At 37.0% G+C, this 72,089-nt stretch overlaps 2 protein-coding genes and 2 long non-coding RNA genes across 12 annotated transcripts; 2 read left to right on the forward strand and 2 right to left on the reverse strand.

Moving 5' to 3' along the window:
• Positions 1–12,018: 12,018 nt before the first annotated feature.
• LOC110774802 (uncharacterized) lies at positions 12,019–14,447 on the forward strand. The gene is made up of 4 exons (XR_002529583.2): positions 12,019–12,301; positions 12,450–12,502; positions 13,731–13,841; positions 14,074–14,447. It is a non-coding gene; the product is annotated as an uncharacterized lncRNA (long non-coding RNA).
• A 5,382-nt stretch (positions 14,448–19,829) lies between these two features.
• LOC110774804 (uncharacterized) lies at positions 19,830–27,799 on the reverse strand. Of its 6 annotated transcripts, none has more exons than XM_056827870.1 (12): positions 27,537–27,799; positions 25,389–26,662; positions 25,194–25,266; positions 24,763–25,112; positions 24,556–24,657; positions 24,387–24,460; positions 23,393–24,057; positions 22,350–23,301; positions 21,408–21,456; positions 21,056–21,306; positions 20,839–20,928; positions 19,830–20,432 (listed from the first exon to the last, which is right to left on the reverse strand). In XM_056827870.1, exons 2-12 carry the CDS (start codon positions 26,469–26,471, stop codon positions 20,198–20,200), a joined length of 3,924 nt encoding a protein of 1,307 aa, XP_056683848.1. In that variant the 5' UTR covers positions 26,472–26,662; positions 27,537–27,799; the 3' UTR covers positions 19,830–20,197. The 6 variants fall into 6 exon arrangements, with proteins under 6 accessions (XP_056683848.1, XP_056683851.1, XP_056683852.1 ...); XM_056827873.1 differs by having other exon boundaries at positions 20,839–20,940; positions 23,462–24,057; positions 27,537–27,783; XM_056827874.1 differs by having other exon boundaries at positions 23,462–24,057; positions 27,537–27,782.
• An 11,782-nt stretch (positions 27,800–39,581) lies between these two features.
• LOC110774801 (protein FAR-RED IMPAIRED RESPONSE 1-like) lies at positions 39,582–44,556 on the forward strand. Its single transcript, XM_021979389.2, has 5 exons — positions 39,582–40,416; positions 43,058–43,499; positions 43,581–43,649; positions 43,827–43,919; positions 43,962–44,556. Exons 1-5 carry the CDS (start codon positions 39,582–39,584, stop codon positions 44,554–44,556), a joined length of 2,034 nt encoding a protein of 677 aa, XP_021835081.2.
• Positions 44,557–48,160: 3,604 nt separating this feature from the next.
• On the reverse strand, positions 48,161–52,552 carry LOC130461980 (uncharacterized). 4 transcript variants are annotated; one of them, XR_008922057.1, is made up of 6 exons: positions 52,232–52,552; positions 52,101–52,160; positions 51,408–51,614; positions 49,606–49,751; positions 48,569–48,749; positions 48,161–48,427 (listed from the first exon to the last, which is right to left on the reverse strand). It is a non-coding gene; the product is annotated as an uncharacterized lncRNA (long non-coding RNA). The 4 variants fall into 4 exon arrangements; XR_008922056.1 differs by having other exon boundaries at positions 51,408–52,160; XR_008922055.1 differs by having other exon boundaries at positions 52,101–52,552.
• Between the last annotated feature and the right edge of the window lie 19,537 nt (positions 52,553–72,089).

Raw genomic sequence — 72,089 nt, forward strand, 5'->3', positions numbered from 1 at the left:
CCCGGTCGAGGTAGTGTCTTCAACAGACGAATTTCGCTCAAGAGGCCAACCCGCAAGTGCAAGCTAAGGGGGCATGCAGGCGAGAGGGACCTAATGAGCGAGCGATTGGGTTCGGGATAGGTGTACTACCTGCACAAGTACCGGGTGGGCAACATGCGCGGCGTATGCACCCCCCTATTGGCGAAAAAAGGTATCCTTAGTCCCAACTCCCGAGGGAGCCGAGATTCGTTATGCGGTTCTGCCCGTTCACATTAATATGCTGATTTTCAGGTCGTCCCAACTTGATGGAGAAATAAACGCGGGGTAGGATCGTTTCACCCTTCGGCTATTTTGATTACCTACAAGCACAAGTATTTCCTTCACTATCCCCAGTGGAGTCGCCACTGTGAGGGGGTCGAAAAAGCACGAGGCTAATGCGTGACCTCGTCCCTCGTGGGTGTGACGATTCTTTTTATTCAATCAAGTGTAATTGGATTTCCTGTGAGTTTACACCCAATTGACTAGTAATATAGGAGTCGCCATTCAGTTTTTAACAACAATGAGAAAAACTGACAAAACCCGGTTATCGTGACATAAAGGGAGTGCAATTATGTTTGACCACGACGGCCGTAGGTTCCCTTGTGATCCCTGGTGTGGGGATCTCTCAACATACACCCGCAAGGTAGAGATTGAGGGTTCGGGGGACTGTAACTACCGAGAGGAGTACTTCGCTCGTCGATAACTCCAGAGGCAGGATATCCTTACTAGCTCAGCATAAATAATTGAAGGGACATGCGTTAACTATTAAACTAATCTGAGTTGATTTTAGCAATATGCAACATATAATACTAGATCGATCGTGATTATCTGATTTAAATAGTATTAAGGGACCTAGCATGATAATCCAATTTCCCGAAAATATTATATTTGTTAGGCGTGATAGAACAATCAGATTTAGTTAGTTTAACAGTTCATAAAAAGGGCGAGGAAAGCAGTTAAATCATCGAAAAGGGACACGTTACGACACACCCTTGAGAGGTGCGTCACGGTTCTCAGAAAACTAACCACTTTGACTTTGCTATTTCTCCTTTTTTATTTAACGAATCTCAATTATGGGACACGATACGTTCTGTTCGATTTATGGATCGATTGCGACAGAACGCGTGAACAATTTCGCAGCGTAAGGCTTAGGCTAAGGGTTGGAGTCAATACTCAGAATATGAATTGTGTGTTGTGTGTTCTTTTCACGTCGAATTTGGGGATGTATTTATAGGGAAGTGTTCGTGGAAAGATAGAATTGCAAAGTTCTAATCCACAAAGAATTAGGAAAAAACACGTACCCAGGTATTTTCAGCGCCCAGAGCCAGGCGTTGAAAAAAGGGTCTGGGCTGTTTTCTTAGTCAAATTCGGATTCCTGAAATCCGTAGTGTTTGAGACTTAATCGAGTCTTTTAGTGCGTATCAATTTCATGACGGAATGCGTCTGGGCCCGTTACGGACTCTAGGCTCGTTAGGATTTTAATTAATACGTAACTCTTATTTCCGAATCATATTAGGAATAGGATTCTCGCAGTTTTCTATCTCATTTAGGATTTATGTTGGAATGCAACACCTAATTTTGACAGGTTTCTATCCTTTATGATTTGCCACTTTTAGAAGCTACCTTTTACGACAGTTACTATTTTTAGCAGGTTTCCATAAATAGTAGTTTTCTATAAATATCAGGTTTCGGGGGAAATGAAAAGGGGAATTGAGATTCGTTTATTTTATAGGAGATGCGTTGTCAAGTGGAGATTTATGCTTTCATCATCGAACCTTTCCCTTTCGGGAATGGGGACAAAAGTAGGTGTCTACAGTTAGCCCCCACTTTGACTGAGTCTTGGAGTAAGACGATGGTCAAAGTATTAGACGGAGTGCGTCACACAAGCCATAGTGTATGTGACCTGTTTTGCGAGGGTCTCACGACAATGTTCGGCTCCGAAACCGAGCACGCTAATTAAACGACCTTGAATGTCACATGGGCAAAGTATTCAAAAAATAATGTTCGAATAAAGTCTTCAAGGAAAAATAATGTTCAAATAAAAAACTAAATCCGAGTCTAGACTAGGCTATGCCAAAGTACAATCTAAATCCTAAGTCTTAGTTGTCTTATCCATAGAATCGGTCCTAATGCTTGGTGTCGTTCTGCAAATTAAAAGGTTAAACCATATTGAGTCTCCCTTCCTAACATTTAAATCAATAAGCACCCATATGTAATTGTCATCCCTTGCTAAGAATCCACGGCCTCAATACTCTCTCTCACCAATAAAAAGAATATATTATAGTATTTGCAAAATGGAAACGGTCACATTCTGGAAATCATTCCCCCATAGTCGCACAACCCCCAAAGTGAACCTAAGGTGTTAATAACATTGGCAAAGAAAAAGTTAATGGCCCCAAGGCTTATAATCACATTGGGTCACGACTATCATAGTCCTCTCGAGTCACTCGCTCCTTGAAATACTACTAAGTACGGACTAAAAGATTTTCCATGAATGCAACATGACCAACCATGAAAATACCCAAATCGGCATACCATAAGGCTACCATTGGGGTAAAGCAATACACACTAAGAGAAAAGCCGCACTAATGATTCTAGTCTTGCAAAAATAAAAATTTAATCTCCCCAATTAACTAGCTTGCCAACATTAAGCAAAATGGCGCATGACAAATGAACACCCAAGGGTTAAAATCTAAAGTGTCAACCAACGAAAGTTATGGTCCAATTAGCCTAAGTCTGAGAGTCGCTTGGTAAAGTATTATAGGCTTATGCCACGTCATTATTTTGAGTCACGACTATCATATTGGGTCACGACTATCATAGTCCTCTCGAGCTACTCGCTCCTTTAAATACTCCTAAGTACGGACTAAAAGATTTTCCATGAATGCCACATGACGAACCATGAAAATACCTAAATCGGCATGCCATAAGGCTACCATTGGAGTAAAGCAATACACACTAAGAGAGAAGCCGCACTAATGATTCTAGTCTTGTAAAAAATAAAAAAAAAATTCGATCTCCCCGATTAACTACCTTGGCAATATTAAGCAAAATGGCGCATGACAAATGAACACCCAAGGGTTAAAATATAAAGTGTCAACCGACGAAAGTAATGGTCCAATTAGCCTAAGTCTGAGGGTCGCTTGGTCAAGTTTTATAGGCTTACGCCACGTCATTATTTTAAGTCTAGGCCACCTCCCTGTGTTCATACACGGGTTATAATCAGAAAAATTAATGAAAGTTCGAGTCTAAATCACAACTTCCAATTAAATCCCAGAAACAGGAGTCTGAAAAGAAACAAAAAAATTATTTTCGATGTAATTCTTTCGATAAATTTCAATAAGGTAAAAATAACATTTTGAATCTACGCTATTTGCACATTTTAAGAAACGACTAAATACGCTTGCAAAGTAAGACAATTAAAAGGTCCACCCTAGGCCTATTAAAGCTAAAGGTCCACCCTAGGCCTACTAAAGTTAAAAGTCCACTATAGGCCTACCAAACGAGGCTCACTCAGTCTCGCCTCGTGACTCAAAGACCACAACCATCTAACTTTTAGCCCAAATAAAAAAAATTATGTTGAGGGGGGAAATCCCGAGCAAAAAAGAAAAAAAATAGAAAGAGAAAAGGGAGAGCGAAAAGAGCAAGCCATGAAATACTTAGCTCGTACCTCCCAAAGTGCGAAATTTACACAAGTAAAATGAAGGAAGAGAATTGAGTCAACCAATCCAAATCATAAAATTCTACGATGTCTACCCTTTCCAATCCTTATGTTCTTAGACGCCTTCGCTCTGGGGTCCCTGTTCAGCTCATTTAACCCATCCATGCTCTCATTGCCATAAACCAAGAAACCATTACCTCGACTCTTGTTCCTGAACTTGTTGTCAACCGCAAACCACGCACGGCCATTGACACGTGCGTCATGCCCGTCATTTCCAAAATCCGAACCTGCTCTTACACCACCATTAGCATAATGACCATATAACTTGTTTGAATATATCCTGTTGATATAACCTTGAGCCATCCCCATGCTACTCATTGGCCTTGGTTGAAGTAACCTCATGACACTAGCTTAAGGCTGCAAATTATGAGTCCTAGTAGATATAATCCTCATGCTTGACCAATACCTATACAAATTATCCTATCTCATTCAACCCATCTTTCAAACCGTCTTGAGTCACGAATAAAAACAGAAGACAAATGAAAAGTACAAAAAGATAATAAATAATAAAAAAGCAAACTTTGCAAAGCGCCTTTAAAAGTTCGTCTAAAAAGAAAGAAAAAAAAGGAGCATTTAGCGCACCAAAAAAAAAGATCCGCCCAGAAGTCATTTTCAGCGCCCATAGCTGGGCGCCGAAATCTTTAGCGCCCCAGCCTGGGCGCTGAATCTCTCTGCTTGCTAAAATTTGTCCAGAACTGCTCGTCATTTTATCCGCACATACACGGAAAAATAACGAACACTTGGGGGGTACAGCACATATTCAGATATACGTACCACCAAAAAAAAAATACTCAAAAAAAATATAAAACAAATTTTTGGCTTACGGCAAGGCAGCAGATTAAAATAATAATAAACTTCACTTATTCTACCGTTTCAAATAATATGTTCCCACCTCAGAACGTATTTGTTTAAAATCGGCATTCTAAGAAACCATTTTCTAGGCTAAGAACTACGCAAGACCTGATTCCAAATTAAATCTATTTAAGGCGGATACGTAGGCAATCCATGATTCGGTCCAACCAATTTGCAAAAATATTAAAGCCTATAAAATAACAAGAATAAAAATAGAAGTCCCTTATTGAAATTTAATTACTTGCAATCCAAGTCGAAAGAAAAATTTAAGTCAAAGAAAGAATCCAAGTCGTCAAGATGCCAAAATGAGCACACATCCAAAAATAATAAAGGGCACGTACCCTTGCCAGAAGGAGTACTCACACTTCTAGGCACTTAGCCAAGACTCAAAAGATCACTTTGCCTCAATTGAATGGGGGCTAGCGCAAGCGTCCATGACCTCTAAAGTACTCGACTTGACCCTCCCTAAAGCTAACTAACTCACTTAAAGACCTTCTTTTACCACTAGACATAGTCGTTCGCTTAAAGACCTTCTTTCACCACTAGACACAGTCATAGTCGCCAACAAGTAGTAAAGGCAGTAAACTTGCAATGAAGAGGATTGTTCTACGGCATCACCCCATCGTTCCTTCGAACTCAGGGCACCCGTTCATGGTAATTCGAATGCTTGCTAATCCCCTTTGGAAAAAAAATCAGACATTGTCAATAGGACTTGGCACTTAACCAAGGCTAACCCTACTCAGGAATATGACATGGGCATCTAAAAACGAAATCTGAAAGCATCATTAATGGGAAGACATAACAACAACTGGGGGCTAAAAAAATTGAAAATGAAAAAGCTAGGGAAAGAACTAAGTATACCTTGACCTTTTTTGCAGACATACACCAAGTAAATCTAAGTCAATTTGAAAACGGTTTATATTCCCGCAATTCTGGAAAAGATGGCCCTAAAAGCCTAAAGCATATGCCAAACAGGCACAAGTAATATCTTGACGCCTGCACCCTGGCTTCCAGCAAATCCTTAGACAGCATTCCAAAAATCGTAACAGTATTTTGATTCACTCATGTAATCCTGTACGAACCCTTCTATAAGTCAACCTACTTAGGACACCTCGGATTGTTCACAGTAGTACTCGGATTTTAAATGATTTTCAAATGATTTTTAAAAGACTTCTTCGAACCTAATAAAGTGTCGTTGGTTTAAGCTAAGTATGCGTTTATCTCGATATTGCAAGTGAGTCAAAAAATTTCTAAATACGATTATGGGTAAAGAAAGGCACCTAGCTTTTGTTCAAGGCACACTTCAACATGTGATTACCTTGACCATGGCAATGTCGCACAATACGACATTTACAAAAGAAGTAGCAGGTCACTACTCGAACGTACCTCGCACTAAACGAGTCTGGTTCAAACTATTCATGATCCATGTCACCATGAATGCATAAAGACGTATGCAAAGCATTATAGCACCAAGCCAATCCCATAGCTACATTTGGAGGCTTGAGAAAAACACTCTAAAAATGCTCGAAATGACGATTTCATCGCAAATTCTCGACGCTAATGCTATACATATGTCATAGGGGCTCAATCCTAAGCTTTAATCGTGTAAAACGAACCTTAGAATGGCTACAACCCCTCCCAAATTCTAAGCACTACTTAGAATATATAAAGTCACCCCACTAACAAAGGGTAACTGAAAATCGCGAGTCACCAAAACTCCGATCAAACTACTGCACCTAACGCTCGCCCTATAAAGCGCCCGTTACACAGTCTACCTCGTTCCAAAGCAAAAGCGAAAGAAAAAATCAAGGATAAGAACTGTCAAAATATACCCAGAGATAATTTTCAACGCCCAGAGCTGGGCGCCTATATCTTTAACGCCCCAGCCTGGGCGCTGAATATTTCTGCTAGCCAAGTTTTGCCCAGATATAAAAATAAGAAAGAAACACCTATGAATCCTCGCATCGAACGAAGTAATAAGCCGTGCAAACCCACGCAGAAGGTGCTACACTTGTTCGAACACCTGAACGAGGCGTGATGAAGTACTCCAATGCAAAAAATAATAATGATATCCCAACACCTGGAGGAATGTTCTAAGACACGTTGTTAGGCCACACAAGCCTACGTCGCACCATAAGTTCAACCATCCCACGGTACAAGTCTAAAAAAGAGAGTAAGGCATATTGCACTAATGCGGGCACGACCAAGAGCACGTGTAAAAGAGGCAAAGACTACTTATCGCCCAAATTTAAAATGCAAGCCACAAGACTTCTACATTAAGGATTAAAAGTAGAAAAACATTACCTACCACGGAAAGGATAGCTCGCACCTACACGAGCGGAACCCCAGGGCATCTTTCTCGAAAGAACCTACAAAAATCGTATGCCAAAAGGAAGCCTCCCAACATGCATACTTGGGGGCTCCAAGCTACGAAACAACCATAGAAAAATAAAAAAATCTCGAAGCAAATGTTTGAACAATCGAAAGGGCACGATGTTTGAGCCCACTTCATGAATGGGCCTGAACCCTATCAAGCTTCTAAGGAAACTATTCAAAATCAGTCGTTGCTCAAAAAAAATGATTCAAGCAAACTGATTAATGGACCGCACACAACGGCCATTCTATGAACGCTCGTTCGCACATACATATCATCATTCTAAGTATCGAACATTCACGAACGCGTTCAAAAGGAAAAATATACAACAACAAGAGCGGTCAAAGTCTTACGCCTCAAGGTATGTTCCTCGGGCCATATAGACTCGCCCAACTATCGCAATAACTGTACGCCTTAAGAGCAACAGTTTCTTAAAATAATCTCCCCAAAGCGACAAGCACCGTAGTCCATCAATCGGCTACGGCTTCTCAAGAAAATCATCACGTTCTAAAAACAAAGAAAAAAACAAAAGAAAAGAGAATACATAGAACTTCCAAGTGAAATAAACGAATGAACAAGAGGCCAACTGTGTCATCAAAAGACCAGCCCAAACAACACTTTCAACGCCCCACCTGGGCATGAATTATTTCAACGCCCAGGCCTGGGCGCCGAAAATGAACCCAGGCTCAAAAAGGCCCTGACTTCTATGGGGCCCTGCCGTATCCATTCGACTTGAAAATTGCCGATTTCTTTACTGAAAGTCGCACCTCACGGCTTTGTAGCACACCACTACAAAGATCGCTCGCACTTACGAGCACATTCCCAAACACGATCAAGGACATTACAAAATGCGTATCCCCAAGGAACCTCTTTGACAAGAAATGACCGTCAAGCACGAATGCTTGGGGGCTCGAAAGAAAATATATATTATGCAAAGGTAAAACAATATGGCCAGACTACGCTGTACGAAGTCCCGTGTTTGGATAATCTCAAAAAATAAAACCGGATTACGACCTCAAGACAAAGGTCGCCGTTGATACTTATACAAAGTCCCCTAATCAAGGACCCAGGTAGTGGCAAGATTGAGCCATAAAGACTAGCTCAAAACCATGAAAGATGATGACCACAAGACAATGGTCCGTCTGAACACGTTGTCAACCCACATTCAGGTTACAACTAAATCCGAGCATCCCTCGAAAGAATTCGCTCCTACAAGAATAAATAAAAAGAAATTCTCAAAAGAAATCACAAAAAAAAGGGACTTGCCCACCTCGATCGGGCAAGATCGCGCCACGAACCACGCGAGTCCCAAATCGAAAAGACGAATTCAGGTTCGCTCACCTCCAGCGAGCGGGACGTCCACCCTTAGCGGACAGGGCTCGCCCACCTTCAATGGGCGGGGTCTGCGTCACTAGCCGCGCATATCCTCAGTTTTCGAAAAATAGAATCTTCAAAAACAAAATGAAATAGGCTCGCCATCTTCAGCCGGCGGGGTCTACGGCGCAAACCACGTAGGTCCTTATTTTCAAAAAATAAACACAAAACAAATTTCAGAATAGATTCGTCCACTTCTATCGGATGGGGTGTCCACCCTTAGCGGACAGGTTCGCCATCTTTAGCCGGCGGGGTCTACGTCACAAGCCGCGTAGGTCCTTATTTTCGAATATTCAAAAACAAGATTCGTCCACTTTTTCGGACGGGGTGTCCACCCTTAGCGGACAGGTTCGCCATCTTTAGCCGGCGGGGTCTACGTCACAAGCCGTGTAGGTCCTTATTTTCAAATATTCCAAAACAAGATTTGTCCACTTTTTCGGACGGGGCGTCCACCCTTAGCGGACAGGCTCGCCATCTTTAGCCGGCGGGGTCTACGTCACAAGCCGCGTAGGTCCTTATTTTCAAAAAAAAGCAAACAAACTTCAAAATAGATTCGTCCACTTCTATCGGACGGGGTGTCCACCCTTAGCGGACAGGCTCGCCATCTTTAGCCGGCGGGGTCTGCGTCACTAACCGCGCAGGTCCTTAGTCGCTGCAACGATAACTTTTTCTGGTTTTCCCTTTTCCAAAATTAAAAGGATTGGTTTTCCGTTTTTTCCAAAAAAAGAGCGATGTGCTGGATTTTCCTTCATTTTACGTCCCATAAAAACAAGGGGGTTTTCTCGTTTAGCTAGCCCTGAAAATGAGAATCTTTAAAAACATTTTTTACCTCGTGATTGAGCTTGGCCAGGCCCAATTACACTTTATAGCTTTGATTTCGAAAACATCTGTAGCTACTCCCAATGACAAAGTGAGGGAGTTTCTACGCACCTTTAGATCCTTCCAATGACAAAGTGAGGAAGTTTTTATACTATCAGTTGACAAATCCCAATGACACGTGAAGGATATGTCGACATTTCAAGTGATGACCCTTAAGTCAAATGTTATCACTCGGGGGCTCGTGAGGCCCTCGCAAAACAGGTCACATACACCATGGCTTGTGTGACGCATTCCGTCTAGTACTTTGACCATCGTCTTACTCCAAGACTCAGTAAAAGTGGGGGCTAACTGTAGACACCTACTTTTGTCCCCATTCCCGAAAGGGAAAGGTTCGATGATGAAAACATAAATCTCCACTTGACAACGCATCTCCTATAAAATAAACGAATCTCAATTCCCCTTTTCATTTCACCCGAAACCTGCTATTTATGGAAACCTGCTAAAAATAGTAACTGCCGTAAAGGGTAGCTTCTAAAAGTGGCAAGTCATAAAAGATAGAAACCTGTCAGAATTAGGTGTTGACTCCAACATAAATCCTAAATGAGATAGAAAACTGCGAGAATCCTATTCCTAATATGATTCGTAAATTAGAGTTACGTATTAATTAAAATCCTAACGAGCCTAGAGTTCGTAACGGGCCCAGACGCATTCCGTCATGAAATTGATACGCACCAAAAGACTCGATTAAGTCTCAAACACTACGGATTTCAGGAATCCGAATCTGACTAAGAAAACAGCCCAGACCCTATTTTCAACGCCTGGCTCTAGGCGCTGAAAATACCTGGGTACGTGTTTTCCTAATTCTTTGTGGATTAGAACTCGGCAATTCTATCTTTCCACGAACTCTTCCCTATAAATACAGCCCCAAATACGACGTGAAAAGGACACACAACACACAATTCATATTCTGAGTATTGACTCTAAACCCCTAAGCCTAAGCCTCACGCTACAAAACTGATCACGCGTTCTGTCGCAATCGATCCATAAATCGAACAGAACGTATCCTGTCCCATAATTTGAGATTCGTTAAATAAAAAGGAGAAATAGCAAAGTCAAAGTGGTTAGTTTTCTGAGAACCGTGACGCACCTCTCAAGGGTCCGTTGTAACGTGTCCCTTTTCGATGATTTAATTACTTTCCTCGCCCTTTTTATGAACTATTAAACTAACTAAATCTGATTGTTCTATCACGCCTAACAAATATAATATTTTTGGGAAATTGGATTATCATGCTAGGTCCCTTAATGCTATTTAAATCAGATAATCGCGATCGATCTAGTATTATATGTTGCATATTGCTAAAATCAACTCAGATTAGTTTAATAGTTAACGCATGTCCCTTCAATTATTTATGCTGAGCTAGTAAGGATATCCTGCCTCTGGAGTTATCGACGAGCGAAGTACTCCTCTCGGTAGTTACAGTCCCCCGAACCCTCAATCTCTACCTTGCGGGTGTATGTTGAGAGATCCCCACACCAGGGATCACAAGGGAACCTACGGCCGTCGTGGTCAAACATAATTGCACTCCCTTTATGTCACGATAACCGGGTTTTGTCAGTTTTTCTCATTGTCGTTAAAAACTGAATGGCGACTCCTATATTACTAGTCAATTGGGTGTATACTCACAGGAAATCCAATTACACTTGATTGAATAAAAAGAATCGTCACACCCACGAGGGACGAGGTCACGCATTAGCCTCGTGCTTTTTCGACCCCCTCACACTATGCGAATTAAAGCAACATCATGCTCTACTTCTAAACAATTGTAGCTTATTAAGATTCCTTTAATTTGACTTTTATCCTACAACTCTAGCTCCAAAACCAAAAGTAATCAATTAACTTTTTTTTGTTTCTTAAATTTTGTGGATAAATACCCAAAGCTTAACTTAATTAAGGGCAGTAGTACTTTGTAACTAACGACACATTCACCAACAATAGTGACAATAGTGGTCAATGAGCAAAAGTTTGCTCATTTACACGACTAGACCAAATGAGCAATTTATTTGCTCATCTAAACAAAATGAGCAAATTTTTTTGCTTATCTAAACAAAATGAGCCATTTTTTTTGCTCATTTGACGAAATGAGCAAACTATTTCCAATATATTCTTTTTCCTTTCTCTCCCTTTCCAACTGATAAACACCCTGACAAATTAGAAGAAAAGCTTCATCATTTAACATCAACACCAATAATTCCATAACTCAAATAAAATAACATCTATAATTAAAAAAACCTAAATGTTGAGAAAGTGCAGGTCAAAATGGAAAGAAGTATCAGTGGATATAGCAAGAAAGAAGGGAATATCTCATGTTACTTAATTAATTTATCAGAGAGGAGGTAAAAATGAAAGAGAGAGAAAAAGGGAGGTGAGGTTTATTTTTAATGGAGGAGAGAGAAAGAGATGTTTGCTAAATGAGAGATGGAGGAGATGGAAAAATCGAGGAGTGAGAAAATTGGGGGTGGCAGGTGGGGTTTTGCTTTATTGGGTTCAAAAATCAAAATGTTCAATATTCAACGTTTTTTTAAGCTTTCGCGAAACAGTTTGGGTAATTGGGGTTATTTCGTTGTTGTAACACTCGCGGATTGAGATTTGTTGGATCGGTTTCATACTTTCATTGTACGGTCGAGATTGTTTCTCATCTTTCTCATTTTAAGGATCTTATATATATATATATATATATATGACCAGTTCTGGTGAGAACCTCTCTTAAGATATAACCTCCATTATAATGAGAACCTTTTACCACCGTTGGATTTAGTTAAAACAAACGGATGAGATCTAATTTTAATGAAAAAAAAAATCCTGGATCCCTGGTCCCCCGTCATTTTTTCTCTCTCTTCCTCCCAAACAAACAAACTGTTGTTTCTCTCTCTTCGCGACATCCTTCCGTTCTTCAATTTTCTTCATACTTTCAGAAATTTGTCCCAAAATTAGGTCTATTTAAGCGACAATTGCACTCTATTTCTCGCGAAATCAAATTTTATAATGTTCTATTGTAAATTTCAGCTACAATTTTGGAGTCCGTCAAATTTCATCTGCGACGTTGAATTATCACAGTGATCTGCATCATCAAGCTCAGAATCAGGTATTAACGCAATTTCTTAAGCTTTGAAGCTATTCAACAATTTTTATGAGCGAATTTGTCTTTTTTTTTAGCTGATTTCGCTCAATTAGATTTTTAGGTTTTTAATTACTTCAATTCTCATTGCTAATATGATGTTTACATTAATTAGATGAGGCGAATGTTGCGTGTCGGAGCTCCGATTTCTTTCGCCACCGTAATCAAGTAAGTTACTTAAGTATTTTCTAAATTTTTTAACTCGCAACTTGCCTTGTGTTGGGAGATTTTATCAAATTGAGTAGTTGGATGACAAACTAGGGGTTTGAATTTGATTAGAGGATAGTCAATTAGAGTTTGAGCTTCAAATCCTAGAAATTTGCTTGCATTCAATTACCGTCACAAACAATAAAAAATAAAAAATCACATTGTTGTTAATTTGACCTCTTTTGGTTTCCTTTTCTCTTATTTTTAAAGTAGATTGAAATTTGGTAAAAGTAAATTAATTAGGCTTAGAAGTAAATTCATTTGTTAAACTTGAGTATGATCTGTTTTCTCTCTAAAATTAAACCAAATCTCTCTAAAGGTAAACTAAATCTTTTTAAAAGTAAACATTGTGCTAAGTGTGCAATCTGTTTAGGGGTTAGGGTTAGGGTTAGGGTGTTGTGATTGGCCTGTGAATCAATTAGCTAGATTAAAAATGTCTTAAAGTAAATAAAATTTAACTAAAGTAAACTTAATTTCTCTTAAAGTAAACTAAATCGATCTCCAGTTGATAAAGCCTGTACTTTAGGCTTGGATGTTTGCTGAAGCTTGATGTTTATTGCATTTTTTGTTAGCTTGAATATGGTTTATGATGCTAGATGTGGGTGTAGATGGTTTTGGAGGTCTGACTCGTTGAGGTTGCCGGTAATTTTCTCGTTTGTCGTAAAGGGAGGGGTAGGTTTGCAATTGGTTGCAAGTGCAATAGAGTACTCTGCTTCTTCTGTTGGTTGTTTTGGTTTGGTTTTAGTATGCCAGTTAGCGATTTAATAAGTAAGAGTAAAGTATTATTTTCACTTATTTTAGAAGTAGATCAAAACTTTGTAAAGGTAAATTAATTAGGCTCAAAAGTAAGTTAATTAGGCTCATGTATCGTTATCGCGTTGGGAGCCATTGCTGTTGTATTGGAGGCAGTTACATAGACTATTGTGTTGAAGAATAAGAAGAATGAGCAAGACAAACATGGTCACCATGCTAATGGAAGTATGGAACTAATGGATTTGCCAATAGTTATGCACAGCCTGCGCTGTAAATTTTTCTATACATTAATTGTCTCCTCTCTAGGTTTATAGTGAACTGGTTCCCAGATAGCTCATATGAAGTATTAATATAGCGGTATGACGTGTAGCATTGTATGATGATATGCAAAAGGATGTTGTTCCACATTGTATTCTGAATCATACTTCTGTTCCAGATTTGCTGCAACCTTGGAGGACCTGAAACTGTGGGTGATGAATGTAGTTCCTGTCACCGTACCTCACCAGGCACCCTACCAATTATATTTGAACGAGGTTTGCAGTTGGTTGTAAGTGCAATAGAGCACTCTGCTTCTTCTGTTGTTGGCTGTTTTGGTTTGGTTTTAGTATGCTAGAGATTCAATAAATAAGAGTAAAGTATTTTTTTTCACTTATTTTAGACATTAGTTGACTTAGGTTGATTGTCTCGCTGGTCAGTTTTGGTGGTTCTGTTCTGCGTGCATTGATGGTCACTGTGTAGGAAGGAAAATGTAATGTTACTTTGTCTGATGTTGCTTTCAGATTTAAATCCCGAGAATGATGATTTGGGTATGGATGATGACTGGTTTAAAGATGGTCAGGATTCCTCGGAGCATATTCTTTGCCAGGTCGTGTAGTTAAATGTCAAGTTCAGAGCCTTAGAAGCCATCTTAATTTTTATTTCTTTAATGAATTAAAGATAGGGCCTGTACCAGGTCCATGTATCTCAGGTTTAGATTGGTCTGCAGATGTTGCAAGTTGCTAGTCAGGTAAGGGTTTCTGTTACCTGGCTCCAAAGTAAAGCAAAAAGTGGAAAAGGTAAATAGAAATTATCCAAAAGTATACAATATGGCAGGTTCTGGTTGTTGGTGTATTTTGTTACTGAATGTGCTTAAGCTTAAACCTATTAGCTCAAATGGTATAGCACTATGCAGATGCATAGGGGGTGTAGGTTCGATTCCTAAATAGGTTATTTCTAAAGTAAACTAAAAAGAAAAACTCAAAAGTAAACAAAAGAAACTTAAAAGTAAATAAAAGAAACTCAAAAGTAAATCAAAAGTAAACCATAATAAATCGATTCAATGTCTTATGAAACTGAGTAATCCTGCACTTCTTTGAGTCTTGAAGGCAATAAATCGGGTCATATATAAGTGTGTTCTATAATATACTCGTATTGAATAAGAAACCCCCCTACGCATGTCTGTTGTGGAGAGAAATTGTTCTCTGATTATAAGATCAATTACAATCTAATTTTCATGTTAAGGACTCGGCGTATCAGATAACATAATACGGAGTACAACAGTTAGTTGGTGTTAAAAAATAATAGTTGAATATGATAAAATGTTCATGATTTTGCAACAAAAAATGTACTGTATATAATTCAACCTTAATACATTATGAATTCACTAAATATTCAAATAGACAGTGCTAGACTTCTAATGTTTTAAAACAGAAAACACAAGAATAGCAGGCAGCAGTGTTTTCTCTCATTTCCAAAGAAAATGTTGAACAAAGTCTTGCCAGGACAGGATAAGCATCAGCATTACCAAAACCCCAACAAGTCCCAATGACGAACCTCCAACCCTAAACATTGACGACGAGTCCCACCAAACATTTGACAGGCATATAGACTTCATGTGCAAGAGGAGAGGCACAGAGAAATCAGTTCTACAACTAATGCAGGCACTATATGAACCTATTTATTTAATTTACTTTTTGTAAATGTATCTCTGAATTACATGTACAAAAATTAAATTAAAAAGTAAAGGTTTTTAAATTTAAAGTTAATAAAACAATAGAAAAAGTAAATAATAAAAATTGAAAACTAATTAGCTAAATTCTGATGAACCTAAACTCCGATTATTGGAGTTGCGTCGTATATGTTAAAGTAAAAAATTTCAAACTAAAAGTAAATACCATAACACGAAAAGTAAACATGAACCTATGTGGGATTCGAACCCACATCTTTTGTGCATTTGCACAATTCTCTTCCAATTGAGCTAGTAGGCTATTATCTAAACATAGAGTCGGGGTAAGTAAATGAAAAGACTTTCAGTAACAAGCAGCGAGTTAAGCCAACAGTGGTGAAGGAAGAACGGTTCAATTTTGCTGCTGAATGCAGGTCTCTTTTGGCATTAATGGAGAAAATCAAATTAGGTGATGGTGGTTCCACACCTGTCAAATCTGAGAATGTCATTACCAATATTGGAGTAAACAGATTGGGGATTGGTCATGTTGGAGTTAGTCAGCCTGTTGTTTCTGGTGTGAGCTATGCAGCAAATTCTGGGAGAGAAACAGGCATGTATACTAACAACACAAGCCAGTTAGGGAACCAGTACAGTGGTAGGTATGCTGGTGGCGCTACTGCTTCTAGAAAACTTATGACCTGTAGTAGATGTGGCCGGTGTTAGTCATAATACAGCAAATTTCCCTAGTATCATTAATAGTCAAGGAACCTTTGGGAATGAATCCATGTTTCAACACAATCCATGTTGTATCACTAATTCACTGTGCATCCCCAAGCGAGGAGCAGTACCTCGCTGTCTACAGCTGATATTCTCTTGCAGCAACAAATATGAATACAAACAGGTCTATTCTCTTACTCAGTTTTCTTACTAAAAAACTAGTTACTCTCCTACTGTCTTCACGAGGCTAAGGATTCATACAAGCTCCTAAGTTGACATATTAACACACTTAAAGACATAAACACTCTCAATCTCACACACTGGATTACCCAATCCTACAACTACAGAATAACATCATGCCACACCACCAGAAATACTACAACACAAGCCAACTAAAAAACAAAAGTCAACAAGATCAACTTTGTCAAAAAAATCAGGATGATTAGCAAGAAGTTAAAAGTAGATGAATAACTCGTAAAAGTTAATAGGAATGATTCAAATGTAAAGATATTCAAATAGGACTACAAGAATAACTCGTAAAAGTTAATAGGACTACATAATTTAAATCGTCATTAAATTATGTGAATCAATCGCCTAATCAATTGGAATTAAAACCCTAATAATAGGTCATCATAAAAACCATGTTTTGACCTTAAAAATTGACACTTTATTAATTCATTAAATCTGAAAATAATAATTTCAATCATCAAAATCAATCTCTTTAATTTAAATACGACAATAATAAAATACGGTTTTCATAACCGTCCCAATCAATTTAAATAACCCAAATAATTAAATAATCATAATAATTAAAACAATTTAAAAACTGAAAATTAAAGTTTAAAAGTATACAATTGATTATCACCAATCAACAACACACACACACACACAACAATTGATGTGTTGTGTGTGTGGGGCGTCGAGCAACAACAACAACAGCACCACGCAACAGCACCGCACGCAAGCAGCGCGGGCATCACGCAACAACGCAGCGAGGGGCAAGGCGCTTGGCGCTGGGCGAGGTCGAGGGTGCGGGCACGCGGAGCGCTAGGCCACGAAAACAGCAGGCACGCGAGTGCTACGCTACGGCTGCGAGGCAAAGCGAGGGAGTGGGGTGCGCGCACGAGGCTGGGCACACGAGCACAATGCTCGTGCCTTGGGCTGCAAGAAAAGGGCGGACGAAAGGGGTGTGCCGCAAGGAGAGAGAAAGAGAGGAGAGAGAGAGATTGCTGAAAATTTTGTGAGGGTTTAATGAGGGGGTGTATTTATAGTTTTTCTCTCCCACATGGGATAGGTTTTGGTAGTTTGAGTTGGGCTTATTTCCGGACTTAACTAAAATTAATCATTGCAAGCCTTGTTGGGTTTGATCATGGAAATTTAACTGGGCTTTGATTAAATTAAATTCGTTTTAAAAACACAACCCAACAAATCCCGATTAAATAAATTCGTTGAATTTATTTAATAAAAATACGGTTTTCGTAATTAATTGATAATTAAATTAATTAAAAATAAAATGCATTTAATTCTCATTAAATGGAATTAAATTCATAAAAATACTTTATAAATATGACCAAAATACTTTATAAATATAATAAAATATATTTATAAATATAGAAAAATACGAGGTATTACAGAGGGATCCGGTAAGAACAAGTCCTTATGTAAGAACACTTCTTACGGTAAGAACACTTTTACACTCTCCTTGTTCTAAATTTGTTCAACCATGTTCTAAATTTATTCAACAATGTTCTAAATTTTCAAGCTCATGTTTTAAATTTATTCAACGATGTTCTAAATTTGTTCAACCATGTTCTAAATTTCCAAGCTCAAGTTCTAAATTTATTCAAGCATGTTCTAAATTTATTCAACGATGTTCTAAATTTGTTCAACCATGTTCCAAATTTATCCAACCATGTTCTAAATTTATCCAAACATGTTCTAAATTTTCAAGCTCGTGTTCTAAATTTTCAAGCTCATGTTCTAAGTCTATCCAAGCATGTTTTAAATTTATTCAACGATGTTCTAAATTTGTTCAACCATGTTCTAAATTTATTCAACGACATTATAAATTTTTTCAATCATGTTCTAAAATTATTCAACAATGTTCAAAATTTATTCAACCATGTTATAAATTTAGAACATGAGAACACAGTTAACACATATACATGTATATGTGTTCTAAATTTCAAAGCTCATGGTCTAAATTGATTCAAATGTGTTATAAAATTATTCAACCATGTTCTAAATTTATTCAACCATGTTCTACATTTATTCAAACATGTTCTAAATTTATTCAAGTATATTCTAAAATTATTCAAGCATGTCCTAACTTTATTCAACAGTGTTCTAAATTTAACATAGCATGTTCTAAATGTATTCAATCATGTTCTAAAATTTATTATAGCATGTTCTAAATTTATAGTATCTTCTATTTATGCTGCCACTCTTCTTTATTGCCAATTTCATGGGCTTGGCATTGAGCAGATATACTTGGCTAATAAAATTTCATGAAGAAGCGGATAATAACCGGCAATTTCCACCACCGCGGACCGCTGCTGGAACTGGATCTCTAGTTCGATTTCAGTGGATTTTTGGTTCGATTTCGCCGGATTTTTTGTTCGATTTCGCTGCCTCCCTCGCTTCCAATTCCGTCGTTGCCGCCACCGCTGCTGGATTGGAAATGCTAGCAAGAACACCGACGATTTTGTTCAAACTTTAGTTCGACTTTGTTCGAGTTTTGAAATGAGAAATCGATTTCGAAATCGATTGAAATCGATTTTAATTTTGTGAATTGAGAAATCGATTTCAATTCAAAACTCGATGCCCGTAGATTGAGAAGTCGAATTTTCCGGATAATCGCCTCAATTCGATTTTTCAATCGATTTCAATCAATCAATTTCTTACCAGATAATCGCGAAGTCGCCGGATTGCTGTGAGCGACGACCGACGATTTCGAATTGATGCGAGCGGCGAGTGGCGAGTTGCGAGCAGCGAGTTACGAGCGGACCGGCAAGCTACGAGCGGCGACCAGGGACCGGCGAGCTACGAGCGGCGACCAGGGACTGGCGAGCTACGAGCGAGGAGCGACGAGCGACAATCACCGGACGTTGTTGGTGGAGAGAGAGAAATCCGAAAATGAGAGAGAGAGTTAGAAATAATGAAAAAATACCGGGAAAAAACAATTAAATTGGGGGTTGTTCATAAAAATTACGAAAATGTCATGATCAGAAAGTGTTCTTACCGAGAGAAGTGTTCTTACGGAGAAAAGTGTTCTTACGTGAGCCAAATTCTATATATATATATATATATATATATATATATATATATATATATATATATATATATATATATATATATATGTGTGTGTGTGTGTGTGTCAATGTTATTAATGTAGTAATCCGGAACATCGTCCGGGCCCAAAAACTAGTGGAGTATTAAAATACGGAAAAATACTACTCCGTATAATTTCCCACGTGTAGCGCAAATACTACGATAAGAACAACACATAGATTTAGAAAGAGACAGCAAGTACAAAAGAACAGGATCCAAGTGAGTCGAACCCTAGTTTTTTTTTAGAAAAAAAAGACGTTATTTATTACACTACAAACCCACTTCCGAACATTATTTGTCCTTTTTATTTTTGTTCCCCCACTCTTTTATGATTAGAAAAGGGCATAGAATCCTCAACTCAAATCTTTTTTGTTTGTACTTTTCAATAAAATTAAGTGTAAGAAAAAAGAAGAAAGGGGTGGTCCAAGGAGAAGGTTGTAACTGATTTTCAAATATTGTCCCCGCCAAAAAATTAATAAGCTGAGAGTAGTTACTTTGTCCAAAAGCTATACAAGTGATTAAGTTGATATGTTTCTGTACCTGTTGTACCTGCAGTTTATCTGATTATGGAAGTACTGATGACATTAAATAATTTTACATTGTTTGAGTGGAGTCACCGTTGGAAGATCTAAACGGTCTAAGTTTATAACATCCGTACAAGATCAGATTACTTCTGAATTCTTCCTAATTTCTACAAATAAAAAAGATATACATAAGACATATATACTGCCAAAATTTGACGACCGGCCAACAAAAGGGGAGCAGATTCCTTGGTTCTAGGAACTGAACCATGGGTCCAAGCTTTTCTTGAGTTGATCTCCTAGCTTGTTTTATAAGTGCAAGAAGGACCATGCAAAGTGAACCATGTTTATGAGAAGGCATGCAGAATAAAAATTATGTACTGAGGGCGAATGAAGAGGCTAAAACTTGGATCAAAGTGAAAGACATTGTACCCCTTCTGGTAATTTCGGGGGTAAGGGAACTGCACTAACATATCTCTGAAGGAATGGTCTTACAGATGCCACACCAGTTAACGAAGATGCTGAATCACTTGCCCCTGGGTCTGGTACACGGCTATGGTATCTCGCAAAATGGTTAGTGACACAAAACTTCTCTAGCTCCTGGCACTCTACCAGGACATCTGCAACTGAAATACCCTTGCTCAATCTGTGACATCAAAAGAGACAAATCAGAATTCTGGATGTACAATTCCATAATACTGTAAAAGAGCACCAAGCCACAAAATTAATTTTCAATGCATGAACAGAAATTATAAATGAACTTCCAGGATGCCACCAGACAGAACAGAACAACTGGTCGTTTACATCCCTGACAATTAATTTTGCAGTTGCGTTAGAAAAAGTGAGAATGGAATGTTTTGAACAGGTAATCATTTCTCTTTTATACATCAATTTGAAGCGACCAACTTTTATGTGATGATCTTCTGAGGCATGCATTGAATGATTGAATTAAAACCAAAATCTAGTTAAGTTGTTAACAAAGCATGCCTGCTAAGTACTGATACACATAAAGAACTTGGTCCAGCACAACATGAAAATAAATCTTCTTTTACCTGTCTATATGGGTTTCCAACTCTTCGGTTCTCTTAAAAAGTTCCGTAGCTTTATCAGAAAGGCAATCAGCAATCCTGCCATTTTTGTTCCTGGCAGCAACACTTAAAAAGTTTGTGAAGTTGGAAATCACTATTGTTCAGATAAGACCTGAAACACTATGAACGGTAGGAAAAAGTAATTCAACAATTCTTAAGATCCATAAATACAGACACTTACATGTTACCGAATTCATGAGGAATGTTATAATCAGTCCTTGTTTTATTGGCCAAACTGCATGCATCAGCTAATGCTAACTTGGTAATAGAGTATGTCACAATCTCATATTCCACACTAGCATTTACAGAAAGGACAGTTGGTGACGGGGGTCGAAAAACCAGCTGCATGAGCTTTGTAGTCGAAATGAGTCTTCTCTTGGCACGTATAGATGGTCGCATTTCCCATTCATTTCTCTCACCTTCATCTATACACTGCAAAAAAGAGAGTGTATTTAGTGCTTTATTCGAATCAAAAAATGATGAGTCAAGATAAAGGATCGGTTTCTAAGAAGCACAGCTTTACAAGGACATACCTTCTCTATCAGCCGATTCGTAACCTCTGCCCACTCTTGCTCTGAAGTACTGCAAAAGAGAATAAATAGTTCAAATGAAATTATTGATCAAATAGAATTCTACTAAGATATTGTATGAAAGTAGAACTTCTTCTATTCTCAATGGGGAGTAGAAGGTTTTTCGATTGAGTGAGCAAGTTCAAAAAGTCTTTTTGGTTTAGACCACACAGAAAGATGACATTGCCCGAAATAGATAAGGTAATATTTCCATTTGTGAATCAGAAGAGATGTCCCTTTTGGTGCCAGAATTGATTTTCCTTGATACCTAACATTATGCGGAAAGGTTCTCTGAAAATCTAAGAATAACCCCAAAATCCTTAGTAAAAACTTTTACTAGATATTTTAGCTTTCTGCAGAAATAGATTCGTACAATAAGGGCTCCAAAAGATGTATTAAAAAAGAGCTTGCAGACACTTAATAGTCACATCAAAAACTGTTATATTGACCTCATATTTCAGTCTTAAGATAAGTAAAATGAGATGCATTACCATTATCCTAATATGGTCCAAACTGCAAAACATCACTTCCATATACTAGGCAGACACGATACTTCTGATTTAAAAAAAATTATCCGCCCAGGAGGCTAAAATAAATAGAGGCAGTGCATCATGATTGGTATACTTTGCTTAACCTGGTGATTTTCTAGGTACATATAACACAATTGCCTGGCTTAATGTCCGACAACTACAGATTCCCAACCTACCACCTAGGTCACTTATGGAAGTTATAAATTTCAGCTGTTAATGCCTGTCATAAGACAAATCTCCCCATGGAAAGTTGTATTCGCCCCCTTTTCAATTATCCAAACTAATCACTGTCATTTCAACAGAACAAAATGCTATCAAAAAGAAAACATGACTTATAAGGACGGCAGTACTAAATGCGTTAGATGAAGACAATCACCTGATATCTGGAAGCACCTGTAGAGTTTTCATCACCTCCTTGTGCCAGGGAAGGCAGTCATACATGGTAGTCTTACGCTTCTTTATTTTACTAAGATCCAGGCTTACGTTAGCATCTGCAGGAACCACAGATGATGGTAGTGGTTGTTCACATGTGACCATCTGATTAACCAGACCTGGCACAATACTACATTTTCTGCCAGCTGGAATTCCATTAACATGTGTGATAGTTCCATTTAATTGCAAACTCTCAGGTGCCTTAATGGAATAAAGGGTTGCAGAATCATACAGAGATAGAATCTGCCTATTTTTCATATATTCATTCTGCATATGTCTAACTCTATCAGATATGATATTGTTACCATTTGAGTAACCCTGGGCAAAGACAGGCACCTTATGAGGATATACATATTGCAAAGACGAAGGTTCTGAAGATATTTCCATCATGCTGCTTCTTGCCCCGGAAGACAAAGAAGGGGTGATAGTGTGGCGAGATGAACATGAATCAAATTGACTGCCAACAGTATTTTTGGCCTGTTCATGCATTTCATACAGTGGTTGTTGCCCTGGGAAATCAGTAATCCTGTACTTATTTAGGTTGTATAGAGAAGATGAATTGTAGTCCACCTTATTAAAATCAGCATCACAGATCTTTTCTTGCTGCTTGATGTTACCCATATTATGTAATAGTTCAGGTTGGCTATAGGTGGGAAGAGTACTTAAGGTTATCCCAGAGGAACTCTTCTGAACCAGCCCACTATTAGGGTAGCCCTGCTGGTTTATAGAACTTTCCGCATAAGCCGATGCATCAGTTAAGATACTGAGGTACTTCTCTGCAGATTCATGACCTTTAAGAACATCAGCAGTCTCAGTTATTGACGCCTTTTGCTCATGAGGACTATCTTTGACCATTGCTAAACTCCTGGAAGTTACACCAACCAACGATGACATATCTGGCACATCAGAGAGGCAAATGTGGTTACACAACTACCAGTAAATAGGGTAGGGGGAGAATATACATAACAGGAAACCTGCAAGCATTACCTATCATGTTCTTCTGACATGGCACATCCCTCCATACATTAAAAGGTTTCACACCCTGACGATACATACCTTGTATAACTGTCGACTGTGTGACTGGAGAGGCTCCTGAGGCAGTATACTCATGGCCAAAAGAACTGACATTCTTTAATGGGTAACCATCTTGGGTAGGGAGAAAATCAGACAAAGATATTTGTTGAGTCATCTCAGGAAAAGTCCTTTGAATTGGTACAGATGTTTCAGAAACTTTAGATATGTGTTTTCCATCAGGCCGGTTGCTCACATGCAGAGGACCAGAAAATAAACCTTCAAGGGAGTTACTCTCACTTTTTAAGTTTGAGGTTTCAATTGTAGTCTTTGCAAAAATGTTCTTGCCACTGCAACCTTGTGATAGAGAAGCTCTTTGCAACGGAGGAAAAGAATTCCCATAAGATGAGGGTGTCCACCATGTTTGACCTCTTTGTCCATTTCCCAAACTACCAAGACTAGAATCCCCTGGCATGGAGCTTTGAAAGGAAAATTTGTCTGGATTGGCTCCCCCCTGAGAAACTGAGATTTTTGGTATATCCAGTACCTGGGACTCTGCCTGACTGATATTGAAACCCACGTGCATTGTACTTCTATGATCCCTGGTTTGGCTTGCCTTGTTATGCCCGGATGTATTTTGACTGCACACATTTAGCCAATTATAATTTGCTCAATGGGGTAGCTGAAATAGACAAGTGTACACAAAGAAAACCGACACCACATTAATAAGGCTTTGCAAGTAAAAGAAAAGCGAGTAGTTAATGCATGAGCATTTCTGTTGGCAAACTACATTTAAAATGCTTTTGGAAGGGGGGGGGGGGGGGGGGGACTGCGAATATAGCGCAGAAAAAGAACTGCAATGCTCATATGTAACAGTTTTTAAAAGGATAATGAAAGCGAGGAAAAATTCAGCTTCAGTCAAACTTCAATAATGATCTGGTAATTTCAGTGGGGAGTGTCAATAACTGACCTCTCAAAAGAAGCAGACATGTCAGATGCTGGACTGCCTTTTGAAAATGCTTCAGCTGGCAACTTTGGCTTCCCCTGAAATGTTTTTCATGCCCATGAGGAACTATAACTCAGCCATAACATGCACTTAAGGGATGAGGGTCCTCATCAATTATCAAGCATTGGATTACCTTCATCAAAGAATCATTATGTGTAGGAAATGCATCGCTGGACTTTAAGTGGCTAAAACACTCTTGCTGACTGTTAGCTCCAGGGGAGGATACGCACAGGGCCTGCATATAGCATTTAAAGCTGGTAAATCCTACAAATCGTCAATAATTATGAACTTTTCCTCCACAAAAACAAGAAGTTCTACTCGACAAACAATGCAATCCAACCTGGTTTTGTGATTTGTGGCTGCTCCTTGCAGAAGATTCAGAGTCTTCCGCATTCAAGCATGCATGATCTGCTTGTGATACTTTAGAATTGTAGCTGTCACATGAATTTTCTGCTTGATAGCGGTTTTGATTTCCATATATTTCAGCTGCTCTTTTATAAAGTGCATCAACAGCCATGGGGTTACTACTTGACTGGTGGTCATGCCCCATGCTTTTGTAATCTTTCTGATCAGTATCATCGTACACATGCATGTAATTATGACTGTCAACTGCCTGCTGAACGAACTCATAATCATTTCTGATCATGCCTGACGTTGAAAGAGCAGAATTTCTGCTTCCCTGAGAAAGATCTGCATTCTTGCAGAAAGTCTTTGTTACATCAGCAGTCAGTGATTTTTTGCTCTAGAGAATTATATACAATGATGCATTACCTTCAAAAATTTTATCATTCGTACCAATCCAATTATATACTGGGTGTCCAGCTGGAACAGTTCCATTTATTAGCTGATGACATTCGGGCCACCGAGAAGGATGCTCAGGTTGTTATGTAATAAATATTTCAAGAAAATAATTGTTCAAAATCAATATGAACTAGGACCTTCAAAACAAGAGAATGCAGAACTTACCATGGTGCCAACAGATGATGAAGGAGCTCTCAGATTTGATGGTTGTTTTCCGATGGATGAGTCTGTGTTCTGAAAACTTAAACCACTCAACTCTTCCTGTATACCAGCGTCACTGCTAGAAGCCTCAGCAACAGCAGACTGCATAAGAGCACTCCAGCTTCCGCTTTGCATAGAAGAAAATGAATTCATACTTTCTCTATGACAAGTACTCACAAATTCTGCAGTATCTATGGCAGCAAGCTTGCTGAAAGAAGTGTCCCAGCCGCTGCCCTCTGTATCAAACAAGAACTTCTCTTCTAGAGGATCCAATATAGCAGTACCTCGAGAATCATTAGTTTGTTTGGTTTGTTCTTGCTCGAATCTAGAGCCACTTGGATGTCCACCTGTTCTGCTGTATCCTTTTGGATGGGTATCTATTTTCCCGTGCAGGAAATTTTGTGAAGACATTCCAGTATTTAACGTCTGAGCAGAAGCTTGACCTACTAAACCTCTTTCCTGGAACCCTTGCCTTAGCAAGAAAGACCTGTCCACAGAATGACCTTGACCCGGAGAAACAGAAGGATTATCACCCGAGAACGGATTAGCAAATTCTGGCACTGGTGAGACAGGCTTCTCATTTGAATTAACAGAGAGCATATAGACAGAGCTATGTGGTACTCCTTGCATCGATGAATACGGTCCCGAATTGCCTCGCCCACTAGCTAAAGGTGTTCCATAGAAAGATATATTAGGCTGTTGCAAAGAGGGATCCATCATTAGCCCTTCACCATGGGAATATGTGGAACCTCGGGTTATTCCTTGCATAGATGAAGAGGCATTGGGATGCATCCAGTTCAGATTACTGGACGAAACCATGTTTGATGCTTTAAAAGGTGTTCCACTGCCTAGGTTTGGGATTTGACCACCTGAAGCAGGTTTACCATATAGGGGCATATTATTTAAAGAGGTTGATGGCTTTCCATCACCTAACTGCCCAAATTGCTGTCGTTTCTGAAGTTCCTGTAACCGTGCAAGCATAAGCTGCTGCTGTAGAAGTTGCAAGTCACTGAGTCCAAAATGCTGCTGTGACCCAGGATATGACATGCTGATCGTTGTTTCCTTGAAAGTTTTAAATCCCCACCAAGTCAAAAGCTAATAAAGCATATCATTTCCAGCGTTAATATTTGCTTTTTGGCCAACTCCTCCATTCAATGATTTTCTGGTTCTCGTATCTTCCCCAAGAATAATGTAGCTAGTAGTCACCCTACGCTACATATATGGAGTCCAATCACTATCTGTATATATCAGAAATGCAGGAGACATAAGGTCAAATTTATCAGCAAAAGATTTAATCACATTGAGCAACAAAGAACAAGTAGGCTCCTGGTTAAGGGCGGCCGGGCGGCTCAACTTTACACAGCCTTACAGTCCTTACCCAGCCCCACCCCTCCCGAGAGTGACTTTTGGTCACCACACAATGATCACAGCTGAATCCCAATAAATAAAGGAGTGGAAAGCGAATCAGACACTTTAATATAGTTCATTACAAACAAATCATGGTTATTATTCAACTCCTTGTGGAAATATTCTAGAAACGTAAACAGAGCGACTTAGACATGTTAATACATTTCAAAGAACACAGCAAGTTATAAGGTATACAATGTTGACTATTATACCTGAGCGCAATACTAAATAAAGTAAACATATCACAAAACAACTCAGATCCCACTAATTCCATAAACCCGAAATTTACACAGCCAGCAACAAAGCTAAAGAGAACCTCAAACAGCAATTCCGCTACTGAAGTAGCAAGATATGGTCTCAATATCACTAAAAACACCCTTGCATGCTTCGCAAAACATCAAATGCCAGATAAAGATGATGAAATTACCTAATATAAGCTAGTTTTCGCACAATCAATCAAGTAATTAGCACCTAGAATTGAAAATGATAGCATTTAAGCAAGATTAAACTCAAAAAACCCTCAAAATATAAGGAAGCTTCAGGAATTACATCTGATGCAAAGCTCAACAACACGAAATAAGGTAAAATGTTGCTAAATTAACAAACTGCAGCTAAAATTGAAGAGAGGAGTAGGGTGAGAGTTAGGGTTGTTGGAAGAGAGAGAAACATACGAAATTCAGAAAGCTAGAGTTTGTTCATGATTACCTTTGGATTTGATTGCAGAAAAATTGGGGTTTCAGAAATGAAGGAAGTGAGCGAGTGAAGAGAGAGGTGGAAGACCGAGTTGACTCGAGGAGAGTCAGCAGGAAATATTGCAGGGCTTGTTTTGTCACTGTAGTAAGGCAGGCAGTGGGTGCAAAGAAAAACCTTTAGAAAAAAAACCAAGAGGAAGTAAGTTTCAGGCATTAAAAAGGGTAAAGAGAAACGGAGAGAAAGAGTGGCAACCCAAAACTTTGTTTTTCTTTTTTCTTATGTTACTCAATGATCGTCACTGCTTGGGGAGTTGGGGGCTTGGGGCACCAGCGATCTACTTTGGGTTGGTTTGTGGTCTTAGGCTAGAAAATTTGTCAAATACTTTCTCTGTTTAGAAATACTCGCAACTTTTGGTATTTTTACACTATTCACATATTGTATTTTGACTATTATTGGTAATTTATATGTCAAATGAAACATAGTCATGTGAGATTTTGTTAGATTTGTCCCAATACGTATTTCAAAATATCAACTTTTATATTTTTTGCTTGAAGAGAATTTAAGATATTGCCGATATAAATTGTGCATTGGCATGCGTAAAAGTGGCAAACTTTGCGAGTATTTATGAACGGAGGAAGTATAAGAGCATCCACAATGGTAAGCTAATTTCTAAATTAGCTTGTCATGCCACATAATATTTCAAGCTATTTCCCTTTCTAGCTAGTTAGTACCCTAGTGGTTAGCTACTAAGCTTGATAATTAATGTAGTCATATTTGTCAATCAATATTTTAATTTAATTTAATTTAATATTATTTCATTGGCCAAGTTTTTTAAGCTAATTTATTATTTCAATTCCAATGGTCAAGCTAGTAGCTTGGAATTTCTAAAAATTGCAAGCAAGTCCCTAGCTACTACCATTGGAGATGCTCTAAAGTATTATCCAATAAACTTTCCACTTTACGGGTTATGAAAATTTGTCAATACAAAGTTTATAAACTTTTATAAAAGACAGCATGACAGTAAAGACCGCTTTGATGTCACCTAAGATGTCACGCAGATTACTGACGTCGGCAATATGTACACTCATTTTCTTTTCATTTTCCCAAACCCTAATTCATTTCCCCCTCTCTCTCCTAAACACCGCTCTCTCTCCTCTCCATAAGCTTAACGACGGCACCTATGCATAAGCTTGACAGCGGCGCATAGCCTTTATGACGGCGCATAAGCTCGACGACGGCGAGGGGATATGTAACGCCCGACCTCTAATTCAAGTATTAAAGCATACTTAGCAGTGGAATTAACCTAATTCGGTCGGGACATTACCTACCGTAACTCCCTCTTGGGAATTACAAGGCAACCATCAATCATAAGCTATTAAACTCCAAAATTAACATAATAATCCTTTTTAATTCCTTAATAAAAGTGCGTAACTTAATCAAGAATCTTTACTTAAACTTGTTACAACTTAACATTAACTTAGGTGAACATTGTAATAGTGAAATCCTCGCCACTACTCGTTTCCGTGGTCCCCAGCAGTACCTAAAACAGAAAACAAAACGGTGAGCCGAAGACTCAGTAACGAGTTACCCTAGCATCGTAACATCATTTCAATTCATTTTATTTAATAACACAGGGAGAATAGAATATAGTAAAGCATTTAATAAATCATCATTTCAAAAGCATCATTTCGAAACATCATTTCTGTAATATCAATTCAGGAATATTATTTCAAGAATATCATTTCAGGAACATTATTTCAGGAATATCATTTCTTTAACATTTTTCCTTTTCACAGTATTATTCTGGTCGTCAGGATTTTACAGGAAAACATGGTAGGACGTCTCCTACGAACAGGGGAAGCCAGTGCTTCATAACAGGGGGAGTCAGTGCTCCATAACAGGGGAAGCCAGTGCTTCTTATCAGAGGGAACCTTAGTTCCATATCAGGGGAAGCCAGTGCTTCTTATCAGGGGGAACCTTGGTTCCATATCAGGGGAAGCCAGTGCTTCTTATCAGGGGGAAACTTTGGTTCCATATCAGGGGAAGCCAGCGCTTCTTATCAGGGGGAAACCTTGGTTCCATATCAGGGGAAGCCAGTGCTTCTTATCAGGGGGAGCCTGGGCTCCATATTAGGGGAACTTGACCAGTTCTTACACTTTCATTTATCATGTTTACATTTCTTTTAATAGAACATTAATCATGAAAATCTCAATCATTCAGGGTGGTTCAATAAACCATTAAATCTCGTTATTTCATAAAATCATTTCTTTCATGAATAATAATTCATTAAATCATTACTTTGCATAAAGCTGCATTATCGTAAAACAATTCAATCAAATCATACTTGTAATCCCGCAAATCATAAAACATCAATCATTCATAACATCATTCATAAATACATTTCGAAGGGATTGCGGGCACTAGCAATAACCGTTACCTCAATTCCACGATTTGCTAAGCCTTTTTCGTTGGTTCGTTCTTCCTGAGCTCCGAGTCCGAATTCTTTCAAAATATTACATTATTGAATTAGTATTAAAATGATAAATGCTTTAATTAAAACCAATATTTCAAAAATAACAATTTTATAGATAGTGAATTTTGAAATGATGAATTTAATAAAAATATAAATGTTTATAAATTCTTGAAAATATTATTAAACGAAATTTCAATCAAAATATATAGATATACATTTCATAAATCGATTTACATGAAATATTATTTAATTTCAGGAATTAACGAAATAATATTTAAATCGAATTTTCAGTTAAAGTATATATATATAAATTTGTTTATCAATTAAAACTTTTATTATTAACAAATAGAGTAGGTAATTATTTTAGGGGCTTGAATTGAAATGTAAACTCACTTTGAGATATTTGGGCCAGCAATTTTGGGCTTGGTATGGGAAATAAAAGAAACAGTTCCAATCTGGAACTTGTTTCCTGGGAATTTCGAACAAGAACAGAGGAGGGCAGGGCACGAGGGAGGAGGGAAACGGACGAAGAGGAAGAGGGGGAGGGGAACGGAGGTGGAGGCTGACGCCTGGGAGGCACGGTGGCGCAATAAAGCGACGGTAATGGTGGTGGTTGTGCGACGGTGGAGCAGCGAGAGGGATAGACGAGGGAGGTAGGGGACTGGCGCGGAGGAGAGGGACGACAAAGGGGGTGGGTGCGTGGTGGTTCTGGGCGGTCGTGGTGGTGTTGGGAGGTTAGGGAGGTGTTGGTTGGTCACGGTGGTGGTGGTTTCCGGCGAGGCAGACGGTGGTGGTGAGTGATTTGAATTTGGAAATTGAAGTTGAAGTTGAAATTGAAATTGAAATTGAAATTGATATCTGAGTTGTGTTTCTTTTGGGATGATTGAGCAGCTATTTATAGTTGTTATGGGGCTCCATGGATGCAACACCTCAGCTTGACACCATTGACAAGTGGAAGAGATTGAAGGAAAGAAATTGATGATTGAGATGAGCTATTCTAGTTCTAGATTTCCACATATACAAGTAGGTTTGATGAGTAAGGCTTGAGTTGTATTGGGGTGATGACAAGTAGATTGAGTTGCCTTGAGGTGGTGACAAGTAGAAAGTGGAGTTTTGACTCCCATGAAAAATGGCGTAGGAAGAAGGAGAGGGAAGAAAACTGACTTTTGTGTTGCAAGGGCATTTTAGTAATTTTGGAAAATTTCAGAATTTAATTACTAAAATAATAATTTTGACTAAATTAATTTCCGAAATTAATAATTATAAAGTGCAAGTAATTGAATTTAGTTTCCTAATAAGTCGTTAACGAAAACGTTATTTTAAAATCTTTTATAAGTTAGGAAGTATTTAAAACGTAATTATTCTCGAAAATACGAGATTAAATTTTATAATCTGAAAAATAAATCGTGAAATAAAACTTTTGTTAAAATAGAAACCAATTTTTGAAAAAAATATCGTTAACGAAAAATAAGTTTAGTTTTCGAATAAAGATAAGAACGTTTTGAAATTATTTAAGATCCGAAAATATTAAGATTAAGCTCGTAAATATGAAGTTAAATAAAAAAAATCTAAAAATAGTAATTCGTGTAACAATATTAAAAATTCAAGCGAAATAAAACTTCGTTAATTAAAATAAAGTTCGAAATTAGGATTTAAAAATGTTTTAAGCTAAATAAAAATAATTAAGCTTAATTAATCAAGTTTTAAATATTAGGGGTATTACAAGATAGAAGCGAGAGTCGAGTTTGATGGTGGAACAAGCTTGACGGCGGAGGTTCTGGAGAATCGAGGTTGACGGCGAGGGAACAGAGGCGATGGCGGAATAGTCGGAATGAGATATTTTTTATCTTTCAACTTTTTAATTAATTTTGTTGAGTTTCTATTTAGGTTTTTGTTTGATTTTTTCGATTTTTCTAGTAGGTGGTGACTGTGATGAAGGTGGCATAGGTGATTCGGCTTGTCGCCACAACCGTCGGACATGGGAGGAGAGCGGAATGGAACGGAGGACTAAATGACGGTGGCGGCTGAGGAGGAGAAACAACGAGCGACGAAGAAGATCGAGAGAGAATCGCGGGGGGAGAGGCGGCGATTAGCCACCTCGCAATATTTGACTTATACAATTTCCATATTTCTGTTTCTTTCTTTTTTTTTTTTCTTTTTTTTTTATTTTCTTTTTTCTTTTTCTTTTTTATTTTATTTTTTATTTTATTTTTAAAATTCTTTTAAATTTTTTAAATTTTACATGCTATTTTGAAATGTACTTATTTTACTTATTCATTTATTTTAAACTTTACTTATTTTTTATTATCTCTTTATTTTTTATTATCTCTTACAATATTTCTTCTATAATATATATATATATATATATATATATATATATATATATATATATATATATATATATATATATATATATATATATATATATATATATATATATATATATACATTTTTCTCTTATCTTACTTTCATTAATTCCACTTTCTCTTCCTTGTTTTTTCTTTTTTACTTCCTGCTCCTTTCTGGTTTGATTGGTGACAATGACGATCTCCTACGACAATTCATGTTAGCCGACCCCAAATTATTTTGGGACTAAGGCTTTGTTGTTGTTGTTGTTGTTGTTGTTGTTGTTGTTGTTGTTGTTGTTGATATATATTTTTTTGTTTTCCCCATAGCTACCTCTAAAAGAGTTGTGAAACCCCCAAGAATTTGTTACAGCCAAGGTGATTTGTCACAAATTGAGAAGGTTGTATCACACACTATTACCACAAAGAATTACAAAACTTTGTATATATATCACAGTTTGATATTCAAGCTTCCGTAACACAAATATGCTCTCAAAGTTATATCTTACCAATACCATACATAGTAGCTTGGTACGTATGCAATACAAGTATACAATGTTTGAAATGGTGAAATGGCTGGTATACCTGAGTACACTAATCTATTTCAGAAGTGCTTTCTCTTGCGACTACGAACATAAAATTTTAACAAATTATACCTATAAAAATTTTACAATTTTTTTTTTCTGATACCTTGGGGGACGGCGTGCGTTAACGCGCCGCCAACAACTAGTGAGAACAAAGGAGTTGTGACTCTTCACAATTGTAACCGTTAAACACCAAATCTAATATATATATGGGAGTTTTTGAAGAGCATCTAGATCGTCCACGTGGGATTTCCACGGCATCATATATAATTAACTAATATTAAAAATAAATGAATAATATTAGAGTCTTGCCATCATTAAATTGTAGATAATACGATAAAGATAGATTCCAATAAAAATTTATCCTACTTCTCTCATACCTGTTTTTTTTATATTTTATTTTTATTTTTATTTTTATATATACATATATAAGATTGGTGTTTTTCGGGAGCAGCAAGGCATGGTTCAGCGGCTAGAAACAAATTTAATCAAGGCCCGACCTCCATCGTGATGATTATTTTTGGTGGATAATACGGTATATTACGTACGCAGTGTCCTGCTTACATGCTTTAAATTGATAGTCATATGGTAATCAGTTTATTCATACTTACGTAGTATAAAGCACACAACTTTAATTCAAGGAGCATGATTACTGCAACAAATTATAGTAGGATGCTACTGTGCAATTGAGTAATTTTAAAAAGGATATTACTTGGATCAGTAGATGTTATTAGATAGCTTTGCCTTTGTGGTCTTCTTTATTTTCTCCATTTATTTGTTTGTTGCCTTCGTCTCCGCTTTCTTTAGTTGTTAATGTTATCATAATGTTATCACAACGATTTCCTACAACCGTATATAGAGTACTAAATATTGTATTAGTAATTAAGTAAATAAAGTTATACTTAAACTAAATTCCAAATAATACATGTTTCCGGATAACTCTACGTCAAGTATACATTATTTTGAACCCGCGTAACATACACATAATATAAAATTAATTTATTTTTTTAGTTAATTATCAAGTATGTAATAGAGTTTTATTACATTAAACCTTTGATAGTAAAAGATAATAAGAGGAAAAAAAATACAATTCCTTTAAAAATTAAAAAAAAAATCTTATCTTAAAGTTTTTATTTTAAAAAGGAAAAAAAGTGCTCCAGACAAACCCGTGCATCGCACGGGCTTCAATACCAGTAAAGAATAAGGAGGAGTAATTAGCATACGTTATGCGGGAAAAGAGACACTCCGTATAATATAACGAAATCAAACTCTTCATTTTCTCTTAATCTCACGCACAAAATGGCTAACAATGATGATTCATATCATCATGACTATCTTACTACTTCCGTCCCATATTACTTGTTACACTTTCCTTTTTCATCCGTCCTAAATTAGTTGTTACACTTCTAAATTAGGAATGACCCCACAATTATTATATTGCCTCTCTCTTCTCACTAATGCTTTTTTGTCCCCACACCCTCTCTCATCTATTACTATATAATAAAAGAGACACCAGGAATGACACGTCTTATTTCCTGGTGCGATTTTTTCCCGCCAAAATATTTTTTTATTTTTTTACTTTAAAATAAATAAATTACATTACGTTTTTTAGGAAACTAAGATAAAAATATATTTTAATTACCATAGATGTGTACTGCGTAATATTTTATTGGAGGAAAGCTAAATCAATATTATTTTTTCATTTATGATATAATTTTATTTATGTATTATTATAACTTTTTAATCTGATAAGAAATATAAAAAATATTGATAAATGAACTTCTAACGTTAGTCTACTATTAATAATCTCTGTTATATAAAGGAACAGATGAGGTTAAAATGGTAAACACACTTTTGGTGTCCCCTAAGAAATAGTCCATTATACCCTTCCCTTCATAATTAAAAAAAAAAAGAACAGGAATGATCCAACAAACGTAGCTACTGCAATTAATTTTATAAAAACGGAGGAGTTAAGTTGCGGTTTAAAAGTTGGGAGCTTATATTCCTTCCCATTGCCCCCCTTTATTCAATCCCCCCAGCAATTTTAATTTTTTAAATTTTAAAAACAATAATCCTGAAGCTAGAATTATTATCAGGTGCAACACAATTTCTGATAATAATCATAAGCTTTTTGATCAAATGGCTGAGGATTGTTCCGTTGATGTTGATGATGTTGGTTTCGAAGAAGGATTGCCATGGTTACCTGCTCATATTTTTCATGACGCTTGCGGTGGCCAAAATTAATTTGATGTTGTCAATGTTTATGACATTCGTTATGCAAATTCAAAATCTCACTCTCCTCTTCTTTGTTGTATTGGGAGAGTTTGGTTTCGAAATATTAGATAATTTACGGTTTTCGATGTTGAACTGTAAATTTCATCGTAAATTATTATAATCGATATTAAAATATAAAACCCTCCAAAAATAATTTCATGGCTATTTTTTTCAGACATCGAGAAAATTTTTAATGGTTAAAGAGTACTAAAAATGTTAAATATCGACCCGTCACTTACTATTTTTTCTGAATTTTGAGCTTTCTATTACTATTTCTGTTCCTAAATGATCTTTATGTTTACTATTTACACGGTATTAACAATGGAAAAATGATTGACTATAAATTGTCCAACAATGTAAGTGGATGAAAATTAAAGTATTGTGAGTGCGTAATTTAATAGGTCAAATGAGGGTATAAATGAAAAATTTATATGCTAAAAATGGAATAAAATAGAGTGTAAAGAAATTTCAGGAACATACCAAAACGGGAAGCATAAAAAACTTTTAGGACGGAGGTGGTATTTTTTACTCTTTCTAAATAAATTGTTCAAAATATATCACGAGTACTCTATATTATTATTGTTATTGTTATTGCTTCTGTTATTGTTATTGTTATTATCTCTATTATATAAGGGAACGCTTGAGGCGATATGAATATTGATTGTTTATTATATCTTTACTAAAATTAGAAAATAAAAATAAACACAAAAACATTTTATGATACAGTATAAAAAGTACTATCTCCGTCCCAAATTAGTTGGTACACTTTCCTTTTTCGTCCGTCCCAGATTAGTTGTTACACTTCTAAATTAGAAATGACCTCACAATTATTATATTGTCTCTCTCTTCCCACTAGCTTTTTTTTTGTCCCCACATCCTCTCTCATTCAATTAAAAAAATACCCCACTAACTTCTATCACATCTACTTTTTCAATAAAATAACAATTGATAACCAAACAACCACTTATCACCTAAAACTTTGTGCAAAGGCAAGTGTAACAACTAATCTAGGACGGAGGGAGTAATTAATTTAAATGGTTGTTGTTGATATTGGTGCAGCTGCTGGAGGTAGAGTGAATACTGTTGTTGCTGAGCTTGCTGGTACTGATATGGTTGTTGATGTTGTTGTTGAAGATAGACTTCCTCCTATTTCTGCGGTTGTGTTTGCTATTGCTGTTGTTGAGTGTGTACCTGCTGTTATTTAGTTCATTTGTTCTGATAAGTTCAGTTAATCTGGTCAGTTACATTCAGTTGTTCATTTGTTCAGTTCATTTTTTTCATATTAATTCATTTTTTTCAGATTAGTTTCGATCTGATAAGGCTAAACCAACCTATATATGCATGATCAACTAACTTGATTTGCAATGTGACTGCAGACTTGCTTGACATACGCTCCGTGACCAAGTTCTTTGGAAAATGGTCAAGTTTGGAAACATTCCCAACGGTACTTGAATGTATATACCATATTTGGATCTTTCCCAACGGTACTTGACCCATAGCGCATGAATAAGAAATAAATTTCTTCGAATACTTTCGATGATGTCTAATTTTTTTAGATGAATATTGTAAATATTTTTTTCCTTGCCTATTGTTTGTGATGATTAGTTGTAATAATACGATTTTAATTTTTACATGTCTACTCCAGCACGCATCGCGTGCATATAAGACTAGTACAATACATGGTAACTGGTAAGTAAGAATGTTAATTAAAATAATAATGCATGGTAAGTAGACTAACATATAAGTTTATTTATCAAGATTTTACTCAATTCAAAATATGTTGTATTTGACTAACTCGGTTATGCTCGGGTCTTTTCGAAATTAGTCTTGAGTCATTCGGGTTTGGTTATCGTTGTTAGATCGTTCTACATACAAGTAAACGACTATAATTTTTAACTTTGTATTGTAATATGCAAATTTAGTTCATTTGAATAATTTTTTACACAACTTTGAATTTATACTTTTTCATATATCATTTTTACTTTCATGTTTTTCTAATATCACAAGTCTTTTAGTTACTATTAAAATAATAAATTATTTTAGTAGTAGCCGTGCGTTGCACGGGCCCTAAACTAGTTCAATTAAAAAAATACCCCACTAACTTCTATCACATCTACTTTTTCAATAAAATAACAATTGATAACAAACAACCACTTATGACCTAAAACTTTGTGCAAAGGTAAGTGTGACGAGTAATTTAGGACGGAGGGAGTATTAAAATACATTAAAGAAACAAAGAAATAAGATAACATCATAACTAAATAAAATCGTTGGTCTAAGAATATTTAACTAATCATCATTAAAATAAGCATTCAAATTATGAATTAATAACTTAAATTTTAATTGAAGGATTCTTTTAAGAATATTAATATTATCATATAAAGGATAAAAAATACGGGATGTTACATATTTAGAAGATTTGCATCTTAATAGATGAAGTGTATGAACATTGCATTTATTAGTGCAAGTTCAAAGGTTAATACAAATATTCTAAACAAGAAGAAGAGAACTTAAGATTCCCAAATAAAGAGGCAACACAAACACCCATAGAGCTATCAACTAGATCCACACGTACACCAAACTACTTATGTACCCCAATCCGTGTGAAATGATCTTGCAGCCCTAAAATAATGTGCATTGTTACTAACGCAAATAGTTTTCCAACCAGAGATCATTTTTGTCTCTCGAATCTCAACCTGATATGTAATTGTGGAGTTGAAAACATTTCATCTTTCATGGAGAGTAGAATGGATACATCATAGGTCTAATGGGAAGATATACGTACAATACCTTTGTCTCAAACACAAAGTCCTGGGTACAAACTCTTTTGCACTCATCAACAGTTCAACTCCTTTTATAACCTAGAGGAAGTAATTTTTCCATGTTGTTATGTACTCCCAAATATATAACACCTCCCAAAAAAAAAAAAGTAAAGTAAAATGAATTCAGTTTTGGGGGGAAAATGAAAACGGGTTCCAAAATTTTTGTAACGGAGTGCAGACATGGCAAAAATTGAAATGCTGACTGGGATGTGAAAAAAAAATCCTGAAATGAAAATTGGGGATCTTCTTCCTCTCTTCATCCTTCGTTTTCTCTCTCTTATGTTCTTCTTCTTCTCTTCTTCTCTTCTCGTCTCTTGAAATGAATTCAAAAGGGATTTGTTTCTACTAAACAAACACAATTTTCTTGCTTGAAGGGATTTGTTTCCACAAAATGATTTGACAAACCCGAATTTTTGAAACACCCAAACATGGATTCGACTGGAATGGGTTCTACTGAAATTGGTGAAGGTAGTGGGGCACCTGATGGCGATGAAGATGAATTATTGTTTAGGTATTCCCCAGCATCGTCCTATGAAGAGGTTAGTGTTAATACAAAATTTGAATTTTTCAATTTTGCAAATCGATTTTTTATACGAATTAGGGTTTGTCATTGAATGTAGTGTTTCATTGATTTAATAACTTGATTTGAGGAATTTTGTGTTTTTCATTGAATTTAGTGTTTCATTGATTATATTACTTGATTTTAGGGATTTAATGAATCTTGTAAGGAAATTGTCATACTCTTGCTAATTGGATTAATGTTAAAACAATTAGGTGATTTAATTTGGGTAAATAAGTGAATGATTGCATCATTTTGTAATATGAATGTTTGGTAAAATATCTGATTGAATCATGGTATTTGATTGATTATCTGATTGAATGTTGTTGAAATGTGTGATTGAATATTGTAAAATGATTGTAAAATGATTTAATATTGTAAAATGATTGTAAGATAAAAAAACAACAGAGGAAGTATCTTGTTATTTGTTATAATGATAGTTTGATAAAATTGTTGGAAAGAATTGATTGTTAATTCATGATAATTTAGGTTTTGTACATTGTGTAAGAATGGGTTTATGGTAAGAATGAAATTTAAATTCTGCGTTGTGAATGTTATTATTGAAGGAGGAGGTAGGCGATGATTTTAGTACCCCCAAAAGGACAATGGTAAGAACCGCATTTGGGGAAGAGAAAGAAGTTCCCCAACTGAAGATTGGCATGGTTTTTCCTGATTGGGAGGAGATTGAAGAACAATTTAAGGCGTACGGGAGGCAAAAGGGCTTTGCTGTAGTAAGACGAAGTGGTGCTTATAGGTCTTATAGTAGCCAGTCGAAGGATGGTGGTAAAGAGTTAGTGAAACAAAAGCGTAATGCGTTGTGGACTTGTGAGTGCTTTGGTCAGCCAGAAAGGAAGCGCAAGGAGAAGCGATTGTTCCCTTCGATTCCCCGCTCCATGAAATTGTTGGGAGTGGCATACGGAAGTCTAAGAAATTTCAATGTCCCGTCCATGTGTATGCTAGTGTAAATAATTTAGGTAAGTAGGTGATACGTAGAGCTGAAATGGTACATGAGAATCATCACCCAACCCCTTCCAAGTCTAGAACTATTGCTTGTTTTCGTAAAGGGTTTATAAAAGAGAATCCTCATGTAGTGACACAAATGAAGATGTGTTCGAAATCTGGGATGTCAGTTGCCCAAACGTATAACTTAATGGCTACGCAACGGAATGGCAAAGCTTTAATGCCTTTCTCACAGAAGGATATTAATGATGTGGTTGCTAAAGAAAGAAAGGCAAGGATGAAGGGGGGTGATGCGAATGCCATGTATGAGTATTTTAAGATGATGAAAGAAGATAATCCAATTTTTTTCTTCATATATAGGCAAGCGCCAGATGGTCGGTTGCAGGATGTGCTTTGGGTTGATGCTCGTAGTAGAGCGGCGTATGAGGAGTTTGGTGATGTTGTATGTTTTGATACTACGTACTTGATGAATCAGTACAAAATGCCATTCGCGAACTTTGTAGGCGTAAATCATCATGGTCAAAGCATATTACTTGGGTGTGCCTTGGTATCTCATGAGAACTCTGATACTTTTGAGTGGATTTTTAGCCATTGGTTGGATTGTATGGGAGGTAAAGCCCCGATAGGGATCTTAACTGATCAAGATGCCGCGATGAGGAAGGCGTTGAAAGAAACCATGAGTGGAACATGTCATAGGTGGTGCATATGGCACATTCTTCAGAAGTTTTGTAAGAAGCTCGGAAAAGAAGAGGAGTACCCTGAATTAAAGGTAGATTTGGAGCGTGCAATATACAATAGTCTTGACTGTGATGTGTTTGAACTAAACTGGGCAACAGTTATGGAGCGGTACCAAGTAAAGGATGACTGGCTTGAAGGTAACATTACATACCCACTGTTCTAATTATATAATTTTTATAATTGTATGTGTATTTATTGTGCAAACAAGTTTTTTGAGGTTTAGAATGCGTTTATTGTGCCTGCAAAATGTAGCTGGTCACATTCTACTCTATTTTAAATGTGACAGTTTTTTTTTTTTAGAACTGATTTGGTTGTTTAGACTTATTAGCATGGTTGTTTAGACTTATTAGCATGGTTATCCTAGTTGGTAAATGCATTTGGGGTTTGTACTCATTTCATAGTAGGGTACATGGCTTGGGTAAATGCATTTGGGGTTTGTACTCATTTCATAGCCTTAAGGTGTTAGGTTATGATACATATGACAATTCATAAATCATGCGGAAAAACCATAAAGCCAGGAAAGCATATTATTTACACATAATCATTTAGCATAGTATAGATGCATACACTTTGTAGCGTGCCTTCCCTAGCTGCGCCCGAACCGAACAAGAACAAGTCTTTAGGACTCCAAGTGTCGTCCCTCCGTAGATAGTCCACAGTACGTCCGGATCCGCCTCAAGATTGACCAACTAGAATCGCCCTTAAGGTGCTTAGGAATTTCGGTTATTATTGTGCAAGAGTGTGGCTGAATTTTCTTTCAAAAACTTACCCTTTGAATACTTCAATCGTTCGTATAAATTATGACCCTAGGCCCTTATTTATAGAGGTTTGGAAAGGGAACTGGAATCCTAGTAGGATACGATTTAATTAAACTTAGAATCCTACAAGGACTCTATTTAATTAAATAATCCTAATAGGAATAGGAATTTAATCATACATCAAATCCTAATAGTTTTAGGAATTATGCATGGACACAAACACACACACGAGCATGACCCGCAAGCATGCAGGCCATGCCCGCGCACAGCCCACGAAGCCCATGCGAGCTACCGCAGCCCACGAGGCTGCCATGGCCTAAGCTGCGCGCTGGGCCTGCCTTGCGGTAGGCCTGCCGCAGCCTTGGGCTGTGTTGTGGCGCGCCATTGCTTGCTGGGCGATGGCCTGGCTTCGTGCTGGGCCTTCGTCTGGCAGGCCTCGTCCGATGCTTATTCGTACGATACGCTTCCGATAAAATTCCCGGTTTTCGGAATTCATTTCCGATACGAACAATATTTCATATTTCCGATTCCGGAATTAATTTCCGTTTCGAACAAATATTTAATATTTCCGTTTCCGGAATTATTTTCCGATTCCGATAATATTTCCGATTCTGACAATATTTCCGTTTCCGGCAATATTTCCGATTCCGGCAATATTTCCATTTCCGATAATATTTTCCGATACGTACCATGTTTCCGTTTCCGGCAACATATACGACTTGGATAATATTTATATTTCCGATACGATCCATATTTCCGTTTCCGGCAATATCATCGTTTCCGGAGTATTCATTTCTTGCTTGTGACGATCTCAGCTCCCACTGAAAACAAGATCCGTCGATTCCGAATATCCATAGATAGAGTATTTAATGCCATTAAATACTTGATCCGTTTACGTACTATTTGTGTGACCCTACGGGTTCAGTCAAGAGTAATCTGTGGATTAATATCATTAATTCCACTTGAACTGAAGCGGCCTCTAGCTAGGCATTCAGCTCACTTGATCTCACTGAATTATTAACTTGTTAATTAATACTGAACCGCACTTATTAGACTTAACATAGAATGCATACTTGGACCAAGGGCATTATTTCCTTCATAAGGAGTGTAAGTAGAATTGAGAAGCAGGATTTGAGATGTTGAGAAATATACATCGGCATGGCAACAAAGCTCTTTATTATTGATTTGAAATAGTTTAATAGAAATTGGTCAGGAAGATACATAGGCAGCCCATTTTTAGGAAGACTAGTGAGTAACTGAATACATAGGAAGCTCATGTTGATTTAGCCACTCCGAGTGAGTAACTGAGTATGATGATGTTTGCAAGATGGTATCATCCTACACGGTTCCTCCTCCCTCCAAAAGTCGAATCTTGCACTATTCTATTATTTCTTGCCCTAGGAGTTAAATTATATGCCACCTCCTACTACATATTTATATTTCAATTTATTACTTTCTAATTTTGCAAATTTAGGAAGTTCCTAAATTTTGTAGGATGCCTTAGATTAGTTAAACAGTTGATGCAATGGCATTGTACTTAGAAAGTGGAACCGAAAGATGGATGGAAATTAAAAATACAACTCCTTTACAAGAGGTTATGCACCCCAAAGATAATTTATAACTTTTATCTGTATACTTAGAGTCTTTCAGAGAACTTAACAGTCAAGGTTGACCTTGAAAATGTTCATATGTTGTTATATAGAGAGTATGTGTTAGGAGCTCTATGAATTTGGAGAACTTTGTCACTTTGGAACTTTGTTTCTAATCCCAAGTAGGTTGATTTGGAGAAGTTAATTTGGGAGTTGGTACAAATGGTGGCCCAACCCAAGTAGGTCTGGTAAAAGTAGGGTACATGGCTGCCATCTTGGAAGGTTTCGTTTTTTATTTCAACTGTTGTTGATTTAATTGTATCAACATTCAACTATCATTTTCTAATATTAACAAAAAATAACCCCCCCCCCCACAGGTCACAAGTACTAAACTTACATTTGTAGAATTTCTGTTTAATTGTGCATCTTAGGGTTGTATGAGGAAAGGCACATGTGGGTTCCCGCCTATTTGAAACATTTGTTTTGGGCTGGCATGAAGACGATCCAACGAGTTGAAAGTATAAACAGTTTCTTTGATTTGTATGTTAACAAACATACTCATTTGTATGAATTTGCTGAGTCATACTGTGAGGCAATGGAGGGGAGGGCTAATGCAGAAAATATGGCATATACTAGTAGTGCAAGAAATGTAAGGCAAATTGTGACTGCATTTTCTGCCGAGGAAGTGTATCAGAAATGCTATACGGATGCTAAGTTTCATGAGGTCCAAAGAGAGTGTACTAGGGTATTGTATGTCCGATGTTTGCAGAAGGAAATGTTGAATGAGTGTGTTGAGGAGTATGAGCTTGAGGATAGGGTGTGGATAAATCCTAAAAATTCAAGGAAGGAAATTGTTACTAGACATAAGATCAAGTATGCTGCACATTACAATTGTGTGACCAAGGAAGTAACTTGTCAGTGTAAGCACTTTGAATGTCATGGAATAATTTGTAGGCATATGATATTTTTGTTTGATCTAAATAACATTGAGGTGCCTGGAAAATATATTCTTCGACGTTGGCGGTAAGATGTTGAAAGGAAGCATACCAAGGTGAGGGTAATGTACCATGACCCATTGAAGACGGAAGCTGTGTGTAGGTAAAATTCCATTCTTAATGCTAACATGTTATGTGGAATTTTGTTGAATTTAGTTATATTCATTATCCTCTATTATTTTTTAGTAACTTGCCATGTGTACAGGTACGATAAGTTAATGGTGTTGATTAACCCCATATGCCATAAGGCATCTACTTACAAAGAGACAGTGGATATTGCAGTTGAGATGTTCCAATTGTTGGATATTAGGTTGGATGAGAAGATTGGGATGTAAGACAGGCAAAGGGAGAATGTGGGTAATGTCAACGTTAATGTCAATGTGGGAACCCCCTCTTCTGTATGTCTAGCAAAGGGTAGTACTGAAGTTACCCCCACATCCGTTGGGCAATTGCAGCCGGTAGTTCGTCGTACAGTGGTGTTTGATTCCCCACAAACAAATGAACATGAAGGTAGTTGTGCGGCTGGTTTGTCAGGAACCTTAGGAATGGATGATGTTGATGTTGATCCTTTTAGCGATAGGTTTGCGGGGGAGGGTGTGGGGACTCCAAATTCTGGAAGGGTAGATGTTGATCTCACCAGTGCTGAAGGCTGTGATGGGGATGCTCTCCCATTGAGAGATCCTTTTAAGCCTCCACCTCCAGCCCATAGGTTTACCAGTTATAGGTACAGGTCATGTACCGAGCACCCTAAGAGGTCTCCGACAAAGGAACAAACCATGGACAAACCAAGCAACAACTGCCCTCCAACAGCTGCAGCTCCAAAGCAGCCACCTCCAAAGAAACCAGCAGCTCCAAAGAAGGCAGCAGCCCCCAAGAAGCCAGCCGGTCCACGGGCTCCACGCAAGAGCAAGAAGGCAGCGGCAGTTGAGCAATAGATTGTGCAACCGCACCCGCAGCACCCCCAGCATCAGGTATGGTTTATAAGTTAATTTATTTTACTTTGTTTGTATATAAATGTACGTGTTGTGGTTAAATGTAGTGGTGATTAGATGATCAGTTATTGTACGTGATTAGATGATCAGTTATTGTACGTGTTGCTCTTTATTTGGTAATTGAAGTTGTGATCTTGTAGGAGTATGCACAAAGCATTTGTGGAATACGTATGATGGATGGTTCATTTACGTACTATACCCGACCGATGTATGTTGGTCATCAGCCACAACAATATGTTGCTCATCAGGCTGAACCACAATATATTGGGCAAGGATATGTTGGGAACGGGTTTGTTGAGCATGGATTTTTTAGGGACGGATTTGCTGAAGGATATGTCCGTCCCGGAACAAAACTACATTGCGTTGGAGAGGCTTGGCCCTGTCCCGTTTGGAGAATGACCTTAGGTGATGGTTACACGGACCGTCATGGGGGCCAGTATGTATATGTTCCTCCTCCTTCTCAAATGGGTCGTCAGATGTCGACTTTGAACCCGTGCACTAACCTTCCTATCAAGGTTCTTCCTCTTGTCATCAACGGTCTCCTTCTTGGTATCAGCGGTCTCCCTCTTTTCATCAACGGTCTCCCTCACAAATGATTCGTCCCCTAGCCAACACTGGTTCAACGGCTACTACGCTACTCCCTAGGTTTATGCAGTCGGCGATGCAAAATGTTGTGGTGAGCGGCAATGGTGGTTCGGGGTCTTCTACAAATGTACTTCCTAGGTTCATGCGAAACAACTTTCAAGGCCAAGGCAATAATTGATTAATAAGTGTTTAATTGAATGAACATTTGAGTTAGAGTTGAGTTAATTGTCTTTTATTGTAAATTAACATTTGAATGAGTGAAATGGTTTTGTTAGTGTCTTTAACATTTCACTTGTAATATTTTTGGTTTTTACATTTGAATGACTTTTACACTTTGTTAAATTATGGTTTTGGCCCAAGTTTTACAAAAATGTACCATTACAAATACTGAAGAGGCTATTGAAGTACGAATTGAGTTAAATTTTCATGCCATTGAAGTACGAATAAGCCATTAATATTGACCAAAAACCATTTTAAGTACGAATGCACCATTACACAAATACACCATTTTATAAGTACGAATACACCATTATATAGATACAATACACCATTTTAGGCATATTAAGCACCATTTAAATACGAATACACAATTTTAAAGATATAAAAACACCACTTAAGTTTGAGTACACAATTTTGAAGATATAAGGCCACTTAAGTTTGAATACACCATTTGAACAATATTAAGTACCATTCTTAATCTACAAGCCAACATTAAAGATACAAGTAGCATTTTATTAATTACCATTAAGTTGTATTGATTTCTAAGTTTGGTATTTTTTTTATAATGGTGTCATTATAAAAACAATGGTGTAGCATTATTAAAAAATTGAGTGTTGAAGAAAAATTGGCCCGATGCGTGAAAGAAACTAACAAACGTTGATAGTATTAAAAAACGGAGGAAGTAGCATTTAAATTAAAAATAATTTAAAATCTGGGTCATCGGCCTATTGATTCTCCATAACAAGCAACCTAATATGTTTGACACACCGACCTTCGCTGGCCAAATAATTACAACATAGTCGATCAATTATAATTACAAAATACTAGTTATACTAATAAACTGTTTAGATTTCTAGCAACATAACTCGAAATAATCACAACTTGAGAAGCATTACTGTTAATGCGACAGCTATCATTATGGCTACGATGAATATCCAACAAAATCCACCACCTGATCGTTGAATCTTTAGCATAATGTATTGTGACTAGGCCGTCTGAGCTGTGGTGTTAGCTTGACCAATGTCCCTTTTGAGCTGTGGTTCTTATCTGAAAGAAGGCCATGAATTACTTGAGTCTGCCACGGGGTTGGGTCCGGATCGTCTACCCAACGAAAATAGATGCATCCCCTCCTTCCTGTTTCAGCATCGTAATCGGGGCAGGCCACGAAACGTCTTCCAGGATTTTCTGATGTCCAAGCCCGTAATGTGGACGTTACGTAACCGCAATAGCATCGCTTAGAAATAGGGATAGGGTTAACTTCTTTTGGTGATAAGTTGCCTAGCAATGGGGACAACAGAAGCAACATATAAAAATTAATTAACGAAACCATCCCAACTTCATTTACACAATTCCAAATAAACAATTTGAAACTGAAATTTCTGACTTAATGAGGTTTTATTGAACAACAAAATTTCAAGTTAATTTACACAATTCCAACTTAATTTACACAATTACAACTTAATAATTCACACAATTCCAACTTAATTTACACAATTCCAAGTACACAATTAGTGGGTTTAATTAACCACAACAACCACAACAGCCATTTAAGTTAATTTTTAACAATTCTTTAAACAATTGTAACTAAACAAGTCCAACTCAAAAATTCCACCATAGTTTATTGTAAATAGAACATGAATCTTCACAAATTAAATCTATTTACACATTTACAAAAGCAAGCAGCCCATAACAATAATCAGGTTTAAATTATTTAGAATACAAATGCATAATTAACAATTCAATAATGTTATAACATAGTTGAAAAAGCCATTAAACGAAATACATAAAATAGGAAAGCTCACCTCCCATGGTTTTCTGGTGATAAAATTCGCCACTGCCACTCCTCTTGCTTGCTCGCTACTTGCTAGGGTTGAATGTTAGGGATACTCTGAAGGGAATGGTGGGGTTTTGTTAATTGGGCTTGGTTTGGAAATGGGCTTTATGTATGTTATCATTTGTGTCGGACTGAAATGAACATTGTACTACATCAAAGTCCTAAAATGACATGGTCCTAAAATTGGTACTCATTTTTTTAGTAATGGTAGTTACTTACACTTAAATGGTACTACTTTTTCTATAATGGTAGTTAAAATGGTACTCCTTTTTCAGTAATGGTAGTTACTTACACTAAAATGGTTTTTACTTTTCAAATATGGTATTCCTTGAAACACTAGTAGAAAAAACCCTTGTTGCAGCGGGCTTTTAGACCCCTGTTGCAGCGTACATCGTATGCTGCAACTGGGGGGCCTGCAACAAGTATTGACTTGTTGCAGCGTACAATGTACGCTGCGAAAAGTACTTTTTTGCAGCGTACATTTGCATGTACGCTGCAACAAGTGTGTAAAATTAGGCAAAAATCAAGACTTGTTGCAGCGTACAAAATGATGTACGCTGCAACAGACTGGTTTGTTGCAGCGGGCTTTTATTTGTACGCTGCAACAAACCAGTCTGTTGCAGCGTACAAATAAAAGCCCGCTGCAACAAACCAGTCTGTTGCAGCGTACAAATAAAAGCCCGCTGCAACAAACCAGTCTGTTGCAGCGTACATCATTTTGTACGCTGCAACAAGTCTTGATTTTTGCCTAATTTTACACACTTGTTGCAGCGAACAAGTATATGCCCCCTGCAACAAAGCTGTGCTTTTGGCGGGAAAATTTTAGTTTTATTTATCTATACCTAGGGTGTCTTACACCAAATATAGGAACCTGTCAACAACAATAAATAAAATATCGCAACCTGTAGATCAACAAATATAAAAAATAATAACTGGTGTTTTGTATACATATATATATATCCCAAAACCAAAGTGCACGTACTACATTCAAATATACGTTCCAATTTCAATGTACGCATACATTTTAATGTAAACGATTGTTCTATAACAACTAAACCACCTCGATCAAGCGCGCTCAAGCCAATAGTAAATACTTGCGGGTAAAACACTTAGCCCGTTGCTCACGAACCACATCAATTTCCTCACTAGTATAGGCGCATTCCTCGGAGTGTAGACCTTTACAAAAACAGAAATTTCAACTAAGCATTAGATTAAATTCAAATTAAATATCACACTTTAACATTCAAGCAACTAATAACAATGTCCTAATAGCTATTACAAATAGTGCTTTGAAGTGGTATAGTTAAGAAGAAAAACCTTTATTTAGCAGTGCGTCATTTCAGAAACATAGATGATTTGTTCAACTCCGAAATAAAGCAGTACTTGAGCAGCATCACAAACAAGCTTCTCCTTGCCCCTCTTACAATCATCAAAACATCAGTTCTTCTCCAGGCACAGGAAAAGTGCTAGGCACAGAAACGAATGCTTGCCTTCCATGCTGCATAGAAGTTAATACATTTGGTGATCTACATACATGGAGCGAATATGTTATTCAAACAACCATTAAGAGGGTGATCCCTCTCTCCCTGTCACTTCTTAGGTATAAGGGATATTCATATATGTGGATCTCAACAGCTTCACAAAACATTTGACAGCAAACCTGTTTATAAGATTGAAATTTGGGTCCTATTTTCTGAACAAAATAAGTTACAGACTTACAGGTTGTTATAACTCTTTATAAATACTTAATTCTTGAATTGTCATGTTCCCACAACTCCACCCTAACTAGTGATAAATCCAAACTAATGAGCCACAGAAAACATATACAGATACCTATCACCTATACCCAAGCTAGTTAACATTGTTAAAAACTACTATAAAGTACACAATGTCTATCGAAGCTTCTAATCCTCGCAACGATCACTTGTCAACTAATGATGCAATGTTGGGAAATCAAAAGCTTTGTGGAAGAAGTGACTCAAATAAAGCAAATAGAAGTGGTTCGAGTAAGAATTGGATGATGAGTTGGACCAAATCTACATGTGTGTGTGTGTGTGTGTGGGAGTGGGGGGGGTGGGGTGGGCGGGGAGGGGGGGGGGGGTGAGACCCTGATGGCATTATGACTGGGGTGTAGTTTTCTGGGTCAGTTTTCCCTGCCCAGCAAGAGCATACAAGTTTAGTTTACTGATACAAAACCCTTTCTTCAAACAAAATAAACATACAATGGAATACCTTTACGAAAAGTGCTTGCCTACCATACCTCTATAAAACAATTGCCTAGCTCCTAGTATTTAAAAGTGAATCCAAAAGCACAAAATAACCAAGGCCTGAAGTAAACTCAACCAAGTCCAAACCTTTCAGTAGTATCCAATTTGGATCTTAAATCAGCTATTTCAGCCTCAGCAACAGAGAGACGCCGTTGGCAAGCCGCCTCAGCTTCATTAGCAGCTTTTATCCTCAGCTTCAACTAGTTTAGTGATTTGATTCTAGAAGAGGTAGACTGTGGACAGATACAAGAAGATAGAATAGATCACATAGTAAGTAGAGGCACGGGAAGATATGTCAGACTACATTTACACAAACAAAGAGTTGGAGAAGTGAATTTATCACAACAGAACTAGAGTACAGAGGAATATCAAATCAACAGTTGTCTGATTTTTTTTAACTTTAACAGGAAAAAAAACAGTGGAACGGTTTTATCCATGAAATTCCTTTTAACATAAAAGTTTGTGGCATGAGCCTTAGATGTGCGTAAATAGATTGAAATTAGTATGTCCACCCTCCTCTCATCTCAAACAAAACCCATAAAGGCAAGAGTCCGCAAGACAAATTCTGGGCTTGGCTTGTAACTGAGTCCCTGGCCATCACTCTGGTTCTTCTCTAACTTACACTGAACACCAATTATACTTTTTCCAAAAAAGACTTGCTCCATCATCTGCATCTCTTACATAGTCAAGCGCATTTTTCAATCTCAAAACTGGACTCATTTCAGCTTTTAGTTACAGGGGATGAGGGTCTAAAACTCAAGTCTCTCAAAGGAAAAAACCCGTCAATTTATCAGAGAATATAGGAGACAGCAGCACAAGTATCTAAACCAAAAAGAAAGTGATTGCTAGATACCAGGAAACGTTGTATTCATCTGGGTCTCTACGGTACGCACAATACCAAGCTGCTCAACGTAGTTTCCTAGGACTATCAATGCTCTAGTGGAAGCAATTATAATTTTATAATTCCGGTCACCAATACACCATTGTAACATACTACTAGAAAGACCTATCCTAGAGGTAGCTTCTCGGCATATATTGCATAAGTACTACATAGGAGAGTTGGAAGTGTGGAACCACTGATCAGAGAGTGATTTGAACCCCTCTCGAACATGAAACTGCAGTTCATCTAATACAGTATATAAATAATCAATATCCAGTTTGCAGTGAATCAGTGATCACTACAAGACCTTGAAAAACTGAAAATAATAATACTAGCCAGACTATGGGACTAGTATTATGAAAGCTGAAACTTTGGAAAGGCATAAATACGACAATACCTCAAACGCTAAATCAAAGTGCAGCTAGCTGAAAGGTGGTTCAGATGTTTATGCTAAGACATGTGTTTGGGACGGATAAAAATTAGGAATTGAAAAGACTTTTCGCTCAATCAACAACCCTCGATGTTGTCAGTTACGCTTAAGTTAGGAATGCATATTCACTCAAAGTTAAGAATAAAAGTTGCGTTGGATTGCTTGGCCACTATTTTCAAGCTTCGGTCTACCCCTTAACAACAATATGCTAACATCCACATCTATAACCCACTGCACGAAATCATTTGTATTCATATAATTACTTGAAAGTGGAATAGAACTATTAGATGACCATAAAGAATTCTGCAAGGAATAAAAAATGACAGATAATAGTAAGCCTGGCCTAGCTGAAACATATCAATTTTTGTTTTAACGTATCAAAGTATGGCTGATTTCAAAATATAAACTTGATCAATTGAATTCCCCCGAAGTAAAGCAGAATCCTAACATTTACCCTTATCCTTATATCAGTCAGTCCATGAACAATAACATATACTAGTATTAAAGAACACTTCAATGTGCAGGACCAAGAAGAAAATAAATGCAAACTAAAGATAACAAAGTTTTATCAAAAACTACCTTAAATTTGGCAGGTTCAACTAGTTGAAAAACAACAGTATCTCCTTCCAATTTCAGAACTATGGCAAACCTTTTCCACCCACCACTGAGTCCACGATATTGAGGCAGATAATTGGCTTCGTATTGTTCTCCAGTATCTGTCTCGAGTATTATAACAGTACGGTTTTTTACTGGTATATGCGCCCTTCAAAAGGGTGGAGGAAGTCTCTGTGACTCCACCAAATGAACCAAGTAAGAAAACACCTCAAAATAAGCATATTAATTTCATCAGAATAATATATAGTTTGTCACATTTGGCTAATGAAAAGGCCTAAAACATGAAACATGAAATTACTTAAATTGGATTGCTTTAGATTCAAAAAAGGACTGACATTCAAGAATGGAGGGAGTAGTTTTTCACATTTGCCTAATGAAAGAGCCTAAAACATGATTTGAGGTACTAACCAAGATGAAACCACCAGAAACATTCGATTTTACATCACTTTTACGGTAGTCGGATGTTCAACATTTATCTTTGAGTGAATTTTTCTAGCATGAACAGAATTATATTTCCTTAATCAGGGATTATTACAATATTTTTCTCATCAAGAAAATCAAATTAATTGATATATCTCTGTTTAAATTACATACGAAGATCAAGATTCAAGAATTTGCAAAATTTCATCATTTAAAACAAAAGAAATCATAACCCACCCGAGATAAACGTATGTATTTTCTCCTAATCTTGTCAGCCAACAATTTCTTTGGCTTTCTCTGCAAAAATGAAAAATGAACAAACCCTAATTTTGAAAACGAAAATAAAAAGGGACAGGGGAGAAAGTTACTTGCCGCAGCGAGGATTGACGGAGAACAGGGTTCGCGAACCGGCCGAGCAAAGAAGCTTAGTTTTCCGAGCAGGGAATCACTTCGCCGGTTGTTTTTTCGAGCAGGGAATACCTTTTGCGGGGGTTTTTCGAGCAGGGAACCACCGGTGAGAGGTGAGGAAATTAAATAGACTCTTGCTAGAGTACCACCGGCGACGGGCGAGACCACGCGGCGACGACCACTGGTGAGAACCACCGGCGAGACGCAGGGTAAGCCGAGAGAAGAAGAAGGGAGTAATGAGAGTGGGATATTCGCTGCGAAATTGGTCATGAGGTTTGAGGTAGAAATGTTTGGTCTGAGTTAAAGTTCAGCGAAAAAAATTACAAATATGTTATTGCAGGGGGCTTTTACCATGTACGCTGCAAAATAAAAGGTCTATTGCAGGGGGCTTTTACTATGTACGCTGCAAAAATCTCTTTTGCAGGGGGCAATTAATTTGTACGCTGCAACAACCCTTTAAAGGGTTTGACCCGCGTTGACCGACTGGTTGTTGAAGCGTATTAATACTTGTACGCTGCAACAAGGGGGTTGCAACAGGGGTTTTTTCTACTAGTGAAAGGTCATCCTTGATTTCATAATTTTTGAACATTTATGTTTGATATCATAATTATTATGAACCCTAAAACCCAATTGTAATTGGCATGAATAAATTTCAATATTGTAACCCTAAACCCTAAACCCTAAACCCTTACCATATGTCTAACCCTAAACCCTAAACCCTATACCCTAAACCCTTTCACTCGTAACCGTCAACCATATTTCATTAACCTTACGTCATTAACCATTAACCATTTTCTAATCAATAATGTTATAGAGAATCATTAACCATTTTCGAATGATTAACCATGATTCTTAAGTTTAATGAATCATATATCGAATCATCGAATCAAATCATTTTGTGATTGTGTGATAAATCGAATCATCAAATTGAATCGTTAACCATATGCCAACGATTCTAAAGTCCAACCACAAATCTAGTCATCAATCATAAACATGATTATGTAGTCCGATATATATTATTAACCTTAATCGAATCATCAAATCGAATCATCAAATCGAATCATCAAATCGAATCATATATTAACCATAATCGTTAACCATATATTAACCCTAATCAATCGAATCATCAAATTGATTCGTTAACCGTATTAGAATCATATATTAACCCTAAACATTAACCATATATTAACCCTAATCAATCGAATCATCAAATCGATTCGTTAACCATATTAGAATCATATATTAACCCTAAACGTTAACCATATATTAACCCTAATCAATCGAATCATATATTGAATCATCAAATCGAATTAATAAGGATTTACCATAAACTAAATACCAAATTATTAACCTTAATTTAACTTCTGAAATGCCATGATTCAAAATGGTATTCGTATTGTAAAGAATGGTTGTTATCATTCTTAAATGGTATTCATATTGTAAAGAATGGTTTTCACCCTAAACCCTAAACCCTAAACCCTAAACCATCAACCCTCAACCCTCAACCCTAAACCCTAACCCCTAAACCCTAAACCCTAAACCCTAAACCATCAACCCTAAACCCTATCGAGTCATTAACATGATTATGTAGTCCAATCATATATCGATTCATCAAATCGACTCGTTAACTACATTAGAATCATATATCGAATAATCTTTAGTAGAATCATCATCCTTATTCGAATAAGGATTAACCATAAAACATATATCGAATCATCGACAATATTCGATATAGGATTAACCATAAATCATATATCGAATCATCATCCTTATTCGAATAAGGATTAACCATAAATCATATATCGAATCATTAAATCTAATCATCATTAACCATTTACCTTAGTTCATGGTTGAATCAAATCGTGAATCATCGTTCACCTTATTTGACTCTTAATTTAACTTCATTAACCCTAATTCATCGTAGAATCGAACCATGCATCATAAGTCATCGTATGATAGAATCATTAACCATTATTCCACTCATTATTGTAATTATTAACCCTTATTTCACTCTAAATACCAAATTATTAACCCCAATTTAACTTCTAAACCATTTTCCATGATGCCATGATTCAAAATGGTATTCCTATTGTAAACAATGGTTTTATTATTCCTAAATGGTATTCGTATTTTAAACAATGGTGTTCATTATTCTTAAATGGTTTTGAGGAAATACAGAAAATAGAAATGCTCACCTGCCAAGGTTTTCATTAGTCTAATGGGTTTCCTTATTAAAAATGGTACAAATAGTTCATTAATGGTATTATTTATACTAAAATGGTAGTACATTTTCCTATAATGGTAATCGTAACATTTAATCAACATATATCGAATAATTAACATTGACAATCATTATTAACCATGATTCGTAAGTCGAATTAGTAACCATATACCAATAATTTACCATATAGCACTTGTAATTGGAACGATTGTAAGAATCGAATCAAACCCCTATACCCTAATGACTAACTTAGGATCATTTACCCTAAGTTAATGAGTAACCCTAACCCCTATACCCTAATTGAATTATCATCCTTATTCGAATAAGGAACCATAATTCATAAACCCTAAACCCTTTGAAAGGTCAAACTTTGGAAGGTCAAACCCTAAATCCTAAACCCTAAACCCCAAACCCTATTTGACTCTTAATTTGAATCTTTAACCCTAATTCATCGTAGAATCGAACCATGAATCATAAGTCATCGTATGATATAATCATTAACCATTATTCCACTCATTATTGTAATTATTAACCCTTATTTCACTCAAAATACCAAATTATTAACGTAACCCTAATTTAACTTCTTAACCATTTTCCATGATGCCATGAATCAAAATGGTATTCCTATTGTAAAGAATGGTTGTCATTATTCTTAAATGTTATTCGTATTGTAAAGAGTGGTTTACATTATTCTAAAATGGTTTTGAGGAAATACACAAAATAGAAATATTCTAATGGGATTCCTTATTCAACAATGGTACAAATATTTCATTAATGGTATTATCCATACCAAAATGTTACCAATAATGGCTTACGTAGAATCATCCACTTCAAAATGGTCCATTCGTTAGTCCAATAACCCCATTTGTTAGTGATGGTGCCTCATTTTGTTAAGTAATGGCTAAATGACTATTTCGGAATTTCTAATGGTTTGTGGTAATAGTTAAATGGTAATAGTGAATTCAAAATGGGGTGCACCATATCATGACTAAATTTATTTTGATGTTAAATGATAACAATTAAATATAGTCTAGGACAAAAAACAATAACATCAGTTTCATCCTGCGTTCGAACTCGGATTTTTGTACTAGGATAAAAAACAATAACATCAAATACAAAAACCAAACAAGGTTTGATAACAAAAGTGTCCTCCAAACAAACTACATTCAAATACAAAAACCAACTATTTTCCAGTCATCAAATTCATAGCTTAAGGTTTGATACCTTAAGTTTCACACAAATTCATCAAACCAAATACTAGTTCAAACCCAATTCAAATTCATAAATAAACTACACCAAATTCAACAAACAACCAAATCAGTTTAGCTCATAGCTCATAGCAGCCCCTTTCATCAAGTTTTTGAGACTACACAAACTAATCCATGGCCTTCACCTTTGACCTCAAACCGTCCCCTCTCTTCCAGATCTGCGGTAGAAGTGACTCAAACGATCCTTTCAACTCATTAAACTCAGACATAGCATCGTCAAGCACAAGCGTGGTTCTTGCAATATCCAATTTGCCATGTTATAACATCACCAAACAAGCAGCCATAAGATTCTCCTTTTCCTAACTAACATTAGCTAAAAATCATACCATGTAAGTCAATAAATCACCACACCAAACGTGCTAAGTGTCCGACGTGCATGGACCTTGATACAACTTAGCATGATAGCTCCGCAAGACCGGCTACACCCAGCCATAGTTCACACCACAAAGTTAACAAAATTCTGAAAAAAATATCTAAAGTGGGGAAGAGAAATACTCACTGATCAGTAGGCTCCACTATCTCAATGCGGTCCTTCACCCACGTACTCATAATTCCTGGAGTCCAGCTATTCCCATTGACCTCCAACATAACATCAACTACGTTCACCTACGAAAAAACGAGTGTAACTTACTCCTCCTATTCCATTCAGTCTCGACAAAATAATGAACACACAAAGGGTCAAAATAATGAAATAATTACCAGCTCGGATAAGGCATCGGCATACTTTTCTACGGGGTTTTTATGCATGGAATAAATCAAGCTGATTCGGTTGTGTTCCAGGTCAAAAAAGGCACACCACAGTGGGTGTTTTTTTTGTCCAAAACTGGAACAAAAATCTGTTGCAACTAGTTCATTAGCAAGTGGTAATTAATGAATGGGGTAACAAATGCAGTTATAATTAACAAATGCACTACCAAGCTTATGGACGACGCTGGAATGCCACTAACAATCTTGCCATACTTTCACTAGTAGAAGAAACCCCTGTTGCAGCCCCCTTGTTGCAGCGTACATGTATTAATACGCTTCAATAACCAGTCGGTCAACGTGGGTCAAACCCTTTAAAGGGTTGTTGCAGCGTACAATTTAAAAGCCCCCTGCAAAAATATTTGTTGCAGCGTACATTTTAAAAGCCCCCCCTGCAATAACCTACTTTTGTCGCAGCGTACATTTAAAAGCCCCCTGCAATAGCCCGGGTAAAAAATTATTCACTGCAATTTCATATTAAAATTTCATTTCTCGCGCTTTACTTACTTCTCCTTCCCTTACCTTTCCCTGCGTAGTGCTCTAAAAAAAAACACCCTTCCTGCATCGTCAAGAGCTTCCTCGTCGGTGGTTCTTGCCTCCTCGCCAGTCGCCACCTTTTCTCGCGCTTTAATCTCGGAATTCTGCCCGCGTTCACCACCGTCCCACCACCTTCCGATGGAGGTCCCATTGGGTTCAACTACCACCGTTTCTCACCAATCGCGTTTCTCACCACCACCACCACCGCCCGTTTTTCTTTGAATTTAAGTGAATTTATGCACTACGGAGGTATATCTCTATTCAATTTAAGATTCGGCTTATTCAATTTTTGTAAAATTGAATTAACTATTTTACCCCAAATTTTAGTGTTTTGGCTCCATTTTATTTTTTAATCGAAAGAGGGAACGATCTACTAATCTAGGGTTTCCTTTTTCCTCTTCCGTTCAGAATTAGGGATTTGAGGATGCTTAATTATCAGGATTTCATCCGCAAACTCTGCACTTAGATTTTGGGATATAGATTGAGGTTGATTCTTTTTGGTGATGCTACTGCTCTTTAAGGATATTCTACTGTTGTTGTTCCTCTGCTGGAAGTATAGGCATCAGTATGCTTCTCTTATTTCTTCTTTAAGATTTACATAATTTTTAGTGTTAATTGAAGTTGGATTTGCTGACTGTTAAGAGGTTTTAGTAATCTTGTATGATATAGTAATTTATGGCAGATATGAACTATTTAAGTTTTGTTAACCATCATTTTGTCTTTAATCTCTTTGAAGAAGTTAAAAGAAATAAAATAAGACTTAAACTTTTAGTTAGGGAACGATTAGAGCTGAGAAATACCATGTTTATCAAGTAATACTGTCATTTGATGGGAATTAGGATGTTCACTTCATATTATTAGAAGAATTGAATCCAACTTTACTAAAATTCTTCTTTCATTGAGATGTTAATGTCTCAGGATCGAATATAGCTTTGCAATTTCACTACAATAGTATAGATTTGTGATAATTTGGGTGTTCATTGTTCTTAACAATACCAGCAAAGCAAATGGAGAGGTGTCGAGATTAGGTTTCAGAAATTGATGGTGTTTTTAATGATTACATAAGACTGCTGCTGTTGGAAATGCTGCTGGAGTTGGAACTCATTCCTGTGCTGAATGTGCTTCTGAATGTGCTGCTGAATGTATGCTTCTCTTCTTTCTTCTTCAAGATTTATATCATTACATGGTTTACATAGTTTTTAGTATTATATTCAGGTTAGTGGATGTTTGAGGTTTTTTTTTATTCTTATATGACATACTGATTGTTTAGTAGATATGAACTAATTAAGTTGCTAACTTTTTGACACCAGACCATACACAGCTCAAGTCAACAATGGCCCATGTTGACCTAACAACTGCAAACAGTAGCCAACAAACTCACTCCCAACTGACTTAACACACTAGCAATAACCCTAAGCACTATTAGGACCTAATTGCACCCTAACAGTAGAACATTGAAAGCTTATGCATACTCTCAACAAGCTCAAACTGACCCCAGTAACAGAACAAGACAGAAAAATAAGCCATCCACCTACAATATTTTAGAGATTTTGTTTAAAATATTTTATTTATTTATTTTAAACTATAATAAGGATTTTTTGTCAATTAACACCTTAAAAAAACCAACTTTTATAATTAAACACCTTACTTAATTTAAATCGTAATTAAACACCTTAAAAAAACACAAAATTTAGAATTCAACACCAACTAAAGGAAACCGTTAGGAAAATCGTAGTGGGCCCCTCCATTTTCGCCCTTCTCTTCACCCACGATTACAGAATAAAACTTCATTATTCTCAATTTTTATTTCTCAAAATTTTTCCTTCAAAGTTCTAACCTTTCTTGCATTCCTCTCTTCCTTTTTCTTGCATTCGTCTCTTTCTCTCTTTCTCTCTTTCTGCCAACCTCGTTCATGGTCTCGTAAGTCTGACTCCGCCAACAACGAAGTTGGTTTCTCCACCTTCCGAGCAAATTTGCTGTGTCCTCTTCAATCAGTTTTTCTAGACGATTTATGATGTCTTTCTGCGAGCTCGAGTTTTGCAAATAGATGTTTGTTTTCTGGTTTTTCGTTAAAGGTGTTGTTCTGTTATTTGGAGTTGATGTTCTTCGCTATTTTAGCAAGATCCAATTTTTTATATCGTTATTTGATATTCCGCATTTCCTCTTGTTTCCGTCATAATTTTTCAGATTGTTGTTGATTAAATGGTTCTTTGATTGTTGAGATGACAACTACATAGAACTTTTTTTTTTGATTTGGGAATGATTATGTGTCAGTAATTATTTTTAAGGTGTTAAATGACAAAAAATCCCTATAATAATTCATTTTATAAATAAGATAACAATTTTTTACAGCCCACACCGACAGAAAGTAAGTTAATTTTGGGCACCATGTGCTAGTATGAAATACAACGCTTGATCACTAGCTATTTGATTATGCTCCTGGGTCACAGAATATCACAGTTCCTTATAAACCTATTCCTGTTCAATGTACATGCTAGATCGATGGTAATAAGAACCGGACTTACTGCCTTTGTTCATATGGAAGTCTTGGGGATACATGATGCAAGTCATGCAACAACACATCTTCAGGTATGTTTTTGCTTTAACTCGAGTTCATTGCAGTGAAATGTGCATATAAAAATTTAATCATTAAAATTACTTCAGGGCCTGTTAAATGGCCAACACTTTCCTTTTGATCAACCCAAAGTCAGTTTTAATTAGGATAAACAGTTGTTTAAACCTGGTTTTGGACAAAACAACATATGTAAAATTGGTCTAATTCCGGATTCTGCCTTTTCCCGGATGGAACTGTTGGAAAATTGGAAAATTTGACATGTTTAGGATTAGTGTAATTGACAAAGCTATACATTTTATGCGCACATTTGGCCAATATGTTGCATTTGGTTTCAAAATGTTGTAGTGATAGTAACACTAATCACATGGCTTGTAGTTACTTTTCTTTTCAAATATTTCTTTTTACTTCTTTTTTTGGGTATTGAATGACTTTTTATGATCAAAAAAGGTTATTGGCATGAGTAATATTGATTTCTTGTTTGTCGTACACTATATCTTTATTTAAAACTAATGTTGGATGTCAATGGTAAAACTAATGTTGGATGTCAATGGTAAAAGGTATACCTGTGGAACAAAGGAAGTAGACTTCAAAAAATCAATTAGTTTTCTGGAGTTTAATTGAGGAAGGTGTTATAACCTTCTTGTTCTAAGCTAGTTTGTACTTATTTCTGTAAACTGTGAGCTGCTCTGTCTTGCTGATAGATCGGAGAAGCTTATATTTACCAATATATTAGTTCCTCCAGTGGCCATTCGTCCATCCGTTTTTGTGGATGGAGGTACTCTAAGGTTGGATTTTTATATATCAGTTTGTACCACTGCCTTCTTCCTTCTTCCTGCCTTCTCTTTTCTCTCATAATATTTGGGCAAAGGGTGACTTTTGCATTCAAGTAGTATCCAAAGTTCAGATTATTTTTAATGTTTCCTCTACATTGTTAAAATGTGAACACTTGCAGCAATGAAAACGACATTACTGAGAGGCTAAAGAGAATTATTCAAGCAAATGCTTGCCTTCGTCAGAAAATGGAAAAATGTTGCAACTCCCACAATTTTCTGGTGAGATAATTGTACTATTTGTTTTATTTTTATTTGTTCTTAGAATTGGGTTGCCATTTTGATAACTATCAGTTCTCTTTGTTTAGCATCTAAATTTAATATACCAAGTTCGATGAAATTGGTACAAGTAGCCTTTCATTAATGTAATGAAGAATGAAGATTATCTAGGTTGTGGTAACTGATAGGTGATGAAATAAAGAAATGAAATTGCAGTATTATATGGCTTTACAGGACAGTTTTTAATGTCTGTATATGTCTGATTTAGTTCCCCAAAGCTATTGTTGTTTGAAACCAGTGACTCTTCCTTGGTTACTACATATATTTCTCAACTACTTTTGAATATTCTATCTGTTACTGAGATACTGAGTGTTAATTACGCATCCATTTCAAAGTATAATTGCTAAATGTAGAATAAAAAATTCCTCAAATGCCCAAAAGTCAATAACTAATTGAAATGACATCTCAACTCAAACCCCCCTACCCCTTGTAACAGACGTTAAAAACTGTCCTGATAATGTTAATGGCGAGAATGGGTTCCCGGGCCCTTTTGTGCTAGACTCTTGGATGTATTTTTAATCATTTTGTAATCTGCATTTGCTAATACCTTTCCAAATTCTGATAATGTTAAACAAAGGAAACAAAGTGGCCAGTGAGCTTCCACCTTAAACTAAGGAAACTACTGAAAAAGTGCTCAAACACACATCAACCAGTTGAAAAACATGACTGCAGTAAGTGCAGTTTATGAGATCAATGCAAGAGTGTCTCGCATTTGTGTAAGACAGAATCTAAGAATCAGAGAAGACCATCAGGTACTTTCTTATGAGAATTTGATGCTTGTATCAGTAATTCTGTGCTCATAGTTCTGTTTGTCTTAGCTACTATTGATCAGCAATTATATACACCATCAAAACAAAAAACCTTGCTAAGTTGCTAGTACCTAATAGTGATAGACTGGGCAGGCGCTTCAGTCCTTACTTGATGATTCATCCTTGAAACTTTTTTAAATAAAATTAATTTACAACTACAACCTAATATGGAGAGTTTGTGGTATATCTGGTCTACAATAAACCTGCAGAGCGGGATGCTTGGTCTTAGAATCAGACACATATGTTAAGGTTAGGTTGGCCTTAAATCTTTTTTGTCATGCCAATATGCCATGTGGATTTTGGTATTTGTTTGAATTTCCTATTTTAATTTTTCTTATGAAAAAACCTTTCTCATGCCAGCAAAACATTGACTAGTAGAACTATAAAAATTTTGGTATTGAGAAAATCATCATCATCGTGACACTTTTATCCATTATAATTGCAATTAAGATCAACCCATTACTTCCAAGTGAAATTGTAACAAAAAAACCAAACTAGGTAGCGCATAGCATTACCGTTCCCGTACCCGATCTAGTACAACTAATAGGAAACACTGAGTGAAACTTTCATGTTTCTTGCTCTTCTAAAAATACATTACTCATTCCAATCTATTTAAGCACATTTAAGGCTCATTGGATCGTTATAGGTCATATTTAGAGCTAAAATGACATTTCTGCTCCCAACTTTAAACTAAAGAACCTAGGTACTCATTTTATTCTTATTACATGATTAATATGCTTAGTTTGAAGTTTCCAAAACTCATTTCAATCTACTTATGCACATTTAAGGCTTGTTTGTCGGTATAGGTCATATTTAGGCTAAAATGAGCATTTTCGCTCCCAAATTTTAAATAAAGAACCTAAGGACTCATTTTAAACTTACTAAATGTTTTATATGCTTAGTTTTGACTTTCTAAGACTCATACCAATCTATTTATGCACCTTTAAAGCTCATTGGGTCGTTATAGGTCATATTTAGCATAAAATGACATTTTCGCTCCCAACTTTGAACTAAAGAACTTAAGGACTTATTTTAAACTTATTACATGATTAGTATGTTTAGTTTTAAGTTTCCAACACTTATTCCAATCTACTTATGCACATTTAAGGATTGTTTGGTCGTTATAGGTCATATTTAGGCTTAAATGAGATATTTTCGCTCCCAAATTTGAACTAAAGAACCTAAGAACTCATTTTATACTTATTATACATTTAATATGCATAGTTTTAACTTTCTAAGACTCATTCGAATCTATTAATGCACATTTAAGGCTCATTGGTTCGTTATAGGTCATATTTAGGCTAAAATGATATTTTCGCTCCCAAATTTGAACTAAAGAACCTAAGGACTTATTTTAAACCTTTTACATGATTAATATGCTTAGTTTGAAGTTTCCAAGACTTATTCCAATCTATTTATGCACATTTAAGGTTTGTTTGGTCGTTATTGGCCATATTTAGGCTAAAATGAGCATTTTCTCTCCCAAATTTGAAATAAAGAACCTAAGGACTCATTTTAAACTTATTAATGTTTTACATGCTTAGTTATAACTTTCTATGACTCATTCCAATCTATTTATGCACATTTAAGGCTCATTGGGTCGTTATAGGTCATATTTAGCCTAAAATGACATTTTCGCTCCCAACTTCGAACTAAAGAACCTAAGGACTCATTTTAAACTTAGTACATGGTTATTATGTTTATTTTTAAGTTTCCGAGACTTATTCCAATAAACTTATACATATTTAAGGCTTGTTTTATCGTTATAGGTCATATTTAGGCTAAAATGAGGCATTTTCGCTCCCAAATTTGAACTAAAGAACCTAAGAACTCATTTTATTCTTATTATACATTTAATATGCATAGTTTTAACTTTCTAAGACTCATTCAAAAATAAAATAGATTGTTTAGTTTTAACTTTCTAAGACATTGTCATTAGTTGCTTGAATGTTAAAATGTGACATTTCATTTTCATTTAATCGATCTAATGCTCCCATCAAATTTTTGTTTTTTGTAAGGTCTATACTCCGAGGACTGCGCCTTATGCTAGTGAGGAAATTGATGTGGTTCGTGAGCAATGGGCGAAGTCTTTTACCAGCAAGTATTTATTATTGACATGAGGGAGCTTGATCGAGTTGGTTTAGATGTATAGAACAATATTTTATGTTAAAATGCATGCGTACGTTGAAATTGGAACGTACGTATATTTAAATGTATTAGTGCATGCACTTTGGTTTTGGAATATATACAAAACTATAGTTATTGTTTATATATTTGTTATACAGGTTGCGATATTCTATTATTGTTATGACAGGTTTCTATATTTGATGCAAAATCCCTAAACAAAATTAGAATTTTCCCGCTAAAAGTGCTTTGTTGCAGCGTACATATATATGTGTACGCTGCAAAAAGGGTGTAAATTTTGGCAAATTTTCAGACTTGTTGCAGCGTACAAATAGATGTACCATGCAACAAGTGGAGTTTTTTTTGCAGCGTACACTTCTTTGTACGCTGTAACAAGTCAATATTTTTGCCAAAATTTTGACACTTGTTGCAGCGTACATGCATATGTACGCTGCAACAAGTTCAGACTTGTTACAGGCCCCCCAGTTGGAGCATACGATGTACGCTGCAACGGGGGTCTAAAAGCCTGCTGTAATAAGGGTTTTTTCTACTAGTGTTTCGGGCAATCATAAAAGGAGGGTCACTTGGAGCCTGCACCATTGCCTGTTAATAAATATTAATAAATAGCCGTCATGACTAGTAAATTTCTTAAAAACATATTAACAAATAAAAAATTATATAATATTAACACTTACCGAAAAATCTGGACTAAGCAAGATCCTATGACTTCTGCCAACGAATTCCTTCTCCCTCCAGGCCTTAGTATACAATGTCGAGGCCATCCTCACATATCCGGTACTCACACATTCCTTTATCATCATTGTAAGATAACAATCGCGTTGATCTGCTTCCGCCCCATCATATCTTACCAACACTTCACCAGGGCTGCAAAATAAATCACATTCAAGTTGGGGAATTGGAAAGTGTCAACTAAACTAAACTAAACTTTTCTAAATGAACCATACTTGTTCAAATTTTTAAGGTTACGCCAACTTCGAATGAACGTGTCTAGTCGCGATTCCATCCCAGATTGTTTTCCCCTACTAGAAGACAACAGGCACACTTCTTCGGCTAGTTGGTCTACAATTGCCTCTCTTACTTGCAGTTGCACCGCCTTCACTAATTATACTCCGCTCGACCTCCAGAGTTTCAGTGTTCACTGCATCACCCACATCCTGTCCTTCAACTGTGTTGGAATCCGATTTCAATGCAGCTTTTTCAAGATTACTTGGAATAGAGCTTTCTGAAAAAATAACCTGATGACCTGGATCATTTTCCAATCCAAACCCCTTCATACATGATTCAGCAATATCATGAATCGTGTCTCTCAAGGGAACAATTTCATTATTGACTTGGAGAACATCATCGTTCTCCCTTAAAAATGCCTCATTAATTGTACAAGAATTAGTACGGTTCTGGTTCATTTGGGAGGAAACACCTGCACCACCAGCTCTTACTACCCCCCTGCCAAGACCACCAACAACACCAGAACAAGGGTGTGTTCCCCAAGCACCACCACCAGCACCAGGTACACCACCCAAACCACCTCCCCCAGATCCAGTCATTGGAAGTCTACCTAACATGCCCCATGGACCACCAGCATGACCCCCAACTTGTCCAACAGCAGCACCAACAGCAGGTGCACTACTCCCACCAACTACGCCAAGTCCAAGTCCATCACCACTACTCCCACCACTCCCATCACCTCCATAAGCACTAAAAATCAACTGCTCCAGCTGGGGTTTAAATACTTGTAAAACCTACACACAGGAAAAAATAATAAAATATACCAACCGAACAACTCTAAAATACATCAATTATATCAACTGAAAAGAAAATACCTGCGCAGCCAACTCATACACCATCCTATCATCGAAGGGACCTTGACTCCTAAGATCACCTCCCCCAATTGCAACTACACCATCTGTTGTTGTTGTTGTTGTTGTTGTTGTTGTTGTTGTAACACCTACTTGTGTTGGGATAGCTTCTCGGGTAGTAACACCACTAACACTTCTCCTCAAATTGCCTTTATCACCACTATATGTCACCCTTCGAGACTGCAATTAAGAGCTCTTGTCTAAACGAATAATAAAATTATAAACAATGGATGTTCAACACAAAAATAATATATCTTACCATCAGTTTACCGTAGTCGCCTTTCCTTGTCCTGTCGGCCGCTATTGCCTTCGCCAATTCTTTTTTACCCCACGCCTTGATTCTAGGATATACATCCAACTTCTGAGAAGATCCCAGACGCAAACGATCTAGGTAAAATATCTGCAAAGTTATCCAATAATATATAAATATCTACAATACTGTACTCTACATTTATGAAATACATTTTGTAATATATGTTTATGAAAATCAAAATAACTTACCATTAAAGCAACAACACAGCCGCCACATCCAGACACATACCCTTTTTGCTCATACTTTCTTGAAATTGTCGTAGCACGATCCATTAACCAGTTGTATGCCCACGAACACCAATCATACTCCTCTACCTTCTCACTCACCACCACAGCAGCCATTAACTGAGGAGATAGGACAGTGCTCGTCGTGGTAGGACATAATAAAAATCCTAACACAATTACCAGGAACAAAGTCCTAAATTCTTTCTTATCTTGGGCACTGCTTAGAGGTTGACCACAACCACTAGCTAAAGCTTTTACAACCTTCGACAGCAAGAAAGTCGCACGCTTAGGATCATCAAGATTTACCCCATACAAGTTCAGGATCTCCTGAATGTCTCTTACCATTCCTACATCCTCATAATCAACCTCCCCAGGTACCTCCTTACCTCCGAAAGGCAACCCAAAGATATGGCTGAAATCAAGTGGTTTAAATTTAAACACATGACCATCTCCAAAATCAACATCACCATCATCCCCTAACCTAGTCTACAACCAATAACAAAACTTCCGATCTACCCATCGCATCTTAAATTCCAAAAGCCCCCCAAAACCCATTTTCATAACTTCTTCTTTCGTAGAATTGTCTAGCTTACTTAAGACCTTCACAAATGCCTCGACCCGACAGACAATGTTCGGTGCCTACAAGAAACATATTCCCAGTCCATAAATTTCATGTACAAGACTTAAGCTAAAGGTTAATAAAAATACAAACAAGAAAATTTAATAAAAATAAACCTCAAATCAAAATCTCCATAATTAAATTAAACTCAAGTTTCTTGACCCAAAATACCCCATATTCTATTAACAAAACCCGCAAATTAAAATATCCTTCAACTCTGTAAAAATTACACGTGCGAATTACATTAGAAATTAAATTCAAATTAAACCATATATTAAACCAATCGAATCAAATTAACAGCAAATAACATTAGAAATTAACCCAAAATTAAACCATATATTAAAAACAATAACTTTTCAAAGAACATATGTGATCTGATGATTTATTCTTCCCAAACAATAAACGGTGAAGCAATGTTCATGATAGTTCAGCAATCAAGAACCAAATTCAGCAATCAAGAACTTGAAACCAAATGTCAATTCATGAATATTTTACCTTTGGACACATTTCAAGCTGAGTCGATACCACGAGTCCAAATGACTTCACTGACTCTCCCTTGGTCATCTTACTCGTACTCTTACGCTTCAGAACCTGAAACCAAAAAACAAAATCATCTTAACATACAAATATCTAATATCAGATTCAAGTTTAAATTAACTAACGCAACAGTTATACCTTTTGCCTTTTACGCTTCACTTTTTCCTTCACGCCCTTCCCTTTACTCCGCCTTCTTCTTCTGTCTTCCTCTTCCTCTTCAGATATGTCATCATCATCATCTTCATCTGTTTCATCAACTTCATCATCCGTTTCCTCGATCTTAGCCTTGCCTTTTTTCTTCTTTTTCCTCCTTTGTTCGTAATCAGATGCATCACTGCGTTAGGAAGAATAAGATGACGCAGATGACTCAAAGGCAGATTCATCTTCTTCCTCACTACTCTCTCCACCGTCATCATCATCCTCCACCGAATCTATCTTATCGTCGTCATCATCAATCTTGTACGACCTCTTTCTCTTCCCACCCTTCTTGATCAATCTTGCGGGATCACAGGGTTTCTTCTCGGGAACAACATCAAGTATAGTGTGGATGATACTCTGTCAAACAACCAACAATATTACATTTTAAGTAAATAAAAAAATTAAACAATAACTAAGTGGATTAATATGATCATTACCGCCCTATTCTTTACTGCCCCAGCTTTCTTCGTATTGTTAGGTTATGATACATATGACAATTCATAAATCATGCGGAAAAACCATAAACCCAAGAAAACATATTATTTACACATAATCATTTATCATAGATTAGATGCATACTCTTTGTTGCGTGCCTTCCCTAGCTGCGCCCGAACCGAACAAGAACAAGTCTTTAGGACTCCAAGTGTCGTCCCTCCGTAGATAGTCCACAGCACGTCCGGATCCGCCTTAAGATTGACCAACTAGAATCGCCCTTAAGGTACTATTATTTTCGGCACTTTATAGGCAAATGTGTGACTGAATTTTTCTCTCAAAAACTCACTTTGAATACTTTGAAACTTGTGTTATAAATTGTGAGCCCTAGCCTCATATTTATAGCGGTATGGAAAGGGAATCGAAATCCTATTCAGATACAAATTAATTAAACCTAGAATCCTACAAGAACTCTAATTTAATTAATTTATCAAATAGAATTAGGAATTTAATCATTAACCGAACTCTGCATGTTTTAGGAAACGTGCACGAACACAAACACTTGCACACACACGCACGGCAGCCACGATGGGCCCCATGCGTGCGCGCGAGCAGCAGCCCACTCAGCGCCCGCGCGCGCTGCGCGCTGCGCGTGCTGTGCGCGCTGCGCGCTGCGCGCAGCCTGCTGGGCCTGGCCTTGCGCTGGGCCTGGCGTGGCTGTTTGTGCGGCGCGCTTGGCTTGCTGGGTGATGGCCTGGCTTCGTGCTGGGCCTCGTCCGGCAGGTCTCGTCCGATGCTTATTCGTACGATGCGCTTCCGATTAAATTTTCCGATTCCGGAATTCATTTCCGATACGAACAATATTTAATATTTCCGATTCCGGAATTAATTTCCGTTTCGAACAAATATTTAATATTTCCGTTTCCGGAATTATTTTCCGATTCCCGTAATATTTCCGATTCTGACAATATTTCCGTTTCCGGCAGTATTTCCGATTCTGGCAATATTTCCATTTCCGATAATATTTTCCGACACGTACCATGTTTCCGTTTCCGGCAACATCTACGACTTGGATAATATTTATATTTCCGATACGATCCATATTTCCGTTTCCGGCAATATCATCGTTTCCGGAGTATTCATTCCTTGCCTGTGACGATCTTAGCTCCCACTGAAACCAAGATCCGTCGGTTCCGAATATTCATAGATGGAGTATTTAATGCTATTAAATACTTGATCCGTTTACGTACTATTTGTGTGACCCTACGGGTTCAGTCAAGAGTAAGCTGTGGATTAATATCATTAATTCCACTTGAACTGAAGCGGCCTCTAGCTAGGCATTCAGCTCACTTGATCTCACTGAATTATTAACTTGTTAATTAATACTGAACCGCATTTATTAGACTTAACATAGAATGCATACTTGGACCAAGGGCATTATTTCCTTCAGTCTCCCACTTGTCCTTAGGGACAAGTGTGCATTTCCTAATTCCTTTGTCGCTCGATGCTTGCTCTTGAACATAAGGTAAGAGTTGTCATCCTTATTATGTCCAGAGGTGTTCCTCGGTTTCAGAGTTCAACTGATCAAATAAACAGATAATCATAGCCTATGATTCATCCGAGCACGGCCATGCATTTCACAGTTTCTAGCTCTCCGAGTGGCCTTGTACAACTTTTAAGCATCTCATCCCGATTTATGGGAGGACAATCCCAATCTTGCGATCTTGAGATTAGACTTCGTTTGATAGGTGATTACCTGAGCGTTGCCTTTATAGCCTCCTTTTACGGTGCGACGGTTGGTCAACGTCAAAGCAACCAGTTCTCAAACAAGTAATCTCAAATCACTCAGGTATTGAGGATTTAGTGTCTAATAATTTAATGAAATTTACTTATGACAGACTTTCATCTCTTACAGTAAAGTTTCATAGGTCTCGTCCGATACTAGTCTTCCCAAAGTAAGTATCTATGCAAATGATTATGACATTGCCATGTCCACATAGTTCAAGAAACAGAACTACTAGTCATCTTGCATTCTAATCGTCTAACGTTTTCTATGCGTCCAATTTTATAGAAAACTCCGATTAGGGACCATTTTCAACCTTTGACATTCAAGTTCACTTGATAGACATTTCTTAGTCACAGGACTGGTCCTGACAGTCTATCTTGAATATATCGTCAAATTGAAGGGACTCATCATTTAATAAACCACAAATTAAATGGAAAAATGAATTCTTTTCATTTATTGTGAATGATTAACCAATAATGTTTTACAAAGATTTAAACTCTAAAACTTTAAAACATTAAATAGAGACATCAAAGCCATTCTCCAATATGCTTGATTCCCATAGCTGCAGTGTGCGAGTTGTGCTTCGCCTGCGGCAGAGGTTTAGTTAATGGATCTGATATGTTGTCATCAGTTCCAATTTTGCTTATCTCGACTTCTTTTCTTTCAACGAACTCTCGTAGAAGGTGAAATCTACGAAGTACATGTTTGACTCTCTGGTGGTGTCTAGGCTCTTTTGCCTGTGCAATAGCTCCGTTATTATCACAATACAGGGCTATTGGTCCTTTAATGGAGGGGACTACACCAAGTTCTCCTATGAACTTCCTTAGCCATATAGCTTCCTTTGCTGCTTCATGTGCAGCAATGTACTCCGCTTCAGTTGTAGAATCCGCAATGGTGCTTTGCTTAGCACTTTTCCAGCTTACTGCTCCTCCGTTGAGGCAGAAGACAAACCCAGACTGTGATCTGAAATCATCTTTGTCGGTTTGGAAACTTGCGTCCGTATAGCCTTTAACAATTAATTCATCATCTCCACCATAGACCAGGAAGTCATCTTTGTGCCTTTTCAGGTACTTCAGAATGTTCTTGGCAGCAGTCCAATGCGCCTCTCCTGGGTCTGACTGGTATCTGCTCGTAGCACTGAGTGCGTACGCAACATCCGGGCGTGTACATATCATAGCATACATTATTGAACCAATCAATGATGCATATGGAATCCCATTCATTCGTCTACGCTCATCAAGTGTTTTTGGGCACTGAGTCTTGCTTAGAGTCATTCCATGAGACATGGGTAGGTAGCCTCGCTTGGAGTCCGCCATCTTGAACCTATCAAGCACCTTATTGATATAAGTGCTTTGACTAAGTCCAATCATCTTTTTAGATCTATCTCTGTAAATCTTGATGCCCAATATGTACTGTGCTTCTCCTAGATCCTTCATCGAAAAACATTTCCCAAGCCAAATCTTGACAGAGTTCAACATAGGAATGTCATTTCCGATAAGCAATATGTCGTCGACATATAATACTAGGAAAGCAATTTTGCTCCCACTGACCTTCTTGTATACACAAGATTCGTCCGCGTTCTTGATGAAACCAAAGTCACTGACTGCTTCATCAAAACGTATATTCCAGCTCCTGGATGCCTGCTTCAATCCGTAGATTGATTTCTTTAGCTTGCATACCTTCTTAGCATTCTTTGGATCCTCAAAACCTTCAGGCTGTGTCATAAACACAGTTTCTGTTAAAACGCCGTTTAAGAAAGCAGTTTTGACATCCATCTGCCATATTTCGTAATCGTAATATGCATCGATTGCTAACATTATTCGAATAGACTTTAGCATTGCAACTGGTGAAAAGGTTTCATCGTAATCCACACCGTGGACTTGCCTGTAACCTTTTGCAACCAATCTAGCTTTGAAAACTTCAAGTTTCCCATCCTTGTCCTTTTTCAGTTTGAAAACCCATTTGCTTCCAATGGCTTGGTAGCCATCTGGCAAATCGACCAAATCCCATACTTGGTTTTCAGACATGGAGTCTAATTCAGATTGCATGGCTTCTTGCCATTGCTTGGAGCTAGGGCTCGTCATAGCTTGTTTGTAAGTCGCAGGTTCATCACTTTCAAGTAATAGAACGTCATAGCTCTCGTTCGTCAAAATACCTAAGTATCTTTCCGGTTGAGATCTATATCTTTGCGATCTACGCGGGGTAACATTTCTAGATTGACCATGATTCTCACCAGATTCTTCTAAAGATCTCTGAGTTTCATCCTGAATGTCATCTTGAGCATTCTCTAGAGTTTGTTGTTCGACTCGAATTTCTTCGAGGTCTACTTTTCTCCCACTTGTCATTTTGGAAATGTGATCCTTCTCCAAAAAGACACCATCTCGAGCAACAAACACTTTGTTCTCAGATGTATTGTAGAAGTAATACCCCTTTGTTTCCTTTGGA

Source organism: Spinacia oleracea, chromosome 5 (genome assembly GCF_020520425.1).
Source record: "Spinacia oleracea cultivar Varoflay chromosome 5, BTI_SOV_V1, whole genome shotgun sequence".
Lineage (NCBI taxonomy): Eukaryota > Viridiplantae > Streptophyta > Magnoliopsida > Caryophyllales > Amaranthaceae > Spinacia > Spinacia oleracea.

Bases quoted from the DNA above. Each gene is read 5' to 3' on its own strand.
- LOC110774804 (XM_056827869.1), bottom strand. From the start codon at position 26,471: ATGTCATATCCTGGGTCACAGCAGCATTTTGGACTCAGTGACTTGCAA. The intron at 24,058-24,386 runs GTCAGTTATTGA...AAATGTGTGCAG, and splicing joins ATGTCTGCTTCTTTTGAGAG to TCAAAATACATCCGGGCATA. The intron at 21,457-22,349 runs GTGATTGTCTTC...TCTCTTTTGCAG, and splicing joins CAGGTGCTTCCAGATATCAG to TACTTCAGAGCAAGAGTGGG.
- LOC110774801 (XM_021979389.2), top strand. From the start codon at position 39,582: ATGGTACATGAGAATCATCACCCAACCCCTTCCAAGTCTAGAACTATT. The intron at 43,500-43,580 runs GTATGCTGCACA...AATAATTTGTAG, and splicing joins GTTACTAGACATAAGATCAA to GCATATGATATTTTTGTTTG. The intron at 43,920-43,961 runs GTTGGATATTAG...GATGTAAGACAG, and splicing joins GCAGTTGAGATGTTCCAATT to GCAAAGGGAGAATGTGGGTA.